Below are 67,668 nucleotides of genomic sequence, written 5' to 3'. Positions count from 1 at the left end.
ATTTAATCTAGACTGCACCTGTGCCTCCCTCTGATGATTTAATCTAGACTGTACCCATGGTTCTGTGACTGCATGATGCAGACTCTGGGGTTCCAGGATCTAGTTATCTGTCTGCGTATTGACTGGTCCTGTGAACAAATGTCAGGGCCCCCTCACCAGAATGATAGACTAAAGGGCTTCATCCATCCCAGTTGTCCCTCTTCCCATCCTGCCCAGGCCTCTCTCTCTGCTGGGCACAGCCATGGACTAGCCCTGATTCACACTCCAGTTCTACCCGACCTCATCACAACCCAAGCCCAGCCTCAAGCCATCTCCACCTGTCACCTACTCGCTCTTGTCTTCAAAATCCGCAGAATGGGAGCAGCCAGCTCCCCTTGTCCTCCCCACACCGCCTCCATCCCGCCCTGCCACGCCTATCTCCTCTCCGAGACCACGCCCACATGGCCCCAGCGAAATCTCAGGAATTCAGATCTCTGCTCTGAAGCAAATCTCAGAGCTACTGTGTGTGGAGTGGATTCCCTTCTGCCCCCTGCAGTTTCCTCTTCCTTCAGCTGCAAGATGGAAGGAGGAGAGAGCAGTCGGAGGACAATCCGCCTAAGGGGAAGGGGAAGGAAAGGCAGGCGAGATGGGGCCAGGAGGTGTTGGGCAGCTCTGGTGTCTCTGTCTCCAGACCCTCAAGGTAGGGGAGACAGACATCAAGTCAGGGCACAGACAGGACGCGCTGCTGTTATCTTTCAGAGGCAGCTCAAAGATTCCTCAGTCCCCGCCATTCACCACCCATCCTGCCCCTGCCTCTGCCCCTGGCCGCAACCTGCCTGCGCTCAGGGAAGGGGCACTGCCTCTAACATCACCCTCTGTCTGCACTACTATAAGGAGAAGGTGCTGCCTGCCTGCCCTGCCCCCAGTACTGCTTGGAGGAGACTTCCAGACTCACAACTGTCCCAGCCCCGGTTCCAGATCATCAGCACCGTTACTGTGGATGGCTCTGTCCTTGGATGACTGTCCAGTGGGTAGACAGTGTCTCTGAATCTGCTGCTGTACATCTGCCTTGTGGAGACCCTCCTCCAAATTGCCCAGGCCCTCCACACCGCCCCTGTGTTTAGCATCTCTGCTCCCTGGGTTCAGTTGCAGTCCGTTTCTTGACTAAATGAACTAATTTCACAATTCATCTTATCTTTAGGGTTTGTTTTGTTCGTCAAACTTGTCCATACTCATTTTCTCATCAAAGCCCTGAGATGTTTTCCAACTGTAAGTCAGGGACAGAGCCTTTGATGCACACTTTTCTGAGTTTCCATGTGGATTAAATGAGTAAACGTGGATGAAGTCCCTAGAGCAACACCTGGTGCCGTGTAAATGCTCTGTAGGCAACAAATATTGGTACGGCCGGGCAGCAGCATCAGCCCATTTTACAGATGGTGTGGAAGGTCAGAGTAGCCAAATGGGTCAGAGTCAGGACTGGAAACTAGGTCTGCACAAAACAGAGCTCTCAAGAGAGAAGTTCTGCCTGTCCCCCAGGGCTAGGGGCAGTGGAGGTGGAATCCCTGCTTACCTCCCTCTAGCTGTGAGATATGGGGCATAATCACTCTGAGTCCACTCTCCTCAACTGTAAGATGGGATATTATTAGCCACCTCAGGGGATGCTGAGATGAGATGAGTCTCTGGGCGCGATGGCTTACACTTGTAATACTAGCACTTTGGGAGGCCGAGGCAGGCAAATCACTTGAGGCCAAGCATTTGAGACCAGCCTGGCCAACATGATGAAATCCTGTCTAGTAAAAATACAAAAAATTAGCCAGGCATGGTGGCAGGTGCCTGTAATCCCAGTTACCCAGGAGGCTGAGGCAGGAGAATCACTTGAACCCGGGAGGCAGAGGCTGCAGTGAGCCAAGATTGCGCCACTGCACTCCAGCCTAGGCGACAGAGCGAGACTCCATCTCAAAAAAAGAAAAAAAAAAAAAAGAAGAAGAAGAAAGAAAGCACCATGAGCAGCTGTGAATTCCGTGCACGGAGCTGAAGTTGGTGTTCAATGAATGTCAGGTGCCTGCCCCCACCACACAGGGCTGCCACCCTCTACAGTGTCTTTATGCAAACTTGAAACCCCCTCTGGAGGGGTGCAGCCCTGTGAACCATGTTTTAAAGAGCAGAGCACAGGCTGGATTTCATCTCCTACTACATGTCCCTTAGCCAGCAAACTTGAGCAGAGAACACTCTAGACAACTGTCTGTAGCAGCCCTGTGCCCGCTCCCTTCATTCCTTTCTATTTGTTGTCCAACCCTATAAGCACTAAGAAACAAGCCGTTTCTGTCTTCTGTACCCACTGTGGGCATCTTACCTGCCTCCCAAGAAGCTAGAAGGAAGAGGAGGCAGCACTGGAGGCCAAAGGTGGAGCAGAGGCTGTGGACCATCTGGGCCATGTCGGAGCTGGGTGTTGCTTGGGGACCATGGGCTGCGCACCCCTCACCTTATATGGAGCCAATCTTGACGTCATGGGGGCTGGGGCTCCTCAGGACTAAGTCTTAAACAAATGGAGCCACCCCAACCCACAGGGGAGCCCTGATAAGAGGAGACTGCAGCTGCTGCGTCATGGAGCCAGGCACGTGGGTGCCTGCCGAGGGGTGGGATCTGGGGGCAGGGCAGAGGAACCAGAAAGGAGCAGGCACCTAAGCCAGCCCCAGTGGAGAGAAGTGAAGGTGGTGCCTCCAGGGCTCTGGGGAATTGGGGAGCAGATGGCCCGGTTCTAGAAGGACTGAACTCTGGCTGGGAGCAGGACCGGGTGGGGTTCACATTCTGATCTGTGTCCAACTTCACACGCACCCTCCTACCTCTCCCGTGTCAGCCCAGCTTCCACACCCCTTATTCACACATGGTCATTCTTGCCACCTTGGGTGGAGCTGCCCACGAGGACCAGGTGAAAGAGCAAAGGCAAGAGAAAGCCCTTGAAAGACCCTCGCTGCAGAGACAGGTGCTTCGTGATGTTCGGTGGTCATACAACAATATGTGGAGAGTGCAGACGTAGTGACAGAAATAAGACACAGAACCACAGGGACAGATGTCACACCCCTCACCAGGGACACAGGTCAGGCCGCCCAGAGGGACCGAGGCCAAGATCTTTGGCCAAGACATGCTCGACATACAGGGGCTTCTACTTTCACTCTACCTCTTCCCTCCCACCTCAGCTCAGTGGCTGTCTCTTTGCCTCGAAGTCCCCATTCACTCCTATACAGAAATGCAGACATCTCATTTTTAGGAGCACCCCGGAGCTCCCCCTTCCCTTCCTCAGTTCTTGCCTAATGCAAGTATTAGCTCAGAGACTCACTTGTCTCCCCAGTGACAGTACCTGGGGCTGGAGTAGGGGAGGATGGACTCCCTGGGTCTCTAGCACAGATAAGTCACAACCCCTTTCTGCCCACTGTGGGTCTCCATGGATGGAAAGTAAGCACCTTGGATCCCTACTGTGTCGTCAGAGCCTGGGACAGTGTCTGGCACACAGTAGGCAATCAATAAATGTTTCCACTCCACCTGGACGGAGTGGAAGCCAAGGCCAGAGGATGCCTTTCTGAGGGAAGTGGGAGCAGGCAAAGGTCGTAGAGAAGTCCAGGACTTGAGAGCAGGAGGCCAGGCCCTCAGGGCATTTGGGCTCATGAGAAGACTAGAGAACTGGACAGGTGGGTTCCTCTCCTTACTTGGTGTGACTTATCCCTAAGCCCTGGGCAGGGCTGGAATAGGTGGGAAGAGGAGGCCAACTGCTTATCAATGTGATTCATGGGAGATTAATGAGGCTCCATGGAGTCAGGTCAAAGACTGACTACTCAGAACTGGGCAGCCTGCCTCTCAGGCAATGTATCCTGCAGGATGGAGAAACTAAGGCAGAGACAGGCTGTCCTCTGCAACTGTATGTGGACTTGGCTGACTGACAGTCCCCCTTTTCACTGGTCCCCTTCCTCACCCTTTCCCCAGGGACCCAAGCCTCTAGAACAGTGGTTCTGTACAGGGAGGAGCAATTTTGCCCACACCAAGGAACATTTGGAAATTTCTGGAGACATTTTTGTCGCAATTTGGAGTGGGATGCTACTGGCATCTAGAGGGTAGAGGCCAGAGATGCTATGGGACATCCTGTAATGCCCGGCGCAGTCTCCACAACAAAGAATTACCCAGCCCAAGACACCAATTGTGCTGAAGTTGAGGATCTCTGCTTTAGAATAAGCACTAACCAGTGTTTGTGAATGAACACCCCCTTCCCTTCTCTCTTAGCTACAACTCCACCCCAAGGACCCTGGTGTCTGGGGTGGAGAAACCTGGAGGTAGGTGGAGGCCCAAAACAGTCTCTAACAGTCAGTCTATGTTGCTTCGTCTGAGCTGGAGGCTGAAAGACCAGTCACAAAACAACCCTGCCAACTACCAATGTTTGGGCATTTCTATGTACTGAAGAATGTACTAAGCACCTCACCTATGAGTCATCACCTGTCACCCCTCATTTTACAGATGAGGATAAATGAGCCTCGGATCAGGGAATGACTTGCCCTCGTAAGTGGCAGAGACCTGGCTTGGCCCTTCCGGGCCCGCATGACACAAAAGCCTATGCACTTGGGCAAACCCACAGCGTCTGCGAGACAAGTGGAGGAAGTGCCATTTTATTTAGCAATAACTTGTTCACCACCCTCCTGGAGAGGACTGAGGGGGCATCACAGAGGAGGGTTCTGCACCCGCCCTGAGGGGAAAGAATCGGAGGGCCTTGGGGGCTCAAGAGCCAGCCTGCGGGGTCTCCCTGTGGAGGAAGGTGAGAAGGGAAGCCATGAGCAGACTGTCCTCAGCTAAAGAGCTCCTCTGATCGTCGGGGAGGAGGGTGGGACTAGGAAGAGAGGGTGAGGAGCAGGGATTCCAGCTGTCCAGGCCTGGGCTCTGTGAGGGCTGGAAGGTGCCTGCAGGCCACTTAGCCCTGGTCCTTCCTTCCACCGATGAGAAAACTGTCCTCGGAGAAGCTGGGCACCTTCCCATAGTCTGCATGGTTGGCGGCAGGGCAGAGAACAGAATCTTGTGACTGACAGTGGACTCCTCCTTATGCTGTGGGTGGAAGAGACCTGGGGGCCAGTGACCCCAGGAATCTACCTGCAGAAAAAGGTTCTGGCTAGGGTGAATGGGATAGGGGAGTCTGGGAATGAGACTATTTGGGAGACGAAGAAGGAAGGCCAAAGGGTAGGCGCTCAGCTGCCCCTGCCCCACCTTTCATTTGACAGAGTAGCGCTGACTGGCGGCCTCCGCCTCATGGTGGCAGCTGTAAGGGGTCACGGAGCCACAGCCACACCCCACAGAGAGCCACAGCCACACGGAGCTACAGCCACTCCCTCTGTAACTGGCAGGCCTGTGAGATAAGGGAAGGGTATGATGGGTCAATCAAGGGGCCCGAGAACCTGCTGCTCAGTCCAGCTCTTCCTGTGAACTGCTGCTTCCTCTTGGCAACCCAGGCACTCAGCGTTCCTCTTTGAGCAAAAACAGCAAGAATAATGAATAAGGCTGTATATTGAGCACTTACTATGATACATGCCAAGCACCATTAGTGCTCCCTCTGCATAAGCTTATTTGATCCTCCCAACCACCCTTTGAGATGGATGCCATCATTCTCATTTATCCAAGACTCAATGACGTCATCTGTGAAATGAGGAGCAGTATTTCCTATATCACTGACTTGCTGTGAACTAAAATATGTACAGCACCTAGCACATAATCAGTGCGATGTAAGTATTATTATTTATTATTATTAATGAAGAATCCGGAGCACAGAGAGGTTAAGTAACTTGCACAAGGATTCAAACCCAAGTGAATGTGGCTCCACAGAGCTGGTCCTTCATTGCCTAGAGCTGAGTTGAGTGCTTCCATGCGCCAATCAGCCTCCAGCACTCCCCCACCTCTTTCAGTGGCCCCAATGCCCCGTCCCTGCCAGAACAGTGTTTTTCTCAGCCACTGAGACAACGGCTCTCTTTCCCCTCCCTGCAACAAGTCCTGCAAGCTGTCATTCCCCTCCCCAAAGCCCTGTTCTCTGAATCCTGGGGCACCAGGTCCCAGCCCCACTGGCACAGGGATCCCACACATTGGACCACAGCGTTGCTCACCTTCTTGATACCATACATTAGGTTGACAATTGCTGTCACCAAAGTGAGAGTGATCAACACAATGGCCCAGTCTGAGATAGAGTCCTTCTGGGGTTTCAGACCTGGGGCACAAAGACAGGGCCAGTGACTGAGGCAGGTGATGCCTCCAGCCCCCCAGACCCCCACTGCCCTCCGACTTTCCATCTTTCTTTCTGTGACTGATGTCTCTGACTCTGAGACCTTATCTCTGTGGTGTTTTCTCCTATCACCTTGGAAGCAGAATCTCAGCAGGGGTGGGGGTGGGGGTTTAAAGAGTTTCAATCCAAGTCTCAATTGCCTCTTCCCTGTGGACACATCTGTCAGTCCCAGACTCATCACTGAGGTCCCCTCACTGACTTTCTCAGGCCCTATTGTCCGCATCCCTGGGTCTGTGATGCCTCTGCACTGGGAGGGTCCTCAGTAGGCACTCTCTTTTCTCCTAGCCCCAGTTCTCCCCACCACTCCACCCTGATTCTTGTTCTTAAGGGGAACCAGAGCCTGCTCTCCTGTCTTCCTTCCATTCATTTCCTGCCCTCAGACTTCCTGTGGGGTATTCCTCAAGCTCCCCTTCTAGGAATGAAAGGGAGAGGAGGAGGAAGATGGAGGAAGGAGGGGTGATCTCTGGAGGGAATGCCTCTCGCCCTGGACAGAGAGATTAGATCATGAGGAAGAAAGATGAAAACCTTTCGAGAAAGCAGCCAGGTAACAGTCATCTGGCAGTTGGTCTGACCAGAGGCCGCCAAAATGCCTTTGAGCTACAGACACATCCTCAGACAGATTTAAAACACAGTTGAAAGCAGGCGCTATTGACTATCCCTGAACTCCTCCCAAGGAGCCAGGGGTGGCTGCAGGAGAATGAGATCGAACGGGCCCACCAACCTTTTACTGTAATGCCTAGAAGAGTGCCTTAACCGGCCAGGATGCTGAGCCCAGGGGACGTGGTGGCCACTCCAGCCATGGTGGCAGTGGAACCCCCTAAGACAGCAACACTCAGTGCTGAAGTCCCAGGCGCAGTTGGAGCAGTTCCAGGAGTACTGGAGGAGGTAGGTCCTAAGAGGGCAGAGGGAAAAAACAGAAGAGATTCAAGCAAGAGCAAAGCAGAAGTCACATCAAATGCACGCAAAGACAAGACCCTAGCAAGCTTTTGGAATAAATTGATGAACTGATGTTATGAAAATCAAGACTGAGAATAACCAAGACAGTCTCTTAAAAAAAAAAAAAAAAAGGAGAACTTACATTATAACATCTCAAGACTTGCTGCAAAGCTGTAGTCCTTAAACACTGTGGCCCTGGAGTAAGAACTGACCGATAGGCCAGGTGCAGTGGCTCACACCTGTAATCCCAGCAGTTTGGGAGGCCGAGACAGGTGGATCACCTGACGTCAGGAGTTCGACACCAGCCTAGCCAACATGGTAAAATCCCATCTCTACTAAAACTACAAAAAAGTTACCTGGATGTGGTGGCGGGTGCCTATAATCCCAGCTACTCAGGAGGCTGAGGCAGGAGAATTACTTGAACCCGGGAGGCAGAGGTTGCAGTGAGCCGAGATCGCACCATTGCACTCCAGCCTGGGCAACAAGAGTGAAACTCCATCTCAAAAAATAAAAAATAAAAATAAGAAAAATAATAAACACTGACCGACAAACCCACACAAATACAGTCACTCGAATTTCAGAACAGGTGCTCACTGTTCAATGGCGGGGACAGGGGAGGATCCTTGGAAGTAATGGTTCTGGATATTCATAAGAAGAAAAAATTGAATCTCGACTTCCACCCCACTCCATACACAGAAATTAACTTGAGATGGATAATAGGCTCAAATTCGAAAGCTAAAATAATAACGTTTCTGGAAGAATGCAGAGGAGAATATTTTCATGACCTTGAAGTAAGCAAAAAAGTCTTAGGATACAAAAGGCAGTAATCATGACAGAAAAAGGTGATGAATTGGAAAACAGAAAGAGAGGCCCTTGTATAGCCACAAAGGCAAGGGAGCTGCTTCCAATGAGGTTCTGGGAAACTGCCAGGCTTACAGGAAGCCCCACCCCAGAGCTACAGACCGAGCTGAAGAGTTCTCCAGAGGTGGGTTGAGCAACAGAAATATCACCTGATGATGTGGAGACTGTTCCTGAAGTGCTCCTAGAAACAGTTGGAGCTAAAGGGTGAGGACTGCGGGGAAAACTCCCAGAGGTTGAAGAAGCTGTTGAGACACTCCCAGAGGTGGTGGGGAGACTTCCAGAGACAGGGGGAGACTTCCAGAGACGGAGGGGAGACCTCCAGAGACAGAGAGGAGACCTGGGGATACTGTGTCAGAAGTCCCCAGTAGGGTCAGCTGAACTGTTGAAAAAAGAAAAACCATAGAAGAGTTGGCCATCCCACTGGGTCCAAAGTTCATGTCCTCCCTCAAGACCTCCTGTCCAGGCCAGAGTGCTCACTGGGTGCACTTGACTAGTCTTTAAAAAAAAAGCTGAGGCAGCAGGACACCTGGGTTCTGGAAGAAACTTGGCTTAATCCACCCCTCCCTTTTGGGCCCACATTCCTGAGTCCTTCGGTGTCAAGAATGATGAAAATTAACTGCAGTTAATAATTAATCTCTAAAGAGCCTTGGGAGGTCCAGGCATGGGTGGGGTCCAGACACCTGCAGGAGGGACGCCTCCCTGGTCCCTGCTTCCCTCTTCATTTCTCTGTCTGTAGGACCAGCACTCACTCCCTCAAACCTGGAGACAAAAGGCAGGGGTGGGACACAGAGTGAAGAGAGGGAATCTCCTTCTGTTTTCCCCGAGAGCAGAGTGAATGGTCCTCTCCTGGGTCCTCTCTTACTGGGAGAACTGGAAAATTCAGTTGACCAGATTCCCCCTCCCACTTCCCCTCAAACACTTATGCTAAGGCTTGAGTGGGGTGTAGAAAGCAGGCCTGGCAAGGAGAGGCCACTGGGACTTCAGTGTCTCCTCCATCTCAGGAGTGTGGTGACCACTATGGGGTCTGGGCTGCCCCTTGTCCTCCTCTTGACCCTCCTTGGCAGCTCACATGGAACAGGTGAGGGCTAGAGGGCAGGACTTCTGGGTCCCTGTGGCGTGAAGAGGCCAGAGAAAGGGAGTGGGACTCCATGGTCCCTGAGAGAGACAGAGACACCCCAGTCCTGAGCTTCCAAGAGGCTTTGGAGGGGCACTGCTGGGGAAGAGGAACTGTGCTGGGGAGCGTGGGCAGGAAGGTACTGCGTCTCCGGGGGAATCAGCCCTGACTGCCGGATCCTAAGCCGTACTTCTGGATCCGCAGGACCAGGTATGATTTTGCAACTGAAGCTGAAGGAGTCTTTTCTGACAAATTCCTCCTATGAGTCCAGCTTCCTGGAATTGCTTGAAAAGGTAGTTCTTTGGGAGGGGAAGGGATTGGGCTGTGTGTTTGTGAGTCAGTTTGGGCCTCTGCTGGGGTCTGGCTATCTCCGTGGTGGGAATGGAGAGCTCTCTTACATCGCACCCTTTAACCCTTTGTTCCCAGCTCTGCCTCCTCCTCCATCTCCCTTCAGGGACCAGCGTCACCCTCCACCATGCAAGATCTCAACACCATGTTGTCTGCAACACATGAGAGCCATTGAAGCCTGTGTCCTTCTTGGCCCGGGCTTTTGGGCTGGGGGTGCAGGGGGTGGGCCCTGACCCTGTCTTTCAGCAGGCCCCCACCCTCCTGAGTGGCAATAAATAAAATTCAGTATATGCCGAATTCAATAACTTGCTTGACTTTGTGAGTCCCTGAGCACAGAGTTGGCAGGAAGAGAGGGTTGGATGCTCAAGTCTCTGACTGTCCCCCTGCTGAGCAGAGGGTTCCAGGGATGGACACTCTCTCCCTCAACACCAGTGTCACAGGCTTAGAAGGCATCTGGGGAGTTGTTTGGGGACACTCACACACCACACACGTATACGCATGCACATGAACACACACCGAACTGACATCTTCGGAACACCTGGGAATAAAGAGAAGCAACATTTGTTGAAGTCCTGCATTTCTCCTGCGTCCCCATTTCAATGTTTGCAGCAGTCTTGAATGTGGCATACTAGGTATCATTATCCTGTTTTACAGATAAGGAAATTGAAGCTCAGAGAGGGCAAGTCACTCGCCTGAGATCTAGTAGCAGTGAAGTCAGGCACCAGACAGACGTCTTGGTTTAAGCAAGATTTTTATTTCATTTTATTTCATTTCCTTTTGCTTAAGCATTGGGGCTGGGGACTCAAAAACACCCCCAGGACATGGTTCCCCTGACCCAAGGATCCACACAGGTAATCAGGGTGGGAAGTGGGTGGGCACTCAGTTGAGAGATGAGGGGTTCAGCTTGTGAGAGGATGCCCAGCCAGGCATAAGTGCTGGGGAGGAGGAGAGGCCAGGTGCAAGCTGAGCCTATGCTGGCTAACCACGTGAGTATGAGGTGACACCAGCCCATAAGTGAATTCCTGGGCATGTTTCTCATCCTCTTGGAGCCTCCATTTCCTCACTCGCAAAATGGGGACAGTGATGGTACCTGCTGTAGTGTGACAGGTCCCCTACCTGGTTACTTAAAGGTGTAGGCCGCTGCCTAAATCCTGAAGGCCAGGTGACCAGCCAAGGTCACGGTGCCTGGCAGAGGACCAGGTGTCCCTGAGAACCCAAACATCCCGGAGAGTATCTGGGAACCCACCAAGGAAAACAGTCCATCTGCACACACGGTAAGCAAAGAGTCAGAAAATTAGTTTGAAAGCAGCTTCAGGATGGGAGGCAGCACAGATCTCTAAAGCTGTCCTGCTGCCATCCAGGAGTGCCTCGTATGTAAGTCCTAAAAACCTCATCTACTCACCAAGCTGGACTTGTCTGAGTCACTTTTTGGCCTCTCAGCTCCCTCCCAGTTTGGGGGAAGGTGGTTTTTTTTTTGCTTTTTTGTTTTTTGTTTTTAACACAATTCTGAGTTTTTCTCATTATTCCTGCACCATCAGATTGTTGTGAGGATCACACAGGTAGCTACTTAGGGACACATACCACAGCCTGTCTTATAGGTCGTCAGCAGGATAGTAGGGATTGCTGTTAGGATGGAAACCTGGTCCCAACACAGAAGTCCCAGTCCCCTGGGGTTCAGGGTCCTCATCCTGAATCCTGAGGCAGGCACTCCCTACCACCTTCTCAAGATTATCTTGGCCAGGCACGGTGGCTCACGCCTGTAATCCCAGCACTTTGGGAGGCTGAGGCAGGTGGATCACCTGAGGTCAGGAGTTCAAGACCAGCCTGGCTAATCTGGTGAAACCCCATCTGTACTAAAAACACAAAAATTAGCTGGGCATGGTGGCACTCACCTGTAGTTCCAGCTACTCGGGGGAGCTGAGGCAGAATTGCTTGAACCTGGGAGGCAGAGGTTGTAGTGAGCCAAGACCACACACTCCAGCCTGGGCTACAGAGCAAGACTCTGTCTCAAAAAAAAAAAAAAAAAAAAAAATTATCTTGACTTTTCACCAGCTCTCAAAACACAAACTTGCAGCTCAGACTTGAGCAATTGGGGGGTGCTGATAGGATTGCTCTCCGTCCTCTGTGGTACCCACCCTGCCCACCACACCTACACAACCCTCCATTATCTCCATATGAAATTGGAGACTGACTCCTTTGGAGACAGAAGACGACAAAAGTTTAGTATGGAGCGTCACTGAAGGCGAGGGGAGCATAGAAAATGGCAGAGTGGAAACAAACACTTAAAAAATTGGTCTACCTTCCTTCACAACTGTCCTGGGACAATTAGACCCCAAGGAGAAGTAGCAGGGGGCTCCAAAGGAGACTAGTATGTTATGATTTGCCCCTAGCCTGCAGTAGTGGACAGGCGATGCCCATGGGGCAGCTGTGAGGATCCCCAAACAAGTTGGGGGACTGGATATCTGAATGTCCAAGAGGTTGGTAGAGCAGACAGCTAAATGCACCTCAACCTGGTTCCTAGACCTTCAGGGCCTGAGATCACCAGGATGTGATTTCCAGATTATTTTTCTCAAAGAATTCTCTCCCAAGGCTCAAAACAGAGCAGTGCAGTGAAGAGTGCTTTGGGGTTCACCAGACCTGGGGGTGACAGAGACTGCTAACTGGCCCCCCAACAACAGCCATCCTCCTCCTTTTGGATAGTAATGTAGATTTCAACTATCAGCATGTGGCTCATTACATTTCCCAGCCTCCCTTGCAACTAGCTGTGGCCATGTGATCAGGTTCTGTCCAATAGGATGCAAGTAGAAAGGAGGTGGGCAACTTCCTGCTAGTATCCTTGAAAAGAGAGGAGCTTCCATTTCACAGGAGGGAAAGCAAAGTTCTTGAAACAGCCTATAAGGTCTTAGATCAGTGCTTTCCAATAGAACTTTCTGTGATGATGGAAATGTTTTATAACTGTGCTGACGAACATAGTAGCCACTGGCCACATGCAACTACCAAAACACTTGAAATATGGGAAGTACGATGAGAAACTGAATGTTTTATTTTATTTAATACTTTAGGTAGCCAAGTGGCTACCATTTTGGACACAAGCCCCAGATTGTCCGCTTTAAGTCTTCCCTACCCCCCACCAATTCCCCACCCTTACCTCTGTTACTCCACCTCCTGCCATCCTCCCCTTCTCACTCTGCCCCACCACAGTGTCTCCGGGCTACTCTTAGAGCTGTCCGAGTGTGCCTCTATCTCAGTTTTCCTCTGGCCCTTCCCTTTGTCTGGAACGCTCTTCCTACACCTCCTACAAGCCTTTGCTTAAACCTCAACTTTACAGCGAGTTCTGCCCTAGCCCACTATTTAAAAGTACAACCTGCCCCCCCACACACACAAACACATTAGAGTCCCCTTACCTTGTTCTATCCTTTTTTCCTCCCCTGCACTCATGACATTCAAACATAGTATATCGTTCACTTATTTGTATGTTATTTCTGACTGTCCTGCTAGAAGGAAAGTACTACAAGGGCACAGCATTGTTTCATTCACTGATGAATCTATGTGTCCAGAATAAGGCAGATGCTCAAAAAAAAAAAAAAAAAAAAAAAACAACCAGCAACCTTGTTGAAAGAGAGTAAAAAGAAAAAGAGAACTGCCCATCTCCTTCTTTCCCTCCTTCCTCTGGGTGGAAATGCAGACACGGTAATGGGAGCTGGTGCAGACCTTGGACATGAAGTCTGACAATGTATCAGAATGGCAGGAAAATAAGACTGAAGGAGGTGTGGGCCCCCGTTATTGCAGATCTCTGCACTAGATGCCCAGCAGAAGAAACATTCCCCTCCTCTAAGCTACCATTATATTTGAAGTTTAGTTATAGCAGCCAGAAAGAGCCTGCACCTAATTTATTGGGATAGGTCCCAGTGGAGACTTTTCTCTGAGCACGTCTTCATCTCTAAACGGGGGGCTAGGCGCAGTGGCTTACGCTTGTAATCCCAACACTTTGGGAGGCCAAGGCAGGTGGATCACTTGAGCCCAAAAGTTCAAGACCACCCTGGCCAACATGGCAAAACCCTATCTCTACAAAACAATTTTAAAAATTAGCAGGGCAGGGCCGGGCGTGGTGGCTCACGCCTGTAATCCAAGCATTTTGGGAGGCCATGGCAGGCAGATCACTTGAGGTCAGGAGTTTGAAACCAGCCTGGCCAACATGATGAAACCTTGTCTCTACTAAAAATACAAAAAAAAAAAAATTAGCTGGGCGTGGTGATAGACACCTGTAATCCCAGCTACTCAGGAGGCTAAGGCAGGAGAATCACTTGTACCAGGGAGGTAGAGGTTGCAGTGAGCTGAGATCTCGCCACTGCACTCCAGCCTGGGCAACAGAGCAAGACTCCATCTCCAAAAAAAAAAAAAAAGAAAAAAAAAGCAGGGCACAGTGGTGCACACATGTGGTCCCAGCTACTCAGGAGTCTGAGGCAGGAGGATCACTAGAGCCCTAGAGGTTGAGGCTATAGTGAGCCATGATTATGCCACTGCACTCCAGCCTGAGCAACAGAGTGAGAGCCTGTCTCAAAAATAAAGTAAAAATAAAAATCTCCAAATGGAGCTAACACCCGCCTCATGAGGTTTTCAGTAGGATTAAATGGCATTGTACATCTAGCACCATAGAGGACCCAGCCCAGGACAGGCTACTCAGAGCTGCTGGACAGAATGTACTCTGCGTGTGGAAGGGCCAGGCCCCTGAATTCCATGGAGATGAGACGGTGTTTGGAGTGTGTAAGGTGGCTGGCTGTGCTGTGAATGTGTAACTCAGAGGCTGGGCAGTGTGTCTCTGGCACTCAGGTGTCAGAGCACAGAAGGTGGGGCACGCCATTTGCAGCACAGCCCGCAGCCCATCAGGTCTGGAGGAAGTCCTGCTTCTCTCAGCAACTCTAGGGATAGGGCCAAGGAGCAGGGAAGCTTCCATTTAGTGAGAAGGGAAGGAGAAAGAGCCTGCAAAAGCCAGGGCACTGTCAGTTAGTCCAAAAAGTAGGTAGAACCGGGACCACTGTGCCCAAGCCCTACCCATGACTAGAAAGCTCCTCTTCCTCCAGCGAGGACCCCCCCCTCCTCTTTTCCCAGACCAAGCTCTCAGGGGACAACTCAGAAGCACAAAAGTCACCACTAGGAGCAAAGGGGACCAAAGAGCCAAAAACAGACATGTTTGGGATTTTAAAAATTTATCTGAATCTCCTCATTCCCAGACTTCCTGGTGGAAGGCAGGCCGGGCAGTCATGTGAGCATCTCAAGGACACCACAGTCACTACGACCAAGCCAGTCTGTTTCCTCATTTACACAATGAAGGCGATGGACCACATAGTCTCTGATGTCCCACTGCACCCTGACAGCTGACAAATCTGTTAGTCCTCAGAGACAGGTCTGGGAGGGAGGAACACTGATGGGGATGGTGAGTTAGAGCTCTGGGCTACCTGGGGCGAGAGGCTCATCCGTAAGCTGCTGGGAGGGAGGAACACTGATGGTGATGGTGAGTTAGAGCTCTGGGCTCCCTGGGGCAGGAGGCTCATCCATCAGCTGCTGGGAGGGAGGAACACTGATGGGGATGGTGAGTTAGAGCTCTGGGCTCCCTGGGGCGGGAGGCTCATCCATCAGCTGCCGGAGGTGAGAGGCCGCCTTGTCCAGTTTTGACAATTCCAGCTGGAGGGAAGAAAGCTGGACGAGGAGAAAACGAGGTGAGGATCCAGGAATGAGGCCCCTCCTGGCCCACATTCCCTCAGGGGTCGAGCCTTCTGGGGGCTTCCCTCAGCTTACCCTTTGTTGCCTCTGAGTCCCTGCCTCCCCTTCTGATGGGGTCCTGGCTATGAGGCCATCAAGCTGCTTCTGCAACTTGTACCTTCGGGCGGCTAACAGAGGTAGCTGGATCTGGGGGTCCACCAGGCCCTAAGGAAAAACAGGGAGAAAAGGCTCAGACATCCACCTGCTGCCAGGCCTCCATCCTCCATTAGAAGGTCCCTTCCCCTGCTTTATAGAGCCCAGCCCCTCCCTTCCTCCTAGCATGCTTCCCAAGCCTGCCCTAACCCTCCCCATTCCCTCTGGTCACCTGCAGCTCCATGTAGACCTGAACTGTATCACTGAGTGGAGCCTGGGCCCAGCCGGAGGGAGCTGCTACGCCTGGAGGTAACAGGCCCACAGCCCCACAGTGGCCCAGGGTGCCCAGGGGCTCCAAGAAGGCCTCAAAGAGGGCCTGGTCCCCAGGCTCTGAGCTCTGCAGCAGCACTGGAAAGAAAGAAACTTGTCAGGGGCAAGGCCTCAGCTCCTGCCTCCCTTCCCATCCTGCACCTCCTAATGGGGGGTCTGCCCTTCAGGCTCTCCTCTTTTCCCCACCAGCCCCCTTTTCCTGCAGGACCCGAGCCCAGGACCCGCCTTGCCTCACCTCGGGGCCGGGCTTTGGTGAGCTGGTACGTGGCTCGGAGAGCCCTTAGCACCTGCACAACCTCTTGGACCCGGGAGAAGCGCCGCTCCAGCTCCGGCTGGCGCCAGTGCTCCTGACAATCGGGGGGACCCAGAGTGGGCGAAAGGGCTCCTGAGAGCCTCAGTACCAACCCTCCTGGCTCTGTTCTCAACCCATCCACCCCATCTCCTTAGGGCAATGAGATCTGTCCTCAGCACCACAGAAAATCCACTATCTCAAGGAACATGACAAAAAGTGAGGTGTCATTTAAGAGGTTTTAGATGATCAGTGTTTGATGTCTGTTTAGTCGCTCTGATTGAAATGGCCAACCAAAAATGAATTAGAATTTAAAATGAATTAGTCAAAACTCAAAACCAAATAAGTATAAATATAAATAGTTAAATTTAAAAATAATTTTTGGGTGAGTGCATAGCATTTATCCTTCTGAAATTATTCAAGCTGCACTGAGATTTTGGGGACACCCTATTACTAACTTATCCAACCCTTATCACAACCATAACATACTATTACTGTTCCTAGTTTAAACCTGGGGGAAACTGAGGCTCAATCACACAGCTCGAAAACAGCAGTCTAGCAACAGAGTCCTGCTCTTGAGCACTACGCTAATACTGTCCCTCAAGACCCTAGGGCCATCGCAGCAACCCTGCAGGAACAATCCATCCTCCCCAGGGCTCCACAGCAAAGTACAAACCATTCCTGCAGATGAACCCCCTGCAGCAAACCCCTTCAGAAGGCGCTCCCCACCCTTCACCCGCGGGCCCACTCCGTGGTGCCATGGCCCACTCCCAGGTGCGTGGGACTCACCAAGCTGCAGGTGCTGGGGTAGGGGGCAACCGAGATGCTGGGGGCAGGGGGACAACCAGGCCTAGGGGGCAGCCTCTGCCACAGCTCTTCAGCCAGGAAGGGCATCAGTGGGGCCAAGAGGCGGAGGCCGATGTCAGCGCAGGAGAACAGAACCTGAGGGGGCCCTGGGGGGCGGGGTGAGTGCCACAGCACAGGCTTCACAGCCTCCTGGAGAGGAAGCCAATGGTCAGAGGACAGGCCCAGGGCCACAGCCCTCCTCCCTACAGCCACTGCCCTACCCACCAGTGGGGCAGGCCATGGGTCCTGGGAGAGAGGGACAGGCGGAAGAACTTAGCACTTCTGATATGATCCACAGTCCCAGGACACACTCAGCACAAAGAAGGGAAATTCAAGGCAAAAACTCTCTGCAGTACACAGGGACAGGAATTCCAGGGAAATGTGTAGTTTAGGGGAAAAAATCATTGAGTTTTTTGCTTATCAATAGGGAACAGAGGTTTTTAAAAGGCTGAGCTACGGCAGTGGTCCACAGCCAGCAGCAGCAGCACCACTTGGGACAAGAAATGAATATTCATGACACCCACCCACCCACCCCCACCCCAACTTGCTGAAGGAGCCACTCTGGGGTGGCAGGAGGATCCATGTGCTTTGGAGGCACAAGCCCTCCAGGTGCTTTGGACGTAGGACAGCGTGAGAACCCCTGGTCTAAAGACCACTGCTAGTTCCTCCCAGGCCTCTCTCAGCACGCAGCCTGCCCATGGGCCAAACTCAGCAACTACAGGGACTGAAAAAATTCCCCTCAGCCTTCTGACACTGACTTGTGAGACATTTCTAGAGGTCTCCCTCCTCCTCCTCTCCCCAGGTGACAGGCAGGCAACAGTGCCTGGGCTGCACTGCCGAAACCAGTCCCAGGAAGAGGGGGACTGAGACTCCCTCATCTCCTCTCCTCTCCTTTCCTAACTGAAGGGATAATTGGGGAATTATTAACTCCAGAGCTCTCTGCCTTGGAATTGGATTTCCAGAGGAATCAGAAGCAGGCATGGGAATGCCAAGCCTCCCCCAGCCTCACTCACCAGGTAGACGTCACAGAGGTTGTGGAGCCAGAAGTGGTGCAGGGCGTGAGTGACAAGCGAGAGCTCTCGGGTGAGGAAGCCCCGCTCACACTCCCGGGCGGCCAGGGCAAGGTGGCTCAGGATCCAGGCGTCCATGTGGGAGGAGGGAGACAGCTGCAGGCAAAGGGGGCTTCAGGCCCAGGACGGCCTGACTCCCCCTCCCCTGCCTCCTTTCCTTCCAGATGCCACCTTGGCCCTCTGACACCTGACTACCCTACTCCCAAGCACCTCTGCTTTCTCTTACCTCCTCAGCAGGCTGTGGCACAAATTTCTCCCCTAAGGCATTGAGGATAAAGCGCAGAGCATTCCAGATCTTGTTGCAGAAATGTCGGCAGCTCTGGATCTCAGAGACTGACAGGCGCAAGTCGCCCCCTGGAAGGGGAGAATCGAGGTAGTCTGCATGTAGGTGGCAGCAGCACCAGAAGTCCTGCCCCTGCCCTGCCCCTGCACAGGCGCCTGCTGCTCTCTGCTCATCCCGGCCCCTCACCCAGGCTTACCCTGAACTCCGTGGGAGCAGAGTGTGAATCTCAGGGCATCTGTCCCACATTCAGGGATCCCATGAGGAAAGTCCTTTTTCTGCAACCAGAGGAAGAAGGGTGGCAGATGCCTTTGTGGCTGCAGGGCCAGGATCCGGGTTGCAGAGGAAGCCAGAGGCGGTGAGCTAGAGCTGGGAGGGGGCAGGCAGCGATGACTCACCTGTGCTGCAGCCACAATGGCCAGCTCTGCGGGGTCCAAATTTCCACTTCTCAGCTTTTCCTGCAGCACCTGGGGATGGAAGGGGGTAATTTACAGCCCAGGTCAAAGGCCCTGCCTCTACAAGGGTCATACTTGCTGGCCTCACTCCTCCCTCAACCTCCCTTCCTCTCTCCTATAAACCCTGTCCCTCCAGTGGGTGCTTTGTCCTCACCTGCATCTCCACCCCACTGATGATGTCTCTTGGGTCCAGCACATTGCCCAGGGACTTGCTCATCTTCCGGCCCTGCCTGTCCCGAACCATGGGATGAAGAAGCACCTGGGGGCAGGGAGGGGTCAGCAGAGGAGGGTTTCCTTCCCTTGAGATCTCTGGCCCTCTAGCCTCCATACTTTTGGGGGTAGGGTGGGAAGTGAATTGGGAAAAAGGAATCAGGAACGTGGAAAGGACATCAGGGGTTAGAAGAAGGGAGGACAAGGTTTGGGGAACACCTGGGGTCACAGAAAGCGGCCGGGCACTGAAGGGCTGTTACCTTGCTGAAGGGCAGCTGTCCTGTGAGCTGGGTCCCCAACATGACCATGCGGCCCACCCAGAACAGCAGGAGGTCACTGCCCGTTTCCAAAAGTGACAGCGGGTAGAAACGAGCAAGGTCTGGGGTCTAGGGGGAAGAGGAGCAGTAAGAGGCCCAGGTCCCGGGCCCCCTTCAAGCCTCTGTGGGGGCCCAGCCGTCCCTTCCTTATCGTTTCCCCTTCACTTTCGCCCTCTCAGCCCACCTCACCTCTTGGGGCCAGCCCAGGGCAGAAAAGGGGAACAGGGCAGAAGAGAACCAAGTGTCCAGGACATCAGGGTCTGGGAAACAGAAAAAGAATGGGGACAGTTGGAACCTTGGCTTCTAGGACCTCAGACCACTGCTGCCACCATTCTAGGCCAACCTCCACCCCCAGAGACCAGGGCTGTCCCCTTTGACTCCATTCCCAACTTTCCTGATCCTACCTTCTCCATCTCGGGATCAGCTCCCCTCAAAGGCCCAGATGCCCAGTCCCCCACTCCCCTGTACATCCCTCCCCAGCTCAGGCACTCACCCCTCTCCAGGGTCAGCTCTGCCCCTGGCCTCCCTGTCAGTTCTGCTGCTACCTCTCTGGCCTCAGCCTCTGACCGCGCAACCACCCAACAGTCCTCTTCTCCCTGCAAAAGTAGGAAGGAGTCGGGGAGAGTGAGGAAGAACAGCTGACAGGTGAAAATTTCCCTTGGTTTTCACATCCTCTCATGTGGTCTTAGAGTGGCCAAGTTCCTCCAGGGGTGAGATAAAGAAACACCACTTCGGGGAGCTTTGATCGCACAGAATGTTACATGACTACATCATGAAGCACATTACCAGGCAGGAGCAGGGCCTGGCACTGCGGAGGTCTGACTCCTGGGCTAGGTGCTCTGCGCTACACTCGGCCCTCCGGGTGCTTCTCCCTACCCACCTGCGCGTTGTCCTCTACAACCAGGTAGGCTGGAATCTGATGGCCCCACCACAGCTGTCGGGAGACACACCAGTCCCTGCCGGGAGGACATCCGTGAAGTCTTACAATAACCAGTCGGTCCCGCCGCCCCATCTCCACAAGAGCTCCCCTTACCCTACCCTTACCCAATATGGGAAAACCAGTGCTGCCAGTTCTTCTGGTGGAAGGAGGGACTGAGCTCCAGGGTCCCCGACTCCACAGCCTGGAGGGAAAAGGGGCTTTAGACAATGTTTCCCTTCCTGCATGGCCTCACCTCCACAGATAGGACGAGTGGCCTCTAAGGTCATTTTAAAACTCAGAAGGACCTCCCAAGCCTCTTGCCAAGATTCTGGGCTTAAGTAAGGATATGAGCCAGCCCTTGCTGGGCCGCCCAGCCTCCATCCCACACATCCTCTCAGTTACCACAGCTGGAGAGGTCTTTGGGGCAGGAGGTCTCCTGCTTCCCATTTCTTCATTCCAACTCTCAGGGAGCTCCCCCAACCCCGGCCCCAGTCCCTCCTACACTGCAGCCTCACCTGGGCAGCTCGGGCCCCCATTTCCTGGCAGCGGACAAACCACTGGCTCTTCAGCAGGTATTCTATCACGTCCCCAGAACGGCTGCAAGGGAGACAGGGTGAGTCCACTGCTCTTTCGGTCCTGTGACTTCTCCCAGGGGGCACAAGACCCCATGCCATGCCAGGCCCTTGGTACTGAGGATACAATAGTGAATAAAACCGACACGAAGCTCGTATTCTAACAGAGGGGTGCAGGGCCCATCCTATTGTCACCCTTAAGCTTCGTACATTCCCTTTTGGGAGTAGTCCTTAGTAAAGGAGTTAAAATGAGGTTACCTGCAGATGGGCAGTACCATGGGGTGGTTCTGGAGGCCCCGGAACAGGCCCCGTTCACTCAGCACAGACACTATCTTTTCCCGGGCCACAAACCGGTGAAGACCCTGGAGAAAAAGCGGCAAGAGTAAAGATTAAAGGCCTCTAGAGAAATAAGAAACTGGGAGGAGGAGTAGGGGGACAGAGTGCCCCTAAAGGATGGGGTAACATAGGATGGTACCACCTGCAGCCAGTCCCCGCAGAGGGAGGTCATGGTCCCATCCTCCGCAATGACATTCAGAGGGCTCAAGCCATGTCGGGCCCCCATCTCAGCATCAGCAGGACTGTGAGCTGGAGTCACCTTCACTGCCCCTTGGGGAGCACAGTCATGGTGAGTACTGAACCTGACCTTGGTTTTTGCTTTTCCAGATGTATCATCACCACCCACACTGCCCCAGGCCCCACGACTTTCTCTGTCTGTGCTTCCCTCCCATTCCCCACTCAGACCACCCTCTATGAGGATCTCCCACTCCCACCTTCCTCTTCCTCCTGGTTCCCTCCCCTCTCCTCCAGGACCCCCAACTTTCTCTCCCTCCCTGACTTCCACTCACCTGTGCCCACATGTGGCTGAACAGCATAGTCTGTGATGAGGGGAAGAGGCTGCCCCATCAAGGGGTGACGAAGCTGTCGCCCGTGTAGATGCTGAAGGGAAGGGAGAGTGATCAGGGACAGGCGCCTGTGAGGGGTGGAAGGGTCTGGGCTAGGGCGTGAGAACCCCAAGAATAAGAAGGTAGAAAGTAGAAGGTAGCGAGCTAGAGCAAGGTCAGCAAACTCTTAAGGGGCCAGAATGTAGATATTTTAGGCTTTCGGACCTAGAGACAAATTCAATCTCTGCACAATTACTCTATTCTGCCACTGCAGCAGAGCTGGAGAGGGTATATAATAGCAGCCATAAATAACACAAAGGCCGCAAGCGGCGGGGCACGGTGGCTCACGCCTGTAATCCCAGCACTTTGGGAGGCCGAGATGGGCCGATCACGCGGTCAGGAGATTGAGACTATCCTGGCTAACACAGTGACACCCCATCATCTCTACTAAATTACATTACTTAAAATATTAATTACTAATTTTTGTAAAAATACAAAAAATTAGCCGGGTGTGGTGGCACATGCCAGGCATGGTGCCACACTTCCAGCTACTCAGGAGGCTGAGGTACAGTTGCTTGAACCCAGGAGGTGGAGGTTGCAGTGAGCCAAGATCGCGCCACTGTACTCCAGCCTTGGTGACAGAGCGAGACTCCATCTCAAAAAAAAGGCCGCAAGCTGGATTAGGACCATGGGCCAATTTGTCAACCCCTGACCTACAGAAAAAGTATAAGAAGAGGAGGGAGTCGAATCAGAATCACTGAGAGAAGTCTAAGGAAAAAGAAGTAGAAGCAAGAGAGAAAGAGCCACTATTTAAAACCCAAGACAAGAGAAGGCCATGGGCGGGCCAGGCCAGAGTGCCGGAGCGCACTGGGTATTACCGTGTATCTCGAGTCCTCTGGATGAACGGCCACAGCCACATCTCCAGGCAGCGTCTCTGGCCTCGTGGTTCCTACCACAACCTCTGCATCTGAAGACAAACATTTAAACACTTAGAGGTGGTCATCATCCTCACCCCTCACTGCCAACACAGCTAAAGGCAGTAGAACTGGAAAGGGGAAGGGGCAGGGAGTAGTCAAGGTGGAAGAGGCCCCCAGGAGTGACTAGAAAAAAGTAGGAGCAGTGTGTATAGGAACCCAGGGTTTCCCATAAGTTAATGACCAGAGGCCTGAGAGGGTGTCTGGTGCTAAGGAATTCCCTGATAATTTGCATGGAAGAAATGGGGACAGCATTAATTAATTAACTATAATAGAATTCTTGCTGGGTGCCCAGAGGACACTGGGGATTCTCAGTGTCCTCATCACAAATGCTGTATATTCTTCAGGGGGAGCACCAGCTCCTCCTACAAGAAGCTTCCTCTGACTATTCCAGCTCATCTGTCTTCTCTTTCTTTGAGCTCTTCAGAACATTTTCCATAAAAACCACACCTTAGAGGCCGGGTACGGTGGCTCACACCTGTAATCCCAGCACTTTGGGAGGCCGAGGCAGGCGGATCACAAGGTCAGGAGTTCGAGACCAACCTGACCAACATGGTGAAACCCCATCTCTACTAAAAATACAAAAATTAGCTGGGCCTGGTGGTGCGCACCTGTAATCCCAGCTACTCAGGAGGCTGAGACAGGAGAATCGCTTGAACCCAGGAAGCATAGGTTGCAGGAGCCGAGATTGTGCCATTGCACTCCAGCCTGGGCAAAAGAGTGAGACTCCATCTCAAAACAAAAAACAAAACAAACAAAACAAAAAACACACACCTTAGAACTGATCTGTCTCTTTCCTGGGTAGCGCACTCCTGAAGAACCACACCAAGCTATCAAAGGGCAGTGACCACATGCACTTATTGTACATCCCCCAGAAGATCCTGGGTAAGTGCCCACACTGAGGCGAACATTACCAAGGTTCATGTGGGAGATGGACTGACGGTTTCCTAGCAGCCAAACATGGGCTCCAGAAAACAAAAAATGGAGGTAAACGGGTGACCCTGCAGAGTACTATGCTCACCAGGCTCTCCATCCACGGGGAAGGCAACAGAAAATAGGAGGCCAAAAGACACAGGGGTAGGGCAGCCAGGCAGTCGAAGCTGTGTACGGCCAGGCAGGGGCCGGTTCTCCACCTGGAAGCGCCGAGAAAGCTGGGTCAGAGGCCAGCCTTTCTGCAAGGCTCATGCCCAGGCTTCACTCTGCCACTCATCCATCTGTTCAACCTCCCTGCAATCCATCTAAAAGCCTTTGGAGGATTCAGGAGCTACCTCCCTCTGCCCTCACCCAATGCTTGTGCAGTCACACTTCTAATAAATATTCGCCGGGCACTTAAGCCATGGCCAGGTATCCTGCCAAGCACCTAGGTGAATTCTCACTTAATTTTTACAACATCCCCACGATGCAGGCGTTCCATCATCTCTAATTTACAGACTGAGGAAGCTGAGGCTTAAAGACCCTAAACAGCCTGCCAAAAGCCACACAGCTGTCACAGGTAGGCCTCAGATTTGAATCCAGGCACCCTGGCTCCAGAGTCTGAGCTCTTAACCACTGACGACCACTCTGCTCAGAGCTCTCACAAACCTGCTTCTCTTTCTCCGCCTCACCTCAATGTCCGAGATGGCTGATCTTAAAGCACATGACCAGTTGACAAGCTGACGGTGCCGGTACAGCAACCCCGCCTTGTAGAGCCGCACAAAAGCTTCAGTCACAGCCACTGAGGAGCCCTGGAATGACCTGAGTGTCCACCTCTAACAGCCACTTCTCAGCCCATCACCCTATTCAGGGACCCAGGCATTGCTACCTCCCTGCCCCACACAGATCTCTAAACATCCCCCAGTGCTCACAGGGACCAAGGCACAGAACTCACAACATCCATGGTAAAACACTCTCGATCCCAGTCCAGGGAGGCACCCAGAGCTCGCAGCTGCTCACAGATCTCTCCACCTTTCCTGCGCCCAAAGAGATCCTTGTCAGCAAACTCTTCCCGAGCACTTCCTATGTACCAGGTCCAGCGATGTCCTCAGCAATGCCAGGTGTTGGAGGAAAATCAAGTGAGGATGGCATTGATCTCGCCTCTAGAGGCTAATAGAAATGGACTGACAAACCCAGTATAGGGTTTTCTAAGATATTAAAAGAGACAAAAGTTTCTATAGGAAGAGAGCAGGGATAGTCATATTGTGGGAAATCCAAAGATGCTTCACAGAGATGGCATGAGATAACAGACCCAGAAGAATGAGGGTAATTCCATGGGAACTGAAAGGTGGGAATGGGCGAGTGAAAGACGGTGAGATTTAGACAAGAGAAACTGGGGTAAGTAAAGAGAAAGAAAAAAATATATATATAAAAAAATACACAGACACATGAATATTCTAATGCATATATAATATCCACACACATAAGGCTTGGAAATTCCACCAAACGTTAAGGGGCTCCAGAGCTTCCATCTCTGAGGAAGTCAGGGCTGTGTCAGGAAGCGCCAGGGATTACAAGTCAGGAGTGATAGCGGTGGGAGGCAAGAAACCAAATCTGCCATCTGGGCCCCCTGAGCCCTGCCCATCATACTCACGCCTCCTTCCACTGCCACACCTCCCTAAGGAAGGCCTCCCGGCTCAGCTCATGTCTCCTCACTCCCCGTTCCTTCCACAGTTGTTTCTCCACCACAGCCTGCAGTTGGATTCAGGGCAAATGAACAGAGTCAGGTTGCTTTGGGGAAAGAAATTGCTTTCACCCAAGAAAAGGAACATATAACAGAAGACATACTTGTGTAGCGATTCCTGCGTGATCTGAACCAGGGACCCACAGCACTTGATCCCCACGCATCCGGTGCCTGCAACAAAAATGCCCTCCTGTGAGCCCCTGGGCTTAAATGTTTATTCTCACTCATCCCTGCCCTTCCTATTTCCCTTCCAAGAACTCAAGCAACCCCCACTCCCCTCTCACCAGCGCACGAGGGCATCCTGTATGGCCACCGTGAGTGCGTGGCCAATGTGCAGGGAGCCAGTGACATTGGGAGGTGGGATACACATGGAAAAGGTCTCCCCTGTAGCTTGGGGCAGCCGGGCCTAGAGGAATAAAAAAAGTCAAAGGGGCAAGAGAGAACTGGATTGGGGAAAGAGCACCCTCTACTGTCTCCAGAACAGAAAGAACTTCAGGGAAGAACTGTCCTGCAAACGACAGAGGAGAGTGGAGAGGAGGGAATGGGCCAGGGGGAACCTGCCAAGAGAAATCTTGGGAGACACCAGAGCCAGAAAGAAGGCAAGGTCTACAATGTGAGCTCAACTCTGAGGCTCCAGTTGTATTCAACGGCCACTCTGTCCTGGAGATCATTTAGGACCCCTGCCTGCCAGATACTAACCTGATATTCTGGTTTGAAGAAGCCCTCTCGTACCCACCACGGGTACCAGGCAGCCTCAACATATCGGGGACTGTATGCAGGCGGCAGTGGCCCAGAGACATCTGTGGAGGCAGAGGAGAGCTCCACTAACCACTGAACTTGTTCCCAGGCTGCATTTCGGCAGGCCAAATGGGCAACACAAATGTGAAAGAAAAGGCCTTCTTATTCTACTTACCTTTCTTTTCACCAGGTTTCGTAGGGATTTCATACAATACTACCTCCTTAGGACTCCAGGCCTTAATGGATTCTGCAGGTGACTGAGAAGAGAAAGCAGAAGAGGCTGGGATCCAGTATACCCCAGATTGCATTTCAGCCCATCTCCTCCAGCCCCTCCCAAATCTCAGAAACCCAAGGACAAGCTGTCTAACCCCTAACCTTGCTCTCCCCTGCTATGTCAGCCTCCAGAGTCGCCTGCTTCTCTCGCAGGCGTTTCTGTTTGGCTTCACGGTTCCTCCGGGAGATGGGAGATCCATGGGGCTCCGACTGTGTAGAAACGGAATGAAACCTGGGGAGGCCCCGTGAGTGCCTCAGCCCCCAAAATGGTGGTCGAAAAGAGGCGAGAGGCAAATGAGGCATCAGGAGTGTTTGGAAAGGGGCCGAGATCTGTTCTGGATAGAGAGAGTGCACATTAGGATATGGGGGTGGAGGAGGGTCACTCCCCTTGTCCCATCTTTCCTGTCTCTAATTAGCACAGGTCTGTTATTCCAAGTCTCTATTCCCTCCCACACAACCTTTCCTCCTTGAGGGCTACAGTGCATGGTGTCGACAGCGCCATGGACTCACGGAGACCAGGGCTCTTCCGGAACAGGACCGGAGTGTCTGGACTTAGCGGTGACCACTGACACATGAGAGGACAGGGCTCAGAAACTCAGGGAGATGACGGGCATCAGCGCGCCCAGGAGCCAGCAAGGAGTCCCGCCAGGGCCGCTGCGATCTCCACCTGCCCAGGGGCCTCCTGCAGTGCCCACAGCCCAGCGCGGCCTGGCCTTCCCGCCCATCCCAACACCTGGGCCCAGGGCCCGCAGCGTCTCCCACTTCCAGGAGGCCGCCCCCGCGCGCGCTCACCGGGAAGCCCCGCCGCTATCCCAGGGCGCCCCGCGGCGGCAGGGACTGGGGGCTCCACCAAACCCGACCCTGGAACGTGGCCCCGGAGCCGCGCGGCGGATGGGGGCGGGACCCCGGCCAGCGCATGCGCAGCAGCTGGCTTCGGCCCCACCCTCTCCCTCCCAGTCCAATGCCTGTCGACTAGAGGAGCTAGTCAGCCGCTAAGGCAAACCGCACCGGAAGGCGCCCGGGACCGCACTGCTAGCTATCACAAGTTTATTAGACAAGAAAAGTCCTGACACGTAAATACAAAACACCTGAGTTCTGAGGCCCCGCCCCACCCGGTCCCGCCCGCCGAGGTCCGGGTCCAAGTCCCGCGCTCTCAGGAGCTGTGTTTCTGCCGCTTCCAAAAGCGCTTGACGTCGCTGTGCCCGGCCGGGGTCACCACCATGAGCCGCTTGGCCGAGTTCTCGAACACGAGCACGCCCAGCTCCCGCGCGTGGGCCAGCAGCAGCTCAAAGTCCACTTGCGACAGGAACTGGTTATACAGGACACCTGGGGTTGGCAGGACGGGAGGAGCGCGGGGAGAAGATGAGAAAGTGAGCTCCTGTTGGGAATCCCCCCAGCTCCTTCGTGGCAGCCCTGGACGCGGTCTGGGCTCGCCCCCACCGCAATTTTAGAAACTAATTCTCTATGCTTGTCTACTCAGGCGTTCATCTTAACACCAGTGTGCTCCGGCCATATTCAGAAAGGCCTAATACAAATTACTGTGAATTATTCCCTCTCCTAGCCAAATCCAAAGTGCATTGATTTGGGACGATTTGTTTACTACCGACTCACCCCAAAACAAACAAAAAAACTGTCTTGCCAGCTTTTCTCTCCTAGTCCATGAAGTAAAAAATAAAATGCATGAAAAGCTTTTACACTTTATCAAGAGTGAATTATCTGCCCTTTCTCTGGCCAATGACCAAGACTTGGCCACCAGAAGCTACTCACCCTCAGTGAACCGGAGTCTGTCCCTTTCCAGCTCCCAGAGCCGGATCTGGTCTGTGATGGTGGGGGGCAGCACAGGTGTCTGCAAGGAGCAAGGGTTGGCTGTAGGGACTCAGGAATACTGCCCCAGACAACCCGGCCCTCTGCTTCTTTCCCAGATTTGGATGCCCCTTTTTCTTTTCCATCATCTCATCACCAGCTGCCAGCCTCTGACATCTTGGAGCCTGTCTGTACCTGTTTGAGCATCACTGGGTGGGCCCTTGTCCTTAGGAAATGGATTATCTAGGAAAACAGATAAGAATGGCATTAGGGCTCCAGCAAGAAGGCAGGAAAGCCATCTGAGCTGTCACCTAATGTCACTGGAACATCAGCTTATTCTAAAAACTCGTAACTCCTGTCATCAACTTCACCCATCCCAGTTCAGCTGTTATCGCAAGTTGCTGCTCCCAGCAACTAGGGATATTCCTTTTCTGGCACATTCACCCTTTCCAGTAATGTTTTGTTTTTCTGTCTTTAAAATAGCAAAAGCTACTTTTTTTTTTTTTTTAGCACTTATTGCATGGCAGGTGCTGAGCTCAATGCTTTACCCCTATTCTTCCAATGAATTATCCCTGCAACCCTGAGGTAAGAACTGTCACTTACTAGATGAGGAAACTGAGGCTCACAGAAGCAAAACAACTATGTCTAGTTTACACAGTTAGGATGTGGCGGTGCCAAGGCACAAATCCACAGCTATATACCTCCTCCCTCCATGTTTCTTTCCCCTCAAGAGTCTACCTGTTCTCACACCCAAAGCCTTCATTTCTTTTCAAACACAGACAACTCACCACCACCTATTATAACAGACTCAGAGCTAGCCTTCCATAATGTGACCCTCTGTGCCCCACAGCCCAAGTGCAGCCTGTCTTCCTGCTCTACCTCTCCCAAGTAGGAATACCTGCTGGGCTGTGATGCCACTGGCGATTGCCTGCTGCACACTCTCCCGGGTCACCTGCGCCACCACCATGTTGGGGAACCGATAGAGCATCTCAGAGAAGAGGGCAATGAGGGCAATCTGCAGCTCCGACTCTGAGCCAGGGATAGAAAGAGGATGAGGAGGCCACCCCCACACCCAGACTCCCTCAAGCCCTTCTTTCAAGTGTCATGAGAAATGTCAGAGAGCTCTGAAAACTGCCAGGTAAACATGAACAGAAACTGGCATTCCCTCACCCCCAACCTTCTCTTCCGGGGCGCTCTGTCCCGCCTCACCCGTGTAGGCATACAGTCGGTAATTGGTTTCCACCACAATGAAGCCTGGCTGATGCACAGTGCCCCCAGCTCCAGAGACACCTGACGAGAGATTGATGGCCAGGCGTGTGGGGTAGTAACGCCGAGATCTCCTCTGGAAAGGACAGAAAGGCAGATGCCTTGTCTCAGAATTCACTGCCTTACATCTTCCTGCCTGAAATATCAGATCCCTCCCAAGATGCAGAACCTCAACCCCCAACTTCTCTCCCCCAAGAGACCCAACTATTCAGTTCTGGCAACTGCTTCCTGCTACTTCCCCGAGACCCTACTCCTTTTTAAAGGCGAAGGCAACACACCACCCTGTTTCTTCCCTGGAAGCCACTCGTCTAGGCACTCATACCTTCCTCTGGAAAACAAGCCCAAACTCACGCAGATGTTGCAGGAAGTTCAACAGAGAATCACTCATACCTTCCACAGAGTAATCCTGAGGAACAGAGGTTTCCAGCTGGGGTCCAAAACACAACCCACCCACCCCCAACCCCATCATTCATTCTGTCTTTCTCCATCCATCTCTGCTCGTTCTGTGTTCATTCTTATCTTCTCACTCTACTGCCCCACAACTTGCTTTCCCCTTCCCATCTCTATACTCTTCAGCCCCCTGCTTACCTTGCCCAGAGTAGAGAAGCTGAGCTGGAAGAGGAAGGAGAGAATCTCTACTAGGTCCATGCCCCGGCTCTAGGGAGAAAGAGGCAAAGACAAAGGAGGAGGGGTGGGAGGGAGACAATGGGAAGAAAGGGACAGAGAAGAGAAAATCAGGGAACAGTCTGTAGGCAGGAATCTCTCAGTGAGACCTGAGAGGAGCAGAGCACGCTGGCAAGTGGCCCCGGCCTCCTCACCTGGGCTGTCTGCAAATACTGCAACATAAAGTACCAGAGCTGAGCCGGGGTGTCCAGCAACAGGAACTGGAAGCCAGCGGAAGTAATGCAGGGCGGCTCTCCAGGTTCAGTACTACAGACAAAGACCGGGACAATGACGGTGATATGCAGAGAAAGACTACTACCCTCACTTGTCCGCTCACGTTTTTTCTTTGTATCTCTGGCTGTATTCTACTCAGCTTGCCTTTTCCAGCTAAAGTCCTCTGAGCTTGACTAGCCCCAGATACCATTTCTTAGGGACCCAAGGAGATGGCACTGCAGAGAGCTGCTATACCTCTGGTTTCCTCACCTCTTCATGAGCCCAGCCTGGCTGAGGAGCTGAGCCAAGTCCTGGCTGACGGCTGCACTGGGGGAGCCCACCATAAAGTGCAAGACCACCTGAAGAACAGAAGAGAACAGGGAGACCATGCCCCAAGGGCCATGGGAAGTAGAAGCACAAGCAGAGACACACACAGTCCCAAGTGCTTACCTCCCATCGCTCCTCGGCATACTTGTCAAGGGAGGGAACATCCCGGGCATGCTTGTCTGGTCCCAGCTGACTTGTGTCATCAGACCAGGCCTTCCCCCTAAGGCCAGGATGGGCCAAGAGTAAGGAACCCTGGCCAGGAGCTCACACCTGTAATCCCTGTACTTTGGGAGGCCGAGATGGGCGGATCACTTGAGGTCAGGAGTTTGAGACCAGCCTGGCCAACATGGTGAAACCCCATCTCTACAAAAAATACAAAAAATTAGCTGGTGGTTGCCTGTAATCCCAGTCACTCAGGAGGCTGAGGCAGGAGAATCACTTGAACCCAGGAGGTGGAGGCTGCATTGAGCCAAGATCACACCACTGCACTCTGCCTGGGTGACAGAGCGAGACTCTGTCTCAAAAACAAACAAAACAGAACAACAAAAAAAGAGTAAGGAACCCTGTCTGTGTTCCTTGCCACCTTTCTGCCATCTTTCCACCCTTATCCTCAGGGCCAATGAGTGGGGGACATTTCCTACACCACACACTGCATCTGATCCAACTGACTCCCAAAGGAGCTCCCAACGTGGAGACCACAAGGTTCCGGAGAGGCCCCCAGGAGCTCCCCTTCCCAAACTGTAATTAGCGGTTTAATAAGCAGCAGTTCCCCTTCCCTAGCTTAGGAAGAGACAGAAGTGACATACCCACCCAGAAGGGCAATGCGGAGGTTCTGGCGGAAAATGGGGTTGAGGATGAGGCCCTGGAGCCCGCCTGGGAGCAGCTGGGTGTGCCAGATCCGGAGGCCGCTAAGCAGCCCTGTACTTTCCTCCTGAGCCCTGGAACAGAAGCAGAGAGGTGAGCAGGGTATTTGGAGAACAAAAAGGAGGACCATAAAAGCCACCTCTCTGCCTGTTCTGAACTTGCTGATCCTTGGAACACTGTTCCACAGAGTGAAATTAGTATCTTCTTAAGACAAACTCTTTACTGCATTACCTACCAGAGCCTTATTACAGATATCACACATAACTCTGTAAGAGGGAAGATACATTTGAAAGCAAGAAGTCAGCTGGGAAATAAATAAAAGAGAAAAGGCAGTATGCAGAGTTTCCCAAATGTATTTAAGTTTTGTGATATACCTATTAATACGTCCTGGAAGTGCTCCAAGGAACAGTAGTTTGGGAAATGTAGCTGTTGAGAAATTTGTATCTGGCTGAGACTTACTTGCTGAATTCCTTCTTTACCCACAGGGCTACAGCAGCTTGTGGCAAAGGCTGCTCCAGAAAGAGCATCCGCATCACCCAGTTCTTAGCCAAGGATGGGAGCTCCCTGAACAGGGACAGAGGTCAAAGGTTAATATCAGAAGCTGCATTATATCTGCATCTCTGCCCTCAATTAACTCTCAAACATCTCATCTCACTCCACCACAACTTTACCAGTCCTGCTGTTTTGGCCCCCACACTTTGGAGCAATTTCCAACCTGCACCCCCAGTCCCCACCCCTACCCCAGGCTGCTACACTTTTACCTGTTATATTTTATTCCAGTCCGCAGACCCCATTACATTTCCCTGCCATGAAGGGGATCCTCACCTGAAGACAGCCAGACAAGTGGCAGGGTGCCCATATAATCGGTCCAATACCCCAGGGCTCAGGCCCCCTAAGAATTCCTGCAGATTTCTGCATTGTAGGTGTACTCGGTTCAGTCCCCTTGAAGGGGTGCTCTCCATCACCTGAGAAATGCAAACATCAGAAGCGCACCCCCACCATCCATGCCAGTGTCACCCCTGACCTTCTGATTCCAGATCCATCAGTCCCCACAATAACCCCACCTTTTCTGTGGCCTCCTTTCCCATGACACTCAACTCCTCTGGTTTCTCGCAAACCTGACCAATCTCTGTCCCTTTCTTGCCTCCTCACCCTATTTCTGCCCTTCAACTCCAGTCTTTCCTCAACTACCAAGTGACAGAATTGTTAACTGTCCTGTGTTTGCAAGATCATTTTGTATTTCAATGACTTGTCTCATCTTTGGCTAAACAGAGACAAAGAAAATTGAGCCCACACCTCTCTCTTCCATCCCTCCTGGTCAGATCAGCCTATAAGCTCCAAATCTGCCCGAACTTCCTATCTTCTATCTCTTAGCCCACTTCTGCTAAGTACGGCGGTAACCTCTCCCCTCCATGCTTCCCAAATCTAAAGCCACCTCTTTTCCCTTCCCAAGTCTAGTACAAGCCATTCACCCTGACCCACGCCTTCCGATCTCCTAGCTTCTCCCTGCCTTCCTCCCACTCCTTGCCTCTCACTCACCTCTCTCTCTCTCATACCTCTGCCACTCCCGCCCTCCTAGGTCCCCTCACCACTCTGTCGATCCTCCTCGCGCACCCCGAATCTCGGGCCGTCGCTTAATCGGAGCCAAAGTGTCGCATTGGCTCCTGGAAATTGAGGGAAAGATGGTGAAAAAATGCGAAGAAAAGATGGGGAAAGCGACGAAAGATTTCACAGGCAAGAGCCCAGAATGGAGAATTCAGAAGAGAAGGGAGGTAAGGGGAGGAGTGGAAAATTGAAGAGGATTAGAATAGACGATGCACACTCCCGGCGCGGGGGATGCTGGGAATTGGAGTCTTATCTTTGCTCTCCTTGGAGCCAGCTGAAGTGCATCTGACTACAAATCCCGAAAGGCACGGTGGGGAAGCCGAAAGGCAAGGAGCCGGCTTTTAATTGAGAGAGCGGGAGACACCAGAAGCCGGACCAGTTGGTTCTGCCAGAACCAACTCCGCCCACGCTGCTAACGGCGCGTGTAACCGGATGGAGCGGGAGGCGGGTCGGGGAAAGTAGAAGTGCCTGAAGGGCTTCCGTGCGGAGGCGCGCTATCGCGACTTGGTGGTGAACCGATTAGACTTAGAGACCACAAAACTGGATTCCATGAGCACAATTACTCCCCGTAAAATTTGGGCTAATACACACTCCGGGCCGGACGCGGTGACTCACGCCTGTAAATCCTGCACTTTGGGAGGCCGAGGCGGGCGAATCACCCGAGGTCAGGAGTTCGAGACCAGCCTGGCCAATATGGTGAAATCCCGTCTTTACTAAAAATACAAAAATTAGCCGGGCGTGGTGGCGGGCACCTGTAATCCCAGCTACTCCGGAGGCTGAGGCAGGTGAATCACTTGAACCCTGGAGACGGAGGTTGCAGCGAGCCAAGACAGTGCCCTTGCACGCCAGCCTGGGCGACAAGAGTGAAACTCCATCTCATAAAAAAAAAAAAAAGAAAAGAAAACAGAAAAAGAAAAAGCGTACACACTCCGGAGAGTTTCCACGAGTTAACGATTAACATGATCCAGTGCACCTTACTTGGCCGTAAGTACTCAGTAAATCTTAATTTCTCCTCAAATTTTCTCTCCACCACTCCTCAAACCGTCTACTTAGAAAGCCCAGATAAATTCAGTTTTTAAGACACCTACTGTTTGCTCTGATTTGATTTATGAACCTACTACAGAGAAAGGCAGAGGTCTTCACCCAAACCCAGAACTACACGTTTCCCCAAATTCCTATAAGCAAATTTTGTTATTCCCATTTTATAGACTGGAAGACTGGAGCCTGGCGAGATTAAGAAATTTGCCTGCAGCCTGGCGAGGTGGCTCAGAGCCGTGACCCCAGCTACTTGGGAGGCTGAGGCAGGAGGATCGCTGAAGACTAGGAGTTTGAGGCTACAGTGAGCTATGATCACGCCAGTCTGGGCGACAGAGTGAGACCCCCATCTCTCTCTCTCTCTATCTCTCTCTCTCTATCTCTCTCTCTTTTTGAAACGGAGTCTCTCACTCTGTCGCCCAGGTTGGAGTGCAGTGGCATGATCTCAACTCATGGCAACCGCAGCCTCCTGGGTTCAAGCAATTCTCTTACCTCAGCCTCCCAAGTAACTGTGGGACTACAGGTATGCACCACCACCCCCAGCTAATTCTTGTATTTTTAGTAGAGATAGGGATTCACCATGTTGGCCAGGCTAGTCTCAAACTCCTAACCTCAGGTGATCCACCTGCCCCAGCTTCCCAAAGTGTTGGGATTACAGGCGTGAGCCACTGCACCCAGCCTGAGACCCCCATCTCTTAAAAAAAAAAAAAGAAAAGAAAAAAAAAAAAAATCCCTACAATCAGACAGAAAGTGCCCAAGCTGGGGTTTGAAGCACATTTGCAAGAGACCAGGGATCAAAATGGTAATGACTATGTAAGACTCTGTTACAGTTTGTAGCCCACCCATGTTTTCTGTTGTCCCTGGTTTTTTTTTTTTTTTTTTTTTTTTTTAAGCAATTAATGTTTTAAAATCTTCAAAGAACAGCTAAAAATTGACAAAGCTTCTTTATGGCAAACTTTAGGTAAGGTTGAAAGACAACTTGCAATCTAGGAAGAAATGGTTGATGAAATAAAATACAAAAAGCTGTTACAAAGCAATAAGAAAAAGAAACATAATGGAAAGATTGAGGCAGACCACCGCTTACTCCTTAGCCCTGCTCAGCAAGGAGCAGCTAAAAAAAAAGAAATGAGGGCCGGGCGCGGTGGCTCAAACCTGTAATCCCAGCACTTTGGGAGGCCGAGACGGGCGGATCACAAGGTCAGGAGATCGAGACCATCCTGGCTAACACGGTGAAACCCCGTCTCTACTAAAAATACAAAAAACTAGCCGGGCGAGGTGGCAGGCGCCTGTAGTCCCGGCTACTCGGGAGGCTGAGGCAGGAGAATGGCGGGAACCCGGGAGGCGGAGCTTGCAGTGAGCTGAGATCCGGCCACTGCACTCCAGCCTGGGCGACAGCGAGACTCCGTCTCAAAAAAAAAAAAAAAAAAAAAAAAGAAATGAAAGAAAAGACAGAGGCCTAGCAGGGTGGCTCAGGCCTGTAATCCCAACACTTTGGGAGGCCAAAGCAGGTGGATCACTTTAACTCAGGAGTTCCAGACCAGCCTGGTCATCATACAAAAACTCCATCTCTACAAAAACAAAACAAAACAAAAATTAGTTGGGTGTAGTGATGTACTCCTGCAGTCCCAACTACTCGAGAGGCTGAGGTAGAAGGATCACTTGGGCCCAAGGATTGAGGCTGCAGTGAGTTGTGATAGCACCACTGCACTCCAGCCTGAGCAACAGTGTGAGACCCTGTCGCAAAAGGAGAGGGGAAGAGAGGAAAGGACAGGGGAAGAGAGGAAAGGACAGGGGAGAATTGGGGAGGGGAGAGGAAGGGAAGGGCAGTTAGGGGGAAAGAAGGAAAGAGAAAGAAAGATTGACCAAAGCAAAAAGAAAGTTAAACAAAATGTCAGAAGTTTTAAAAATAAAAAAATTGGGCGCAGTGGCTCACGCCTGTAATCCCAACACTTTGGGAGGCCAAGGCGGGTGGATCACCCGAAGTCAGGAGTTCAAGACCAGCCTGGCCAACATGGTGAAACGCCATGTCTACTAAAAATACAAAAATTAGCCGGGCGTGGTGGCAGGCGCCTGTAATCCCAGCTACTCAGGAGGCTGAGGCAGGAGAATCGCTTGAACCTGGGAGGCGGAGTTTGTAGTGAGCCAAAATCGCGCCATTGCACTCCAGCCCGGGGAACAAGAGCAAGACTCTCTCAAAAGCAAAACAAAACAAAATTCAAAAAATTAGCCAGGCCTGGTACTGTGGTCCCAGCTACTCAGGAGGCTGAGGCAGGAGGATTGTTTGGACCCAGGAGGTCAACACTGCACTGAGCTGTGATCATGTCACTGCACTCCAGCCTGAGCTATAGAGTGAGGAGACCTTGTCTCAACAAAAAAAAAAAAAAAAGAAGAAGAAGAGGAAGAAGAAAAGAAAAGAGAAAAAGAAATTGGCTGGGTGTGCACACATCTGTAGTCCTAGCTACTCCAGAGGCTGAGGTAGGAAGATCACTTGAGTCCAGCAGTTCAAGGCTGCAGTGAGCTACAATTACACCACTGCACTCCAGCCTGGCCGCAGAGTTAGACTCTCTCTTAAAAATAAATAAATAGGCCAAGCACTGTGGCTCACGCCTGTAATGCCAGCACTTTGGGAGGCCAAGGCAGGTGGATCACCTAAGGTCAGGAGTTCAAGACTAGCCTGGTCAGCATGGTGAAACCCTGTCTCTACTAAAAATATGAAAATTAGCCGGGCATGGTGGCAGGAGCCTGTAATCCCAGCTGCTTGGGAGGCTGAGGCAGGAGAATCACTTGAACCTGGGAGGCGGAGGTTGCAGTGAGCTGAGACTGTGCCATTGCACTTCAGCCTGGGCAACAAGAGTGAAACTCCGTCTCAAAAATAAATAAATAAATAAAAATAAATAAATTGGCCAGAGGCAGTGGCTCATACCTACAATCTCAGCACTTTGGGAGGCTGAGGCGGGTGGGTGGATCACTTGAGGTCAGAAGTTCGAGACATGGTGAAACCCCGTCTCTACTGAAAATACAAAAATTAGCCAAGCATAGTGGCTGGCGCCTATAATCCCAGCTACTTGGGAGGCTGAGACAGGAGAATCACTTGAACCCAGTAGGCCGAGGTTACAGTAAGCCGAGATCACACCACTGCACTCCAGCCTGGGCAACAGAGCAAGACTCTATCTCAAAATAAATACATAAATAAAATTAAAATATAAAAGTTTAGCAAAAAAGAAATTAAGGATTGTCAACCTCAGTGTTCATCAGGGTATAGGAGCATACTCATACACTTTTGCTGAAAATTGAGGCCTGGTCCAGTAGCTCACACCTGTAATCTCAGCACTTTGGGAGGCCAAGCCAGGCAGATCGGTTGAGCACTAAAGTTTGAGACCAGCCTGGGCAACATGGTGAAACCCTGTCTCTACAAAAAATACAAAAATTAGCAGGGCATGAGGAGGCACGCCTGTAGGCCCAGCTACTTGGGAGGCTGAGGCAGGAGGGTTGTTTGAGCCTTGGAGGCAGAGGTTGCAGCTAGCTGAGATCACACCATTGTACCCCAGACTGGGCAACAAAATGAGACTCTCAAATTAAAAAAAAAAAAAAAAAAAAAATTGAAATAGACACACCTTTTTTGGAGGGGGTGGGGGGACAGAGTCTTTCTCTGTCACTCAGGCCGAATGCGGTGGCGCGATCTTGGCTCACTGCAATTTCTGTCTCCCAGATTCAAGCGATTCTTGTGCCTCAGACTTCCGAGTAGTTGGGATTACAGGCGTGAACCACCATGCCCTGCTAATTTTTTTTTTGTATTTTTAGTAGAGACAGGATTTCACCATGTTGGCCAGCGTGTTAGTGGGCGTGGTAGTTCAAAAAAGAAAATTCCTGTGATAGGGAACTCATGACCTTCTTCCCTCAGGCAGCATCCTGGAGAGAAAGAACAGAGAGCCAGGGCTGGGCGGGGTGGCTCACACCTGTAATCCCAGCACTTTGGGAGGCCAAGGAGGGTGGATCACAAGATCAGGAGTTCAAGACCAGCCTGGCCAACATGGTGAAACCCCATCTCTACTAAAAATACAAAAAGTAGCCGGGCATGGTGGCAGGCGCCTGTAATCCCAGCTACTCAGGAGGCTGAGGCAGGAGAATCACTTCAACCCAGAAGGCAGAGGTTGCAGTGAGCTGAGATAGCTCCACTGAACTCCAGCCTGGGTGACAGAGCAAGACTTCATCCTGAAAAAAAAAAAAAAGAACAGAGAGCCAGGAACCCACAAACCCACTTCCCACAGGCTTTACCGTTGACTAACTGTGCTACTTTGGGCAAGTTATTTAACCTAACAGAATTTTCTTCTCTGTGAAATAATTTCAACTACTTCATATATTGTATTAAGTAAGATATAATATGTAGTAATTTCAATACCTGGCATATAGTGGATGCTCAGTAATATATTATCATCATTATTGTAACTTTCACTTATTAATCCTAGTTCTAGTTCTATAACTACATAGAATCTGTTAGTCCGTCAGATATTTGATACAATTCTTTCTTTCAACCAATATTGAGCCCTGTGTTCCAAGAATTTGCCCTTGTACAACTTATAGTTTAGTGGAGGGGCAGGTATAAAAAGATATGTAAAATTACACACAAATACATGTAAAATTACACACGTAATAAGTGCTACAAAGAAGAGATTCATGTGCTCTGAGATTATCAGTAGGGGATTTGACCTAGTTGGGGAAGTCAGGAAAGACTGCTGAAGGGCAAGCAGGAGTTAACAAGGCACAGACAGCAGGGAACATTGTTCCAGGTGAGGGAACAGCGTGTCCCGAAGGCCACATGGCAGGAAGTACTGTGGCCCATTGGGCGAATCTGAAAGAAGGCCAGTGGTCACAGAGGAGAGCAATCGGTTGAGGGAGAGTGCTGGAGAGGTATGTGGGGGCCAACCTTGGCCAGAAGGATTTTGTTCTGTATTCTAAGGGTAATGAAAAGCCACTGCTGGATTTGAAATGAAGGATTAGGGTCAGATTTATGTACTTTAAAGATAACTGTGGTTGCAGGGCTGAAAACAACCCAGAGAGGAGCAGAGGCAGATCTGGGTGACCAGCTGGGAGACCACTGCAGGAGTCCAGGCAAGATGGAGGCAGCATGTGCCAGGAGGGTGACAGATACAGAGAGGACAAGTTCCAGGGAGATTTGGGAGGCACAATCAACAGCGCTTTGTGCTGGACTAGACTTGGCAGGTGGAAGGTAAGGGAGAAGGAGCGTCAGGGATGCCACTTGTGTGGCTTGTGCAGCTAAGTGGATGATGCTACCACTCACTGAGTCAGTAGACTGTGGAGGAGGAGCAGGTTTGGACAAGCTGGGCCTGACTTTTAAATTAACTCCAGGTGGGGCTGGGCACGGTGGCTCACACCTGTAATCCCAGCACCTTGGGAGGTCGAGGTGGGTGGATCACAAGGTCAGGAGTTTGAGACCAGCCTGGCCAATATGGTGAAACCCTGTCTCTACTAAAAATACAAAAAAATTAGCCAGGCATGGTGGCGCACACCTGTAATCCCAGCTACTTGGGAGGCTGAGGCAGAAGAATTGCTTGAACCCAGGAAGCGGAGGTTGCAGTGAGCCGAGATTGCGCCACTGCACTCCAGCCTGGGCAACAGGGCGACACCCAGTCTCAAAAAAGAAAAAGAAAATTAACTCCAGGTGTTTCTGCTTGAAAGACAGTTCTGGGCTCAGAGATTTGGGGTTATCAGGCTCACTGCCATGGCTTCCATTGCTCATTATTCTGGGATCTGGCCTCTAAACTCTAACCTGTCGGTGCACAACTTAAATCATAGTGCACAGTGGTTTGACCTGTGTAGGTTTTAGCAGGACTATTAGATTCGTGACCTAGGCCCCAAGGGCCTATTAATTCAACTTCACATTGATTTATCTTTATTGTGATCCTCATTATCCAATTGGCTCATTTTGTGAGTATCATCAACCAAAACCCCAGGGTCTTTATTTCACATGAATGGCCATCAAAATGGGTCTGCCTTGTCCCATCCCTGCAACTGACTTTTTTTTTTTTCCTTTTTATTTTGAGACAGGGTCTTGCTGTGTCACCCAGTGTGGAGTGAAGCGATGCAATCATGGCTTACTGCAGTCTCAAGCTTCCTGGGCTCAAGTTATCCTCCCACCTCGGCCTCCTGACTTGCTGGTGCACACCACTGAGCCCAGCTAATTTTATATATATATATATTTAGAAATGGGGGCCGGAGTGGGCTCACTATGTTGCCCAGGCTGGTTCCAAACTCCTAGGCTCAAGAAATCCTCCCACCTCAGCTTTCCATAGTGTTGGGATTACAGGGCATGAGCCACCCCGCTGGCCAATTTTTTCTTTCCAACCAAATTTGAACCCTTTGTTAATTGCTCTCTTGGTGGTTGCAGCTCATCCTTCCAAGCCTCTGAGATAATTGAGGCTCTTGGTTCTGGTTTGCATTCCAACAACCCATCCCCCACCCCCACTGGGGCATTTGCACACTCTATCAGCATAACCCAGGGTTTCTCCCCTGGGATTTCCAGACCCTGGGGAGCCAGATGGGTTCTAAAATTTGGACAAGAAAAAGAAATTACACCTTTTACTAACCTCTAATAGAAATTTAGCATTTCCTTCAATTAGGAATATGGGTAAAACCACCAGTAGTATTAGCAGTACCTGTGACTTGTCACTGACACCACAGCTACTTTTATGTCTCACTGTGATTGTTGTAGAAATCTCAAATATGGTTTATGCTCATTAGTATTTGAAAAGTGTCAGTAGTTTATTATACCTGTTTTCAGATCTTGTTATTAAATACATTAAAAAGCAGCACATTAGTTTCATAATTTTTTAGCAGTTTGGTAAACTGTTTCCATTGGTTTCCTGTATAATCCTATACATTTTATAGGTTTTGTTGTTGTTTTGTTTTTGAGACAGTCTCACTCTGTTGCCCAGGCTGGAGCAGAGTGGTGTGATCTCAGCTCGCTGCAACCCCCACCTCCCGGGTTCTAAGCAATTCTCCTGCCTCAACCTCCTGAGTAGCTGAGATTACAGGCACATGCCACCACGCCATGCTAATTTTTGTATCTTCAGTAGAGATGGGGTTTTACTGTGTTGGCCAGGTTGGTCTCAAACTCCTGGACTCAAGTGATCTACCCACCTCAGCCTCCCAAAGTGCTGGGATTACAAGGGTGAGCCACCGCACCTGGCCCATTTTATAGGTTTTAAAACCTGAGGAGTACTCAGTAGACCTCTACACACTGCCAAATGGGTTTATGGCACAAAAAAGGTTCAGCACCCCTGGCCTGACTGCATTCCTTCCAAGCCTCCAGCAGAGCACCCCTATGAGTTGAGAAGGTTCATGTACTCAGACATTCATGCATCACCTGAGGTCACACAGGCAAAAGCCTGGATTATGCAGAAACAGAACACAATACTGGGCAAAATAGGTGATGGGAAATGGAATGGGGAGAGGGAGGAAAAAAGGAAGAGGGGAAGTGGGTTCAGAGGGAGGTGCAGGAGGCATTTACCAAGGAACCCACTCACACAGTTGTGGAAAACTCAACCTTTATTATTACCTGCCTAGTGCAGGGGATTAAAATTGCCTCAAGCTAGGTCCATATATTAGTGTAAAAATCTGTGTCTCTCCCCCCAAAAATGTACAAACCCCAAGTGATTATAGAAAAATCAATGTGGCAGCTACGCTAGAGATGTCCAACCCCAAGGCTACGGGCCGTTGCTCCCTCTTTCCCACTAATCCCAATATTTGCTCCACAGAAACGTACAGGCTTAGAGAAGTTCTAGCTACAAGACTGCAGGTGGGAAGTGGGGGTGACTGAGGGCTGGGGTGGGGCTACCCCCAGGTCCAGTGTTTCAGGTGATGGAGGTGGAAGAAGCCCAAGCTGAGAACAAATCCCGGAGCAGGCATAAGGGAACATTTTCCTCTCCTTCTTGTCCTCTTCACCCCCAGATTCTCAGCCAGTGGGGTCCAGTGTGTGACAGGGAGAGAGAAGCTGGGGGCGCAGCCACCTCTCCAGGAATCAGTGTTGTCCAGTGGGGCCCAGGTGCTCCAATGGGCCATGTCCAGTGTCTATCCTATATTTCCCCCCACCCTTCCCCAAGGGATGGCTAGAGGAGGTTGGAGACGATCCCATCCACAGGGCCAGCTGGGTGGGTGACAGGGGCTTCTGGGAAGGAAGAACAGGAAGGGGACATGAGAGCGTGTCCAGGAAGGGGAGAAGGGGCATCAGCTCCCTAGGTGGGCCCAGCCCACCTGCAGTCTCACTGCCTCTATTAGAGGTGATGGGCTGTCGGGAGGGGAAGGGCAGAGGTGCCATTGGGTCCTCTTGTTTTAGTGTCACTGGCTTCCCCTGGATCACTCCCTGAGGGAGGGGCAACTGGATGCGTGATTCACACCGTGTTGAGCGCATCCTCTGCCAGGAACCGATGCAGCTGGGAAAAGGGTGGTCGCTGCTCAGACTCCCGGCTCCAGCACCGAAGCATCAGCTCATATAGGCCCTGCGGGCAGGCAGGCGGCCGGGACAGGTACACCTGCATTGTGGCAGTGTGAATGAGAGGCAGGGAACAAATATTCTTTAGTCTCCAAGATGACAACTGCCCCTTCTGTCCCCCACCTTGGACCCATCTTCCTTCCCCTCCACTCTGACCTGCCGGCCCTGGTCCCGGAAGAACTCCCCCGCATTCTCGATGACCTGCTCATCGGTGAGCTGCCCAAAGGGCTGGGCCCTGCAGAGCATCAGCACCTCCCACAGGGTCACGCCAAAGGCCCACACATCACTCGCAGTCGTAAACTTCCCCTGGGGTGCAGAGAAGGCATCAAAAACAGAGACATCAGGCAACATAGACCCTCCTCTCTTCCTGTTGGAAGCCCCAGATCCACTCTGGGCTCCACTCAGGCCTGATTCCTCCCGACGCCAGGCTCTCCACTCTGCTCCGCTGGCCACCTTTTTCAACTCCACTCCCTCGGGTTCTGCCTTTCCTCTCCATGCTCTGGTCCTCACTCCAGGGCCCTGGCCCACCTCTTCCTTCTGCTACTCCTTCCTCTCCATCCACCCCCACTTTCTGGTCCTGACCCTTAGTCTCCCTACGCACCCCCTTCTGTCTCCAGCTTCCTCCCCCTACCTTGTCTCTTGAGCTGTCTGCCACCCTGTCTCCAACCCCAGTACCCACTCTTGGCTCCTGGACTCTTGCCCATCACACTGCAGCTCCTGCTTTCCCCAGTCCCTTGGGCTAGGAGAACCTCATTTTACAGATGAGATTCTGTAAAATGCAACCCAGAGAAAGTGCGTGACTGATGGAGACCAGGGCTGTGAGTGGCGGCCAGTGTTTTCCCACCTGCCCTGCCCCAACCTGGCTGTCCTCGGGCTGCTCACCATGAGGATGCACTCCCAGGCCATCCAGCGGATGGGCAGCACTGCCCGGCCCTGCACACGGTAATAGTCCCCAGCATAGAGGTTCCGGCTCATGCCAAAGTCTGCGATTTTGATGGTGAAATTTTCCCCAACTAGGCAGTTCCGCGTGGCCAGGTCGCGATGTACAAAGTTGAGTGTGGCCAGATAGCGCATGCCGGAGGCGATCTGGGCTGCCACATGCAACAGCATTGGGTAGCTGAGAAAGGAACCGACAGAAGGTCACTGGGGGCAGCTTCAGCAGATTCCCATCCAGGAGAGGAGAGAGAGCCCACTCCCCGGGCCCGGTCACTCCAGTTCCCCATGTGGAGGTGGAATGCCCATGTGAGGCCAAGGGTCACTTCCCTCTCAATCTTCCAGGCCTAGCCAACCCCAGGGGGCTCTTCTTTTATTGTGCTCCCCAATCTGGACTCAGAGGGGAGTGAGGGTGACAGAAAGCAGAAGGGACATCATGGCAGGGCCCAAGTCCCTTCACCACTCTTGCGTAGTCACCTCCAGCCTTTCTGTCCATGTTCCTGGGTTAACTTGTCACACGTTCCTTATCCCAGGCCCTCCTGGAACCTCTCCCTGCCTTCCTACCCCCATGCTCCCCTCTTTTCCTTGAGGCTGAAGCAAGGGGAGAGGAGGAGACCCCCTTGGGGAATTCTCAGCAAGGCCTGGGTAAGCAGGTACCTGATGGTGGGCCCCTGTGCAGCCTGCCCATCCCCAGGGGCCCCCTCAGCTGCCTTGTCCTCCAGCTGGTGGGCGCTAAGGAACTGGTTGAGGTCGCCGTTCTCCATGTAGTCAGTAATCATGCAGAGGGGGTCGTCCTGCACACACACGCCCAGCAGCCGGATGATGTTTGGGTCCTTGAGCCTCGACATGATCTTCACCTCTTTCAGGAAATCATTCCTGGAGAACAAGGAGGTGAAGAGGAGTGCCGCGTGGGCGGCCTGCATCTTCCCCTGCCCACCTCCTTCCTCAGGTGGACCAGGCGTCCCCAACCCCAGCATACATGCAAACCCCCTCCCAGAAACGCCACCCCTCTGTTGAGCTCTGCCATTGTTCTCTCTAGGTGGCTCCCCACTCTTCAGGGCCTCCCGTTCCTTCTTCCAGATGCCATCCCTGGTCCTCACCTGGCATTCTTGGTGGCATCTGGCCGTAAGATCTTGACAGCTACCAGCAAGGGGTGTCCCTTACGCATATTAAGGGGGCAGTCAAGACTGACCAGATCTTGAGGGCTGTCGACCTCACACAGGTGCACCTGGAGAAAGAAGTTCGTTTGCTAGGCGATCACAGGGTCAAATGGATTAACATGGTCACAAATGACTAAGGTTCCTGGCCAGGGGAATGTGCAGGCATGGCATCAGAGCACCCAATAGGCCAGACACTACTGATGGCTGGGTAGGCACCCTCCTTACCTCCCCAAACTGGCCCTCGCCAAGCTTCTCTTTGAAGCGGAGCCTCGATCGAGGGAAATCCACTCTGGGGGGCCCATCCCCGACTGCCCCTGGGGGCAGTGCAGGCACAGCATAGGTGTTGCCCCCGGTGACGCCCTGCAGGGTAACAATGTCAGCCTCGGCATAATGGGGGACGCTGTTCTGGGGAGGTGGGGGCAGAAGCGGGGCGCCTGGCTTCTCAGGCTCCATATAGTCCCCACTGTAGGCTGCAGGGGTGAGGGGAAAGAAGACAGGACGAGGTATCAGGAACAGCCCAAGCGCTATAGTTCCCCACAGCTCAGCCTCCCGGAGGGCCCCGTGTCTCCCAGTCGATTGAGAAACTGGGTCTATGCTGTATCTTCCCAGTATTCCATGCACCGACCTCAAACCAGGAAGACACTGGTATGGGATGAGAGTTAGCTATTCCAGAGGTTTTCAAGGCAATGAATATGGTTGAGCAAAACTGTCATAAAGTCTTACTCTTTAGGGCCTCCCTAGGGTCTCTCAGGAGACCATGAGATAAATCTTGGCTGGAAGAATTCTTCCCCAGGAATTCTCCCACCTCAGGATGGTCCCAGCATCCAGGCACCCTCCACCTTCCAAACCCTTGTCCCGTTCACCACAGCTCCCTCCCCTTCACTTAGCTGCTCTCCCGTGGCTTCCGCCTGGCTCCTCCTGGGGCCAAGCCCTCCCAGCCCTTTCAACCCAACACACCAAGCTCAATGACAAGCAGAGACAAGCACACAGAGAGGAGGGAGGATAACAGCTGCTCACAGCCCCAACACAAGTTGTCTACAGACAAGAGAGGAAGCAGAGCTGTCCCCTCTTAGCCCTGGGGAAGGGGCCACAATGAGAAGGCAACACCGAGGAGAGGAGGGGCAGACGGAAAGGGTCGGGGCGTGAGCCTTCACTTCTGGGACTGCAGAGAGAGGACACATGTGGGGGAGAGGGCAAGCGCCGGGATGAGAGCCCTCCTCCTCACAGCTCTAGAGAGAGCAGAGAATAAAGGAGGAGTTACAATAGTCTGGGGCCACCACAGCAACCTCCTGTCTAGCTCTGGAATGCCGAAGAGATGGTGTGGAAGAGGAGGAGGGAAAAGAGCTGGGGACCAGTAAGCTTTCTACTCTTCAGCTCAAGGTGGGGGCGGGCTTTAAAAAGAGCAAGCAGCAGCAGAGATGAGCTAAGGTCACAAGAGCTTCCTCCTTGGGAGCTCAGGAGAGCAGAAGAGGCTACAGTGGGGAGAGGAGGAAGTGCAAGGTGTGAGGGCTTTTCCCTGCCCCAGTAGAGGTATGGGGAGCCTGGCGGAGCCCAGGGGCAGAGGGGCTTACCCTGGGTGTTGGTGGGTTTGGCCCAGGTGGGTGTGGGGGGGCCCGGGCCTCGAGGGGGACGGGCGTAAGTGGCCAGAAGGAGGCGGTAGGCTGGATTGGAGAGCAGCAACGCTGTCGGGAGAAGGAGGAGGGGAAACACGGGGAAGGGATGAGACTCAAGGCTAGACAGACAGGGAGACCTTGAATAGGGCAAGACCAGGGCTGATGGGATGACTGCATTAAGAGACAGACAGGATAAAACAAGGATCTGCAGAGTGACGGATGGCTGGCTGGATAATGAATGGATGGACAGATGGGATATATGAATAGATGGGTGGATGGTAAACATGTTTTGTTGGATGGATGGATAATAGATGGATAGGTGGATGTATGAATATAGATGGATAGATGGATGATGGATATGGGTGGGTGGATGGATGGATGAATAGATTTATGAATATAGAAGGATAAATGATAGAGGACTGATGGATGGATGCAAGGGTGTATGGCTATGGAAGGATGGGTGATGGAGGATGGATGGATAGAAGGAACAAACATGGTGAGTCTTAATACAAAGCAGAGGGGCCAGGGAGACACAATGAGAGGGTACAACAAAGAGAGATGTCTGTGGGACACAGATGGGATAGGAACACGGGGGACTGTGGGTAATACATGTGGAACTCTTGAGAGACACTACATGATAGGGACAAAGAGTGATATAGGCAGTAACCAGGGGCATGGAAAGAAGAAAACAAGTGGAAACTGGGGAAGACAGGAAAAAAAGAGAATGGGAAAGGGTTACAGTAAGAAAACAGCAGAGAGGACAGAGGTGCGACTGGAACAAGGCGAGTCTTACCAGAGCCATTGGGGACACAGGGAGCAGAGTGGGGCGGATTCCCACGAGGCCGGGGCTCCTGGTATGGGGGTGGCTCTCTAGGACCTGGGCGGTTGTTGATGAGGATAGTGTCCCCAGGAACAGAGAGGTGAACCGTCAGCTCCTCTTCCAATACCCTCCGTTCAGCCTTGTCATGGGGATGGGAGGCGTCACCCGTGTTGCTCAGCACACACGGCCTGGCCCTCTGCTGTGTCCATCCCTGCGTTGCCTCCCTCAGCCCTCACAAGAGCCCTACAGCTGTAGATACTATCAGCACCATCTTTAACAAGAAGAGAAACTGAAGCTCAAGAGCATGGAGGTAAACTTCCCTGTCCCACAATGAGATTCCAACCCTCATCTGCCCAGTCCATAACTATCAGCCTTTTTGTTTGTTTGTTTGTTTGTTTTTGGAGATGGAATTTCGCTCTTGTCGCCCAGGCTGAAGTGAAATGGCGCGATCTCAGCTTACTGCAACCTTCACCTCCCGGGTTCAAGAGATTCATGCCTCAGCCTCCCGAGTAACTGGGATTACAGGCATGAGCCACCATGCCTGGCTAATTTTGTATTCTAGTAGAGATGGGGGATTTCACTATGTTGGCCAGGCTGGTCTGGAGCTCTTGACCTCAGGTGATCCTCCTGCCTTGGCCTCCCAAAGTGCTAGGATTACAGGTGTGAGCAATCGTGTCCAGCCATCAACCTTAATGTATATTACTGCCATTGGACTCCAACTGGAAGACATGGCCTGGGGTGTGCCAGACATCTTCCCTTTGCCCCTCCAGCCCCACTCTCCGCCTGTCTCCACCCTGCTTCTGCCCCAAGGCTGACCAGGGTAGACTGCACCAACAGGCCTGGTTTGGGTTGGCCAGAGAGGAGCCCAGCAGGAATTTGGGGCAGAAAGTGAAGTCAGGGCATCTATTCTCCCAGGCCCTCCCTGATGGGTAGGCACGGGCCAGCTGCATCCCAGGACCAAAGTCTACTGCCCCTGTCAAGGCACCCTCTCCACAGACTCTCTCCTCTGAGTCGTGGTATTTGCCACCTCCTCTCTGCTGAGCAGACCCGGGACTCGGGAGCAGCCCTCCTTAGGAGCCCCATCCCCTTTGACATGGTGTAAGTGGTCTCTTTACTAAGCCCTCCTCTTGGAATGCTAGAGGGCTGTGCCCTGCAGGCCCCATTGGACCATGGCTCGTGCTGGGGCCTAGCCTCCCCCCACCATTCCACAGGCCGCAGCTGTGCCCACCTTGCTGAGGAGCCTGCGCCAGTGCAGCCGCCAGAGCATGAGGGCAATGATGAGCAGCAGGAGCAGGATGATGGCCACCAGGCAGCCGATGAGGATTGCAGTCGGGCTCCCCTCGGCCTTGGCCACGGGCTGCTGGCCTCTGGGCTCCAGCTCTGGCCGAGGCAGCAGGGTCAGCACCATAGGAGGGTCCCACCCTAGCTGAGGGGGAGCCCCAGGGAGAAGGGTGCAGAGGGTCCACACACCCACCCAAGACTGCTCACCCAAGCTGCTGAAGTTGGTGGGAGGTGGGCCAGGTGGCCACCAGGGGGCTGGTGGGAAGGTGCCTCCCAGTGCCGGAGAGGAATTGTTCACCACATCTGGGGAGAAGGAACAAAAAGAAAGGAGGGAGGTAAATGAGGAGGAGACCCAAGGGAGGCAGTGGATTGCTGTGCAAAGGAGCAGAAGCATGGGTGATTCTCAATAGACAACCACTGACCAGTGGGGGTTGGGGGAGCAGGGTCCTGGAAGTCCCCAGCTGTGGTGGGTGTTAACCCTATAGTTGCTGGATTGTGGGGAAGCGAAGGACAGTTATCTGGAGGCTTAGAGAAGAGGGTATTTCTCAACTAATACAGAAGTATTTCAATATTTTAACAACCAATACTGTCATACTAGCTCAATAACAGTCATGGGCGAGGGGCTTACAAAGGAAAGACGGATATGCAGAGAACAGGAGGCAGAAAGGGGCTCAAGCTATTTGGGGTACCCCTAATTGAGAAGTTTCAGTGGGTGATGGGTGGATATGATGCAAGGAATGAATATTTTGGGGACACTGCAGTTAGGAATGAAATCAGTTGTCAATTTCAGGGACTTACCAGAGATGAAGGAGATTTCGCTGAAGAGTAACCAGGGCCCCGCAAAGAGGAAGCGGCACTGCAGAAAGCGAGCCACACGGCCACCAAGGGGCACTGAGACAGCCCGGGCTCTGGGGTCCCCCAGGTTGCCCCCCAGGTTGTGGCGCATAGGCTCCCCCTCCCAGGCCATGGCAGGGCCACGCCGGAAGCGACATTCCACCCCGCCAGGCAGACGGGCTCCCAGCGTGTGCATGTTGTTACAGTGGACCTGGGGGGAAGGGAAGAGGGCACAAGGTCAAGGCTAAGAGTGCTGGGGGCACCCCAACGGCACCACCCATGGCTTCAGAGCCCTCCTCGAGAGCCGGACTCACTCACCTGCATGGCCTGGAAGGCCCTCAGCCGGTCAAACTCAAACTCCATCTCCACGTAGCCACTGGAGAAGCTGTGGTTGCTCCATCCCACATAGTCATAGCCTGGCCAGACCCGTAGCTCCTGACTCTTCCTAAAGTCATCCAGCCCCACCACGCCATCTGCCAGCTGGCCCAGACCCCCATACTGCAATCTGGAGAAGGGACCAAGGAAGAGGAGATTGGAAGGGAAGAGGGTCTTGATATCCAGGCACTCTGCCCCGTCACCCCCCGGCACAGTGGCCTGGCAAGTCTGGCTCCCGTCCACTAGTCCCATTCCCACCCCACCCCACACTCATGCAGCTGGCTCTTCTCTTCTCTCCACCCCTACCCTAGCTGTATCACAGGTACTTTGCAGGTCACATCCAGCACACCACCACCTCTGAGGGGCACCATTTCAATCTGTGACGTGCATATTTATTGCAGCAATTTCCAACCAGTGTGTGTTAGCAAAGAGGTGCGTTTTTTGTACAGTGTCATATGGGCTAGTGGTCACCCAAGTCCTACCCTTTGAGGCCCCACCTAACCCATGCCTCTTCTCAATTCTTCCATCTCACTCCCCACCCTACTTACCATCCCCCCTACACACACACACACATACACACATACACACACACACAGACACAGAGTCCTCCCTCCCACCCCAAACCCCACGTCCTGTAGGGGTCTTTCTTACCCGCCCATGGTATGTCCATCATAGGTGGAGTCGTTGAGGTACACAGCCTCAGATAAGTACATTGTCTGCCCCACAGGGGCGGTGTAAGACAGGAGTCCATCTGGGGCAGGGTGAGAGGATGGGGATCAGAGGCACGAAGGCTCCATCCCCCATCCCTGCATCAGGCCTGGGCAGGTTTCTGGTCCCTTCTCATATCTCTCCACTGGCACATTGGCATGGAGGAGAAAATGCTGGCTAGCCCCCTCCTCAGAGTGACAGTTTCCCAGCAGGAGAAAGGGAATCCTGGATGCCCATTCTCCACACTCCCCACCCTGCACTCCCCTGCTCAGGAAACAGATTCCCAGGGAGCTGGGCCACTCACCCCTCCAGAGGCAGCCATAGAGCTCCACCCGCAGACAGACGCTCATGACCCGGTCAGCCCGGGGGTAGAAGCGAACCAGTCGGGCAACCATGGGGGGCCCAAGGTCCTTCAGCACTACTCCCTCAGGGTCTTCATTGCCTGAGATCACCTGTGGGCCAGGAAACGGGGTGGGTGGGAAGGGGTCCAGGTCAGATCTTACTTCCCAGCTACCACTTAGAGACCCGTGAGGGGTGGCACCGAGCACACAGCACTGTGGGGCGCAGCCAGGCATGGGTGAAATGAAGATCTGCAGCCTGAGACCTCTGGCCCTCTTGCAGCTCTGATGTTCTGTCCTCAGACTCCAGGCTCAGCTGCCCTCTTCTCCTTGTCTGGCTCCATTTGTCTCCCAGCCTATCCTCCCATTGTGCCCAGATTCTCCTCAATCCTCACAGCCCTGCACCCCTGCCTCAGCTTCCCCTTCATTTCAGCCCATTCCCTCTGTTCATTCAGCAGAAGGTGGGTGAGTGCCCGCTCTGTGCCAGCCATGTTCTCAGTGGTGAACGTCACTCCCCGCCCTTGCAGGACTGAAATCCCAGCAAGGGAAACAGCTGTGAAGAACAAGAGGCAGGGTGTATGGACAGAGCGGTGCGATGGGTGGCCAGAAAAGGCTCTCTGAGGAGGTGACACCTGGCGGAGAACTGAATGGAGTGAGGGAGAGCCTGTGGTTATTTGCGGGAGGAGCTTTGCAGGCACAGAGAAAACGTCCGGAAGCTGTGGGAACGAGCCCTGGCTTGTTCCAGCAACAATAAGAAAGGCAGTGTGGCCAAGGAGGCGCAAGGAGCAAGTGATGCAGGCAGGAACCAGGTCAGGCTGAGCATCCTGCACCAGCTAGGGGCTCAGCTTTTGTTCTGGCAGAATGGAAAGCCAGCACAGGGGTGTCAGCTAGGTGTGACGTATCTGATTTACATGCTTTAAGGTCCACTTGATGCAGCCCCCCAGGTGGAAATTTGGCTCCAGGCAGAAAAGGACAGAAGCAGGGAGACCCATTTGGCATCTACTGCACTCATCTAAGCTGGAGATGGTGGGCGGGTGGCCTAGGGCAGTAGAGGTGGAGTGGTGAGGAGTGACTGGACTCAGGAACACTATGGAGGTAGAACGCACTGGGCTGCTGATGCTTTGGAAGGAGATGAGAGAAAAAGAGGAATCAAGGATATCATCTTAGCTTATAGCCTAGGCAACCAGGCAATGGTGATACCACTTCCTGAGCTGGAGAATGCCAGGGGAGGAGCAGGTTTAGGTTGGGAATGGGAATCAAATTCAGCTTGGGAAATTAAAGGTTCGTTTGAGATGCCTATTAGACATCTAGGTGGCTGGCTACAATGCTTGTAATCCCAGCACTTTGGGAGGCTAAGGTGGGAAGATCGCTGAGCCCAGGAGTTCAAGACCAGCCTGGGCAACATAGCAAGACCCCATCTGTTTTTAAAAAAAAAAAAAAAAAAGACATCTAGGTGAAGAAGTCCAAAAGGTAGCCAGGTTTGCAATACTGTTTGGAGCTCAGCTGAGAGGCTTGGGCTGGCGATTATATAAACTGGAGAGTCGTCAGTGTATAGGTGGTGTTTAAAGTACAGCTGGAAGTGAGGAAAGCCAACCTCCTCTGGGTGCTGTCTCTGCCAGCCTCACCTCCTGACCCCAGCGGTCCTTCCAGTCCATCCAGCGGCGACCATCCCGGGAGTAACGCAGCCGGTAGCTCCGGGAGAACTCCTTGCCCAGGCCCCCAGCATGCCGTCCCTGGGTGCCCACCAGAGCCACCAGGTGCAGCCGTTGTAGATCCACCTGCAAGTACTCCTCCTCCTTGGGAAACACCGACCCTGCGGGGCACCAGGCCCCATCCCCGTCACTGCTCTCCAACCTGAGAGGGTGAAGACGGGCACAGAGAACATCTGGCCCCAGGTCTGCCTCTATCTCCAGTACTTAAACCCTACTTCATTCGCCCCTCACACTGCAGGGCTTTCACTGGCATGGGCAGAGGGGTTGGAGGGGAAGTAGAGGTCCCAGGGGCTCCCCTCGGGGCAGCCGCAGGTGTGTCAGGTGTGCCAAGTACCTGCTGTGGCGGGCGGCAGTGGAGTCTGACCAGGAGCTGGAAGCAGAGATGTCACTGTCTGGGATGGTCCGGTCCTGCATGCCCAGGGCATAGCGGCACTTGGCTGAGTAAAAAGCAGGCATGTAACAGGTCAAGGCCCCCAACTCTCTACCTCCCAAGCCCTGGCCCTCAGGGACCCATGATTCAGTCTCCTCACCAGGATCAAAATGTCCCTTCATGTCAGCATCTCCACTTGCCACCAAGAGCAGCAGCAGTAAAGATGAGAGGGCCCCTGGCCCCATAGCTCCTGATCCCTCGGGCCTAAGGGGGTGGGGGCAGCATCTCTGCAGGGGATAAAATGGGTGGTGGGTAAGTTAATCAGGGGACTGAGTCATAGCTGACAGCAACAGACAGAATGGGCCACTTTGGGGATAATAACAGTAAAACAACAACAACAGTCATTGTTTAACAGCATCAGCTGTATTTTTAGAATGCTTCCCCTGTGCCAGACACTGGCCTAAACCCTTAAACAGAATCCATAATTTTATCTTCACAGTCACTTCATAAGGTAGATACTATTACTATCCATATTTAACACATGAAGAAACTAGGGCAGAGATCCGTTAACTTCCTGAAGCCACATTTCTGCAATCAAGAATGGGCAAAATACCCCCATAGACAATGGCTTAGAATAAACAAGTGTGCAAAAAATGTTATAACACACACAACAGGAAAAGGTTTAATAACTACAATAAACTAAGGCCCCTTAGGAACTGACAAGAAAAAATATATAAGTAACCCAATAAAGAAACAGCCAAAGAATTTGAATAGTCATTTCACAGAAAAGCAAAGCCAAATTGCCAACATTTTTTTTAATGGTCAAATTCACTAGCCTCAGGGAAATACCACGCAGATTGACTAGATATTTTTTTAAGGCTATAACATATAAAAGTGGTGGAGGGTGAAGAAAAGGGAGGCACCATGCTCGATGGCAGAAATGTAGTGTTATCCTCTATTAGGAAAGGGATCTAGCAATGTCTATTATAATTTAAAAAGCACATCCTCTTCAACCCAGCATTCCCTCTCCTAACGATCTACCCAAATGGGGAGACAGAAGTACCAGGAAGAAAGAACATATGTGCAGGGCTGGGTCTGGTGGCTCATGCCTGTAACCCCAGCACTTCGGGAGGCTGAGATGGGAGGATCACTTGAGGCCAGGAGTTAGAGACCAGCCTGGTCAACATAGCAAGACCCCATCTCTTTAAAAAAAAAAAATGAAAAATAAAAGAAAAAAGAAAGAAAAAAAAGAAGATGCTCAAAGATGTTTATTATGGCATCTTTTGTGAGACATAAATCTGTAAGATACATGAATGCCCACAGGGGACAGGCTGGAATTAAAAAATACTAATAATAAGGTTTATGGACTACTCTGCAGCTATGAAAAGTAACAGAGGCAATAAATTCCTAACTTAGTGTAATTTCCTTGTGTATCTGTTGAATATGAAAAGCAACCTACAGAAGTATAAAAAATTATGCCACCTTTTGAAAACAGAACAAGCACCCATGTTTGTACATATACCTGTGTGTATGTCTAGAGATAAAGAATATATAATAGAATATAACAATAGAATATAACACGAGTTAACATGAATGGGGCAAAAGAAAAGCAAATAAAAAAAGACAGGTTGATTGTACTATTTTTCTAAATCCTATAACATAAATGCATTTATGTAAAACCATATGATATGTAAAAGAATATGAAATTCATTTTGAATTTTAAAAAAGTAATGTCCCAGAAAAGGTTGGGCAATTCCTTGTTGAGGATATGATAGATTAAACATCAGATAAGCCTGGACCAGCTGACCCTGCTGCCCTCCCACATAGGAGTCTAGAATTCTAAGAGAAGGGGAGAGGGGACCCCAGCACCTTCCAGTCTTACTGTCCCCTAGAGCCCTCTAGGCCCAGGGTGGTCCCTGGACCATCAGCAATACCTGGAAGCATGGAAGAAATCAGAATCTCAGGCTCACCCTTGACCTGCTGAATCAGAATCTGCATTTTAACACAATGCCCAGGTGATCTGTGCCCATTAAAGTTTGAAAATCCCTACTCTGTTCCTCAGGCCCAGGAAGCTTACCCCACATAAAACAATTCTAAACGGCATCTCCTTACAAACCCAAATAACTACTCTCCCCTCCCCTGCTGCAGGAAAAGCTGTCCTGACCTGTACTGGTCCCAGAGCCCCACAGTGAAGTCTCCAGGCCCTAGAGTCCTGAGGGACTCGACTGCCACCTCTTATCAGGGTCAGGGCATCTTGGGCCCAGTTATCCCTGTTCTGCCTTCCTGAGACCCAGACATCCAGTCCCCCCAGTCCCCACTTCCAGAAGGTGGCTGCCTCTGAGGGAATGAGGAAAGGCTGAGTTGCCTTGGAGATGAGGGCGGGTCTAAAGACAAGGAAGGCAGGTCACCCCAGGAGGTAGGAGGAGTGGGGGATACTCCCCCATCCCTTTGTCCTCCTTCAGCTGCTCCCACAATGCACTAGGGCAGGAATGTAAGAGGCAGCTGAGACCCCAGAGCTCTGAAGCAGCAGCTGAGGGGGATGACTGAGTTGTGGGGGCCACTCAGTTATTAAGGAGAGGCTAGAATCAGAAGGCATCACGCCTGGTCCCTTAGGGTCCAGCGCTAGGGAGCAGGCTGCCAGAGTCCCAGGAGACTGGCTCAGAATTCCTGGGTGCCACTCTCCACCCCCACCTCTCTCTGGAACAGCGGGGCTCTTGTTCCCCTGAGTAACCTTCATGCCTATCCCAGATGAGTCATCGGAGCCACACAGAGGCGAGAGGAGAGGAGCCCGGGGCAGAGACACAAAGGCAGGCAGAGGATAGGAGGCAGGCGGAGACAGATCGAGAGCCACAATGCAAGAGGTAAATAGAGCAGGCTCAGAAACACGGGGCACAGAGCCAAGCAGAGGAGCACAGAGAAGCACAGAGCCATCTGGGCTCTCCATTCTCCAACACCCCCAGTTACCTCATCTCTCTCCACTGGGTCTTCAGCCCATAGTCAGAGACACAGAGAGCAAAAGAGGACAGTCCCAGAAGACCTTCCCCAATCCCACCGCCTCCTACTCCATTACAACCAAAGACAAACCAAGGGCCAGGCCACCCTGCCTCAAGTCTTTCACGCTCCTCTCCCAACCCCCCATGTTCCACTCAGACAACACCCACACAGCTCTGTATACACACACACACACACACACACACAGTGAGACACAGAAACTTACTGAACTGGCTGTAAACAGCGAGGCTAAATGTGGCATGCACACACCCCCCTCTCAGTGTCTCTGACAACCGTCACAGAGTTTCTGAGACAGCAAACACAGAAGCTCATGCACACATCAACCTGTCCACACCTTAGCATTCCTTCAAGTCCAACCCCATCGCTCAATGAATAGCCACTTCAGACACCTGTGAACATGAAATGACAGACACTACACGCTCCTGTGACCAGAAGACAGCATGAGACACACACGCCCAGGCCCTTGGGCACAGGATCCCCAGAGGACTGGGGCCCAGCCTCTAACACACACGGGTGACCAAGCCAGAGGGATGTCGAGGGGGCAGAGAACAGGTGGGCGCTGGGTGGGAAGAGTGGCAATAAGGACAACAACCTTTCCCTGCCTTTCCACTCTCCTTTCACCTGTCTCCACTACACCACTCAGTCCTGGACACACCTACAGGCCCTCAGCAACAGCCAGCGAGCTTGGGCGCCAGCCTCTGGCTGCTGGAAGTACTGGGAAGAAATGTTCAGTCAGGAGCCAGGTGTGGGGGGTGGGACCCTGAGGATGGCGCTCACTGGCAATGACATGCTGTCATGCCAGAGCCAACTGACCATCCAGCAGGGAAGAGTGGTGTCACTGGTGGGTTACAGTGTCAGTCCCTCTTTTTGCTGGACTGTGACCAGGCTGACCAACTGGGTGTTGGCTGAGCGAAGGCTTAGCAGTCAGTAGATGCCCGCAGGGACTGGCCAGGTGGAGGGCAGGCCCTGCTCTCCAGGCAGTGGATGAGCTGACTCAGTGGGGCTGCGCAGGAGCATCTCCTCCCGGGGCTCAGTACCTCCACACTGAGTGAAGGGGGACTTCCCTCCATGCTGGAGGCTCAAAACTCTTTCTGGGAGGTCAGGGGCTTCACCTCCCCCCAGCGCCCGCCCTCGGTTTTCAGATGGTAAGCCAGAGCATCGGGGAGGCGGGCAGGGAGGCTTAGAAGAGCTGGACGACCAAGCACGGCCCGGGACGTCCTGCCTCCCCCGCCCCTCGCCCGGCAGCCGCCGCCGCGCGCCGCCACCCCAAGAGCCCCAGGCCTCCGCCAGCGGGGTCCACCCGCCGCTCTCCCTACCTCTCATCGCTCCTCCCGGCAGACCCAGGCGTCCGACCCGGGAGCAGGGCCTCTTCGGCGGCAGGGCGAGGGGCGGGGGAGGCAGAGGGAGCCAGGAGCCGGGAGCGGGAGGCGCCGGCGGGGCTCGGGTGTCGGGAGGCGGCTCCCGCGAGCAGCTGTCGGGGGCCTGTTCCGGGGAGAGGAGCCAGGACTGGGGCGGCTCGGGCCCAGGCGCCGCCTCCCCCTCGCCTCGGCTCCCTCCCTTCCTCCTCCCGCTCCTCGCTCTGCTCCCTCCCCTCGGCCTTCTCGCCGCGCGTTCGGGCTCGCAGCCCTCCCTTCCCCCTCCCGGACCCAGTAGTCCCGGTGGCTCCCACGCCCCGCGCCGCGCTCCAGGCCCCGCGCCCGCCACGCCCACCCCGTGCGCCCGCGCCCGGCCCGGCCTCCCCCAGGTAACCTGCCCGCCGAGCCCGCCAGGGCGCTCCCAGGCCGCCCAACCGCCCGCGCCGCTGCCCCCGGCCGGCTCCGCGCCCAGCCCCCTCCACCCACTCGCAGCCCACCCCCGCTTCCCAAAACGAGAACCTCCAAAGCTGGCGCCCCAGGGGGCCGGCTGCAGTCCCGCTCAGGGCCCACGAGGGGAAGACGCCCCTCCTACTTCTGGGCTCGGTTCCTGGTGGGAGAGGCGAAGGGGAGCAGCCCCAGGGCACAGAGGAAGAAGCAGGTTCCCACAGGCTAGGCCCAGCCCAGCTGCCGGAGTTAGCCCAGAGAAGGGAGCAGGGCTCAGGTCTCAGGGCTCACCTGTCCAGCCAGGCCCCAGACAGCTCTTCTCACTCCACCAACCTTTGCTCCTCTCTCGCAGCCTGTGCGCTCCCGCCTCTACGACCCAACCTGGAAGGCCCCAGACCCTGAGGGCGGGCCCACTCTCTTCTAACCCCTTCCTCTCTAACCTTCTCCTCTCAGTTCTTCTCTCTGCAGGGCCTTCTCCGGGACCTGGGCGTCCAGACGCCCAGGCCCTGATTCCCCTGGGCTCCCAACGGAGTGGAGTCGGAGGGGGACTCAGGAGTCCTCAGGACAAGCCTCCCTCAGGTCCAGCCAGCTCTGGCCCTGGTGAGCCGAAGGGTCTGATCACTGGCCAGAAGAAGACAAAAATGAGGCCAGGACAAAGTTGGGTGGTCGGGAGGAGGAAGAAGAGGAGCAGGAGAAGGATGGAGGCACAGTGAAAATCACACACAGTCAAAAGGAAGGGGGGACCAAGAGACCCAGGGAAGATGACACAGTGACAATGAGTAGGCAATGCAACTGAGAGAGCTGCTGGGCAGAGGATGGAGCGGGACAGAACAACTTGTGGTGGGAGGTGCTTCTCCCACCCGCCCCGCTCAGCACTACCTCAGCCCCTCACCTCTCTCCACACTCCCACACCCACTCACCACCTAGACAATGTCACGGTCACAGGAAGGTCTCACTCCACTGCACATCTCCACCCCAGAAACCTCACAGTAGATAAAAACATACCCTGCTTGCAGTCCCAGACAACAATCCCAAGAAAGAAACACGAAGTCCCAACCAGACAAGTACACAAAAGCACTACCAGGACGAAGCTGGCCCTTGGGAAAGGCCGAGGCACACATGGGCACTAGTACAGAAGCCCAAGGACGTTCCAACGGCTGAGGGACCTGCTAACAGACAGCCTCAGGGTCACTCGGAGAGCAGCTTCTTCCCGCCTCCATGTCCCACCAAGCCCCCAGGGATTCCTCCAGAACACCTACCCCTCCGGAGACAGCAGCTGGGGAATCTAGGCCCAGGAGACGCTGGACTGGGGGTGGGGCCAGCCTGGGGGTGGGGCCAAGGCTTCCCAAGTCACCTCACCTGGCAGCATGCAGCCCCTCCTTCCAGGAGTTGTGCTCTGGGAAAGCCCCGACAGGCCTGCCAGGCAAGCTACAGCCTGTCATACCCTGGTGGGACATTCCACACCGCAGACCCACGCTGACCCCAGCTAAGTGGCATGGCAGTGCCAGACAGAGGGGTCCACTGGGGAGAGCAGAAGGAGCTAGAGAGTCCTGAAACCTTTGTCCCTTCTTCTCGCTGCCTCAGGAGAAATTCCTACTGGTGATGCCCACCTCGCCCCAGCTCCAGGCTGGAGGAGTGGGAGGGATGCAAGGCTGGGGCCCAGTGGAGTCAAGTGACAACAGAAAGGGAGCTGGAGCCAGCTGGAATGCGGGACTCGGGCTTCCCAGGGGCCTGAAAGGGAAATCCCAGCCATCCTGGGGCCCAGAGAGCAGCACCAAAGCCCAAGAGGGCCTGATTACCCATCCATGGTCCCCAGAGCCCATTCCACATCTCCTGCATCACTCCGAACCCCAGAGGCCCCCTGTGTCCCCCAGAACCCCAAATGATCTTCTACCATCCCCTCCCATCCTGGGCTTCCCTCCCCTTCAAGCCAGTGGCAGCCTACTGCCCAGGAAGGAGAGGACAGGAAACAGCTGAAAAAATGTGAGGAGAGGCACATAGGACAGGGGAGAGGGCAGCTTCAGGCCTGCAGACCACCTGGCCACAGGAGGGAAGCCCAGCACGACCAGCGAGCGAGAGGACAGACCAGATGGGCCCCCACACATATACTAGCTGCAGTCCCTTCTGAGAGCGGCAGCTGCCTCTGGGGGAGCAGGCTGGGTCAGCAGCTGGGGAGAGTGAGAAGCGACGGGTAGGGCAGGGTGAAGGAGTGGACAAGGTTTTGGGTGTGAGTCAGACCTGATGCCACTGAATACAAACTGGAAACTGAGGCCAGGGAGTGAAGGAGGAGATCGAGCTGATGTATCTCTGGGAGATGAAACCGCTCAGCTGTGGATGGGGAAGAAGGGGGCAAGGGACCAGAAGAGGGAGAGGAGGCTGATGGTCAGATGGGGACAATGGTGAGGGAACTCCCAGAAAGACAGGAGATGGACTGAGGTCAAGGCCGAGGAGACGGGAGAGAGGAAAAGGAGGATGAAGACAGAGCCCACACAGCAAAAGGTGGGAAGCCCCAGGGGCTCAGAGGAGGAGACTGAAGTTTGGGAAGAAAAGGGCTGAACTGGATGAAGGAACTGAAGTGGACGTGGTGGGGAAACAGTGTTGGGAACAAACTCCTAAGAGAGGAAGGCAGGGAACTGAGGAGGCCTGAGAGCTGGGCAGACAGACCAAGGGAACAAGAAACAAGGACAAGGGAAGAGAAGGGGCTAGAGTGAAGCAGAGAGTGGAAGGAAAGAGGAGGGAGACCGGGGCGCAAAGTGTGAAGCTAAGGGACACAGGGAGATGAGAAGAATAAAAGGCTGAGAAAGGAAGAGGCACCTGCAGGACAGACAGGGACACAAGGCCCAAAGAGAGAATAGAACCTGTTTCTGGACAATGGTCCCCCATTGGGGGACACCCTAGCTCCTCAGCCCATTTGCCACACCATGGCCCCCAACTCTATTCCCTGTCCTTCTCCTCCTCCCTGCCAAGTTCTGGGCCGCTCCCCTCCTCCCACAGCACCTCCAGCCTCCAGCCAGGACCGCCTGGTCCCTGCCCACAAGGGGAGGGCCCAGCTCCAGTGCCCACTCCTGCCTTCCCAGTTCATCTCTGGCTTCCTCCCTCTCACCTCCGGCTCAGGATTCTCTTAGGTCCCAGTCACCCCAGTCTCAGGCCTTTGGGGTTTCAGGTCTGGGGCTGCCAACAGCGCCTGGCTTTGTCCGAGCGTCCGGGGCCCTGGGCCCAGGAGGAGCAGCTGCCCGGGCCAGCTGCGGCTGGCTTCGATGTGACCATGGCAACCAAGTCCCGCTCCCCTCATCGAGCCTCTAGGCCCCCGCAGAGAGGGACGGAGCAGCCTGGCTGGGGAGAAAGGGAGGGGAGCTGAGAACTGTGAAACAGAACCAAAGGGAGACCCCAGACAAAGAAACCCCAGACAAAGAGAGATGAAGAGAGGCAGAGGAAGCAGAAAGCGGCATTAGGGGTGGTGGCCGGCAGCTCAGGCCCTCCAGAGCGGGAGAATCTAGGAGAGACAGAGAAAGAGGCAGAAGCAGGGGCTGACTTCAGGGGGAGAAGAGAGATTAGAGTTGACTGGCAGAGGTCCTTTAGAGACTCCTTCTGGGCCCCTGAGAATTCACTTCCTTCCCACAGGATTTTGCACCCTGGAGAGAACCAGAATCCCGGTTTCTTAGTTGGCTGCCTCAAAAATATTATATATGGCGAGAGCTTCCCTCCAGTTACACCAATGGCCATAGGAAATATCTGAGAACAAAAGGCACTCTCAGTTTTCACAAACAACCCCAATTTCAAAACCTAAACCATCACCTTTTAAATACCGATGGCAATAGAGCCAGTTGCGGTGGCTCACGCCTGTAATCCCAGCACTTTGGGAAGCCAAGGAGGGCGGATCGCTTGAGCCCAGAAGTTCAAGACCAGCTTGGGCAACATGGCACAACCCCATCTCTACAAAAAATTAGCTGGGTGTGGTGATGCGCACCGTTAGTCCCAGCCAAATCTGCCTTTCTGGCTTCACTCATGGGACGGACCCTTCTTCCAGGGGAGGCTGCATTTGGACGTAGCCATATTCATGCCTCCCTGTCTTTTGGCTCCTCCATTTCTCTGGCCAGGAATGGCCTTGCCTCATCTCTGCAAATCTTAGCACAACTTAAGGCCCAGTTCAAGCTCCAGCTCCTCCCTAAGGTCTTCCTGAGTCTTGCCTTGTTTCCCACTCAGGAGGACCTGGCCTCCTCCTTCCCTGGGTTCCCACGACCCTTTCCAGCTCTGCCTATAGCACGGTGTTCTGTCTTCTGTGACTACATACATATATACGCCTAACACTCTCTAGATTGTAAAGGCCTGGAAGGTGGGGAAGGGGTTCCATTACTAAATGCATCTTTCATAGCTCTGGCTGTCAGAGCCCTGCCCTATGTAAACTCTTTTTTTTTTTTTCTGAGACGGACTTTCACTCTCGTCTCCCAGGCTGGAGTGCAATGGCGCATTCTCAGCTCACTGCACCCTCCACCTCTCGGGTTCAAGCAGTTCTCCTGCCTCAGCCTCCCAAGTATCATTGAGTAGTTTGGCTTATTCTGAAGGTGAGGAGAAAGAACCTTGGGGTTTTGAGTTGGGAAATGACTTGTTTAGATTTGTGTTCTTTTAAAAGTGGTTTTTGGAATCTGCATGTGGGATGCGGAGTTCAGAGTAATGGCTGAGGGGAAGGAGTTAATCCCGCTTTATCCTGCACATATCCCATGGTGCTCCCCTCAAGCCTCCAGCCAGGACAGCAGTGCACATGCTAGGTGTTTTTCGTTGTTTTTTTTTTGAGACAGTCTTGCTCTGTCACCCAGGCTATAGTGCAGTGGCTCACTGCAAGCTCCGCCTCCCAGGTTCACACCCATTCTCCTGCCTCAGCCTCCTGAGTAGCTGGGACTACAGGCGCCTGCCACCACGCCTGGCTAATTTTTTTTGTATTTTTAGTAGAGAGGGGGTTTCACCTTGTTAGCCAGGATGGTCTCGATCTCCTGACCTTGGGATCCGCCCGTCTCGGCCTCCCAAAGTGCTGGGATTGAGCCACCGCGCCCGGCCTATGCTAAGTGTTTTACTAGCATTTTCAACCGTCCTGTGTTTGCCTCCTCAGGGCCCTCTGACATGGGTGGGGCAGGGCTCTTCATAAAAAGAAAACCTTGTAATCCCAGCTACCCAGAAGCTGAGGCAGGAGAATGGCTTGAGCCCCAGAGTTCGAGGTAACAGTAACTATGATCACACCACTACACTCCAGCCTGGGTGACGGAGCAAGACTCTATCATCAAAAAAAGAGTGAGAAAAAATAAAAAAGAAAACTAGGCCCAGAGGGACTGTGATTTACCTAAATTGCAATGGCAATTTAATTGCCACTTAATGGCAAGTGGCTGCTTTCTACCCAGAACTTCCCCTGGATTCCTCCATCTCAGTCTTCCAAAAGGGAAAGGGGGATGTAGAATGGCTCCCTGGGCCTCTGGACTGGACCAACCGCTAAGCCTGGTGAGTCCTGCCTCTCTGGAAGCCCCACCTTGGTAAACTTACCGGAGTATTCTTTAGGCGTTATGGTCCAGGCAGTGAACAGGAAGGCCACTTGGGGGCGCTTGCTGCACAGATGACCAACTCCAATTACTGGAAAATGGAAAGAAAGTGAAAGCGGCAGGGAAAGAGATTCAGGCTTGGGCAGGGAATGGCGAGAAGAACCCCAAAGCGGCAGACCCGAGAGAGGTCAGAAAGGCTGACTGGAAGCCCAGGGCAGCTGCGGGGCTACTTAGGGTACAATGACCTAATTTGCACATATCAGAGATGTTGTCATTTATAGGCAGAATGTTAGAATCTTCACAACTGTCCTTTACTAAAAAGCCTGTGGAATTCTCAGCAGCCTGTTCGGATCCCTGAGTCTTGCTGTGAGCCAGGCTCTGCCCTCAGCGCTCTCCAGAGTCATCTCGTTTGGCCCACACAGCAGTTCTGTGATGTGGCATTTTGAAACATGCCCACTTAGGGTAGAAACTGAGAATTAGAGAAGTTGCTCTCCATTGCCATCCCCCATACACACACAGTAAATAGCGGATCTGGAATTCAGATCTCAGTTGTTTATTTGTTTTATAGAGACAAGCTCTCACTCTGTCACCCAGGCTGGAATGCAGGGGTACCATTATAACTCAATGGAACCTCTCAAGCCATCCTCCCACCTCAGCCTTCCAAATAGCTGGGGCTCAGGCACCATCATGTCCTGTTATTTTGTATTTTTATTTTTTTAAGACAGTCTTGCCCTGTTGTCCAAACTGGAGTGCAATGGCATGATTTCGACTCACTGCAACCTCTGCCTCCCATGTTCAAACGATTCTCCTGCCTCAGCCTTGAGAGTAGCTGGAATTATAGGCGCCCACCACCACACCCAGCTAATTTTTGTATTTTTAGTAGACATGGGATTTCAACATGTTGACCAGGCTGATCTTGAACTCCTGACCTTGTGATCCACCCGCCTTCGCCTCCCAAAGTGCTGGGATTACAGGCATGAGCCACCGTGCCCAGCCATTTTTTTTTTTTTTTTTGTAGAGATTGGTAGAGATAGGGTCTCAACATGTTACCCAGGCTAGTCTGAAACTCCTGGCCTCAAGCGATCCTTCTGCCACAGCCTCCCAGTATGGTGAGATTACAGGCATATGCCACAATGCTTGGCCCAAATCTGAGTCTTTTTGACTCCAGAGCAAAAGCTAGGCTGGAGGATCTCAACCACCATTGTTTTTCCAACTCTAGAGATCTATAATACATTCTTATCCTTTCTCTCTAGTGCTTGAACATCTTGGAACATTGTCTTTAACTCCTGTAGCTTCTTTTATCTCCCAAGAACACTGGTGGCCCAAATTATTCTAGTTTGTGTACAAAAAAATGTACAGAGATCCAAAAATGGTAAATGCTTACCTCAAGGTCACACTGGAAGTCAAAGTCAGTGCTAGGATAGTGTTTCTCAAACTGAGGTCTCTGGACTCCTGAAGATCCATGAATACCTGTGAAAACTATTAAGTTCCATGTCTAACTTTACTTGGTAGCATTCAAAAAGTGTTACAAGCATGTTTTTGGTCATTTGTAACTGATCCTAGCCCTGTTTGTGAGTGCCTGCATTTGCATTTACCTGTTTATAGCTTTAATTGTCTTGGTCGCATTTGTACCAAGTGAAGGCCAGGAAACAAGTTCTAACAAAGATATCTTAGTAATTTGAATAGACACGAGAAGGGGAAGAATTGAGTCATCGCCAGGCACACAGTGGAATATTGTGCCAAGTGCGGAAGAACCTTCATCAGGCAGTACATGGTCTGTTGCCAGCAGTAACTTCATTTCAGAAAAATACTATTTATTACATTAAATTAATGTTAAACTTGCCTTTATACTTTTTGTTTGTACCTATGGCTATTTTGCCTTGGTTTTATAACTGCTTAAATATTGAAGCATAGGAATTCATTGTTGTGTTTCCACATATTTAAATTATAAAAATAATTTAAGTCCATGAAAACTGTTTTCCTTCCAAAAGGGTCCATCCATACATTACTCAAGTTCTTGCTCTCGCAGTAGGTATAAACTAAATGTGGGCCATCAAGAGTCTCCAAGGAAAACTTGCAGTGATGGAGTCCCTGTTAAAGGCCAAAAATCTCCCGCACCCTCAAGATCCAGTGCAAGTGAAGCAGCCAGTTGTCTGGGGTAAATACCTGGGGGGTTTGCCGTACCATGCCAGGAAAATGTAGGACACGGACACACACGAGGAGTTTGAGAGGGAAGATTTAATAGGCAAAAGAAAGAGAAAGGAAAACAGCGCTCTCTCTACTGAGAGAGGGGACTTGCGAGAGAAAAAGACCAGCCGGAGGCAGATACGCCAGATTTTATAGTCCAGCTTGAGGAGGCGGTGTCTGATTGACTTAGGACTCACAGATTGGTTTGATCAGCTGTTTGTTTACATAGCTAGGAAGGCTGGCTGCCCCACCCTAAGCTTATTATGCAAATGAACTCATATCATCCAGTGGTAATAAAGCCTCTGTCCCTCCACCTTACCCCCATGTATCAGTGGCAACCACATAGCTAGTGGTACCCCTCCCCTTCCTAGCCAGGATGATATCAGCAGAGGCCTAGAGAGGAGCCCAAAAACTCACCTGCACCCAGCAACACTGAGGTTTCCTACCCCCACCAATGGAAACCAAGTGAGGAACCTAAACTTTCACCTCTCACTCAGCAGGAACCAGACAACACCCCCTAACACACACACACACACACACACTTCTGTTAGTGTGGTATCAGAGGAGGCTTGATGAAATAGAATATTTAAATAGGATCCAGAGGCTGGGTGCAGTGGCTCACAACTGTAATCCCAACACTCTGGGAGTCCAAGGTGGGTGGATCACTTGGTCTCAAGAGTTTGGGAACAGCCTGGGCAACATGGTAAAACCCTGTCTCTACAAAAAATACAAAAATTAACCAGGTGTGGTGGCACATGCCTGTAGTCCCAGCCACTTGGGGGGCCTGAGGCGGGAGGATCACTTGAGCTAGGAGGCATAGATTTCAGTGAGCCAAGATAGCACTACTGCACTCCTCCAGCCTGGGTGACAGAGTGAGACCCTGTCTCAAAATAAATTAATAAATAGGATCCAGAGTTTCATAACGTAATATGCAAATGTCCAGGATGCAATTGAAAATCACTTGCCATACCAAGAACCAGGAAAATCTCAACCAGAATAAGAAAAGACAATCAACAGATGTCAATATCAGGATAACACAGATGTTGGAATTATCTAACAAGGAAGCAGCCATCATAAAATGTTTCAACAACTCATTGTAAATATGATTGAAACAAATGAAAAAAAGGGAGAAATTTCAGAAAAGAAATAGAAGATATAAAGAAGAACCAAATGGAAATTTTAGAACTGAAAAAAAATGCCATAATAAAAATTTAAAAATCACTGAATGGGCACAACAGCAGAATGGAGAGGACAGAGAAAAGACTCATTAAGCTTGAAGATAGAACAAAAGAATTCATCCAATCTGAACAACAGAGAGAAAATAGATAGGAAAAAAGTGAACATAACTTCAGACTGTAATAAACATAACTACGTGACCGTAACAAAAGATGTAGCATTCATGTTATTGGGGTCCCAGAAGGAGAGGAGAAACAGGATGGAGCTGAAAAAGAATTGAAAGGAATAGTGACTAAAAATTTTCCTAAATTTATGGGGGAATAAACATAAACTTACAGATTCAAGATGTGAAGCAAATCTCAAACAGAACAAACCCAAAGAAATCCATGCAAAGACACATCATAATTAAACTTCTGGAAACTAAAAAATCTTGAAGCCAATCAGAAATGACACAGTATTTGTAGGGGAAAAACAATCCAAATGACAGAAGATTGCTCTTCAGAAACCATGAAAACCAAAAGGAAATGACATGTGTTTCAAGTGCTGAAGGAAAATAACTGTCAGCCCAGTGTCAATAACTGTCTGCCCAGTATCCTATAGCCATCAAAAATACCCTTTATGAATGAAGGGGAAATCAAGACATTCTCAGAAGAAGGAAAATGAAAAGAATTTGTCAACAGAGACCTACCCTAAAAGAATGGCTAAAATAAATAATTTTTCTTTTCTTTCTTTCTTTCTTTTTGTGTGTGTGTGTGTGTGTGTGTGTGTGTGTGTGTGTGTGTAGAAACAGGATCTCACCATGCAGCCCAGGCTACCCTCAAACTCCTGGCCTCAGGTGATCCTCCTGTCTCAGCCTCTCAAAGTGCTGGGACTGCAGGTGTAAGCCACCACACCTAGCCTAAAAGAAACTCTTGAGACAAACAGGAGATGATAAAGAAGAAATCTTGGAGCATCAGGAAGAAAGGAAGAACAATAGAAAGTGCAAAAATATGGGAAGATTACATAATCTCACTGCTTGGCATCAGGTTTGGCCATGTGACCTTTGGTGGCCAATCAAATGTGAGCAGAAGCAACATATATCACTTCCAGGAAGTAGCTTCAAAGGCCAGTGTGTGGTTCTCCATGACTCTTTCTCCTCTCATGACACCTGTCACTATGCCAGCTCTGCCATCTGGGTCCTGGTGTGAGATGACATGGACAGGGCCATAGCCAACCTGCAATGAATACAAATAGCATGAGCAAAAATAAATCTTGGATGTTGTAAACATCTTAAGATTTTTGACCAGGCTTAGTGGCTCAAGCCTGTAATCTGAGTACTCTGGAAGTCTGAGGCAG

The 67,668-nt window shown here is 52.3% G+C and overlaps 5 protein-coding genes across 18 annotated transcripts in view; 1 reads left to right on the top strand and 4 right to left on the bottom strand.

Annotated features, from left to right (window-relative positions):
* The window catches only part of MUCL3 (mucin like 3), a 10,358-nt gene extending 7,944 nt beyond the window's left edge, over nt 1–2,414 (bottom strand). The window contains exon 1 of the mRNA XM_010368241.2: nt 2,333–2,414. Coding sequence (XP_010366543.1) covers nt 2,333–2,414 — 82 coding nt within the window. The remainder of the gene's footprint in view (nt 1–2,332) is intronic.
* A 6,452-nt stretch (nt 2,415–8,866) lies between these two features.
* Nucleotides 8,867–9,847, top strand: SFTA2 (surfactant associated 2). Its single transcript, XM_010368240.2, has 3 exons — nt 8,867–9,158; nt 9,399–9,487; nt 9,621–9,847. The coding sequence occupies exons 1-3, from the start codon at nt 9,002–9,004 to the stop codon at nt 9,705–9,707; spliced, it is 333 nt and encodes a 110-aa protein (XP_010366542.1). The 5' UTR covers nt 8,867–9,001; the 3' UTR covers nt 9,708–9,847.
* Nucleotides 9,848–14,732: 4,885 nt separating this feature from the next.
* On the bottom strand, nt 14,733–27,129 carry VARS2 (valyl-tRNA synthetase 2, mitochondrial). 4 transcript variants are annotated; one of them, XM_030928677.1, is made up of 30 exons: nt 26,998–27,129; nt 26,308–26,540; nt 26,108–26,189; nt 25,894–25,994; nt 25,479–25,600; nt 25,299–25,365; nt 25,105–25,202; nt 24,406–24,487; nt 24,143–24,262; nt 23,560–23,671; nt 22,443–22,531; nt 21,529–21,619; nt 21,162–21,289; nt 20,942–21,045; nt 20,627–20,708; nt 20,237–20,313; nt 20,073–20,148; nt 19,686–19,788; nt 19,382–19,452; nt 19,136–19,261; nt 18,820–18,924; nt 18,609–18,677; nt 18,410–18,488; nt 18,157–18,284; nt 17,874–18,026; nt 16,804–17,010; nt 15,961–16,072; nt 15,628–15,803; nt 15,339–15,467; nt 14,733–15,239 (listed from the first exon to the last, which is right to left on the bottom strand). In XM_030928677.1, exons 2-30 carry the CDS (start codon nt 26,506–26,508, stop codon nt 15,138–15,140), a joined length of 3,192 nt encoding a protein of 1,063 aa, XP_030784537.1. In that variant the 5' UTR covers nt 26,509–26,540; nt 26,998–27,129; the 3' UTR covers nt 14,733–15,137. The 4 variants fall into 4 exon arrangements, 3 of the variants coding, with proteins under 3 accessions (XP_030784537.1, XP_030784538.1, XP_030784539.1); XM_030928678.1 differs by having other exon boundaries at nt 26,308–26,535; XM_030928679.1 differs by lacking the exon at nt 26,998–27,129 and adding an exon at nt 26,873–26,930.
* Nucleotides 27,130–27,235: 106 nt separating this feature from the next.
* Nucleotides 27,236–33,261, bottom strand: GTF2H4 (general transcription factor IIH subunit 4). 3 transcript variants are annotated; one of them, XM_030928680.1, is made up of 14 exons: nt 32,881–33,261; nt 32,167–32,306; nt 31,801–31,905; nt 31,284–31,415; nt 30,601–30,697; nt 30,421–30,509; nt 30,093–30,204; nt 29,863–29,931; nt 29,597–29,680; nt 29,218–29,350; nt 28,907–29,037; nt 28,204–28,251; nt 27,973–28,051; nt 27,236–27,531 (listed from the first exon to the last, which is right to left on the bottom strand). In XM_030928680.1, the coding sequence occupies exons 1-14, from the start codon at nt 32,893–32,895 to the stop codon at nt 27,359–27,361; spliced, it is 1,407 nt and encodes a 468-aa protein (XP_030784540.1). In that variant the 5' UTR covers nt 32,896–33,261; the 3' UTR covers nt 27,236–27,358. The 3 variants fall into 3 exon arrangements, with proteins under 3 accessions (XP_030784540.1, XP_010366538.1, XP_010366536.1); XM_010368236.2 differs by having other exon boundaries at nt 32,956–33,261; XM_010368234.2 differs by having other exon boundaries at nt 32,931–33,259.
* Nucleotides 33,262–41,529: 8,268 nt separating this feature from the next.
* Nucleotides 41,530–59,074, bottom strand: DDR1 (discoidin domain receptor tyrosine kinase 1). Of its 9 annotated transcripts, none has more exons than XM_030928587.1 (19): nt 57,737–58,235; nt 56,963–57,128; nt 52,795–52,921; nt 52,599–52,701; nt 52,178–52,406; nt 50,519–50,666; nt 50,158–50,257; nt 49,450–49,636; nt 49,096–49,342; nt 48,505–48,600; nt 48,245–48,396; nt 46,990–47,155; nt 46,155–46,265; nt 44,809–45,053; nt 44,524–44,651; nt 44,081–44,299; nt 43,373–43,607; nt 42,647–42,796; nt 41,530–42,530 (listed from the first exon to the last, which is right to left on the bottom strand). In XM_030928587.1, exons 3-19 carry the CDS (start codon nt 52,877–52,879, stop codon nt 42,390–42,392), a joined length of 2,742 nt encoding a protein of 913 aa, XP_030784447.1. In that variant the 5' UTR covers nt 52,880–52,921; nt 56,963–57,128; nt 57,737–58,235; the 3' UTR covers nt 41,530–42,389. The 9 variants fall into 9 exon arrangements, 8 of the variants coding, with proteins under 8 accessions (XP_030784447.1, XP_030784448.1, XP_030784446.1 ...); XM_030928588.1 differs by having other exon boundaries at nt 57,886–58,045; XM_030928586.1 differs by lacking the exon at nt 57,737–58,235 and adding an exon at nt 57,521–57,657.
* Nucleotides 59,075–67,668: the final 8,594 nt, after the last annotated feature.

This window comes from Rhinopithecus roxellana, chromosome 4 (genome assembly GCF_007565055.1).
Source record: "Rhinopithecus roxellana isolate Shanxi Qingling chromosome 4, ASM756505v1, whole genome shotgun sequence".
NCBI lineage: Eukaryota > Metazoa > Chordata > Mammalia > Primates > Cercopithecidae > Rhinopithecus > Rhinopithecus roxellana.
This window is presented reverse-complemented; position numbering and strand designations above follow the sequence as displayed.

What these genes read in the sequence shown, in the direction of transcription:
- VARS2 (XM_030928679.1), bottom strand. Translation starts at nt 26,930, where the DNA reads ATGGGCGGGAAGGCCAGGCCGCGCTGGGCTGTGGGCACTGCAGGAGGC. An exon ending in CAGCCATCTCGGACATTGAG is followed by an intron (nt 23,672 to 24,142) that starts GTGAGGCGGAGA and finishes CGGCGCTTCCAG; the next exon opens with GTGGAGAACCGGCCCCTGCC. An exon ending in ACCTCTGTGACGTCTACCTG is followed by an intron (nt 17,011 to 17,873) that starts GTGAGTGAGGCT and finishes CTTCCTCTCCAG; the next exon opens with GAGGCTGTGAAGCCTGTGCT.
- GTF2H4 (XM_030928680.1), bottom strand. An exon ending in ATGCCGAGGAGCGATGGGAG is followed by an intron (nt 30,510 to 30,600) that starts GTAAGCACTTGG and finishes TCTGTTCTTCAG; the next exon opens with GTGGTCTTGCACTTTATGGT. An exon ending in GGCTTGTTTTCCAGAGGAAG is followed by an intron (nt 29,351 to 29,596) that starts GTATGAGTGCCT and finishes TGTCCTTTCCAG; the next exon opens with AGGAGATCTCGGCGTTACTA.
- SFTA2 (XM_010368240.2), top strand. Translation starts at nt 9,002, where the DNA reads ATGCTAAGGCTTGAGTGGGGTGTAGAAAGCAGGCCTGGCAAGGAGAGG. An exon ending in TGGCAGCTCACATGGAACAG is followed by an intron (nt 9,159 to 9,398) that starts GTGAGGGCTAGA and finishes CTGGATCCGCAG; the next exon opens with GACCAGGTATGATTTTGCAA. An exon ending in TCCTGGAATTGCTTGAAAAG is followed by an intron (nt 9,488 to 9,620) that starts GTAGTTCTTTGG and finishes CTTTGTTCCCAG; the next exon opens with CTCTGCCTCCTCCTCCATCT.
- DDR1 (XM_030928589.1), bottom strand. Translation starts at nt 52,879, where the DNA reads ATGGGGCCAGGGGCCCTCTCATCTTTACTGCTGCTGCTCTTGGTGGCA. An exon ending in CTATGGCTGCCTCTGGAGGG is followed by an intron (nt 50,258 to 50,518) that starts GTGAGTGGCCCA and finishes ACCCTGCCCCAG; the next exon opens with ATGGACTCCTGTCTTACACC. An exon ending in CAAACCCACCAACACCCAGG is followed by an intron (nt 45,054 to 46,154) that starts GTAAGCCCCTCT and finishes TCACCCCTGCAG; the next exon opens with CCTACAGTGGGGACTATATG.